The sequence below is a fragment of the Mus musculus genome, chromosome X, assembly GCF_000001635.26.
Source record: "Mus musculus strain C57BL/6J chromosome X, GRCm38.p6 C57BL/6J".
Lineage (NCBI taxonomy): Eukaryota > Metazoa > Chordata > Mammalia > Rodentia > Muridae > Mus > Mus musculus.
Window position 1 is genome coordinate 108398770 of NC_000086.7, and position 72089 is coordinate 108470858.

General features: G+C 39.1%; 2 pseudogenes; both read left to right on the top strand.

The window, feature by feature from the left end:
- Window positions 1–7024: 7024 nt before the first annotated feature.
- Gm378 lies at window positions 7025–7778 on the top strand (annotated as a pseudogene).
- Window positions 7779–27954: 20176 nt separating this feature from the next.
- Gm9218 lies at window positions 27955–50499 on the top strand (annotated as a pseudogene).
- Window positions 50500–72089: the final 21590 nt, after the last annotated feature.

Consider the following 72089-nt stretch of genomic DNA (forward strand, 5'->3'; position numbering starts at 1 on the left):
CCTCTACCATACTCCACCTTCCCTCTGATGAAGGTTACAATTCTTTCTCTCCCTATTTTACTCTTACTTTAAGCTATTCCTCTTAATGAAAGTCCTTTCCTGAATTTAAATGGAGGTCTCTCCCTTTAAGGCCTATAATATAAATACATACATGCATATATACATTCATATATACATATATACGTATGTGTATGCGCGCGCGCGTGTGTGTGTGTGTGTGATTTTGTGTGTGATTGTGTGTGTGTGTGTGTGTGTGTGTGATTTCAAGGCCCTTTATCCTGAAGGGCGTTTGCTATAAGGTTCTTTTATTTTCTTACTTAACAAAAATATAGTTCACTGTTAAAGATTTTGCCCAATATGCATGAAGCCTTTAATCCAATTCCCTATACTACAAAAACAAGCAAAGAAACAAATGAACAAGAAAGAAAGAAAAGAAAACGGGAAAAATGGAACCAACAAGCAAAAACATACATTAGTGATGAGTCTTTTATAAGAAACAGTGCTAGGGAAAGTGGAGAGCCACAAGCAAAATACTGTAACTGATTAAAGGTATTTACATGTAAGGCCTTGAATGACAGAGTAGCAGAGGACTACATTCGGGGGGAGGAGGGGGAGGGGAAGGGGAGGTTCCAGAATATTACAATGGAGATGAGATTTTTAGACAAAACCCAAATACAGAGGAAGCAAAATAAAAAAAAAATAGACAAGTAGGGATTATATTAAATTAAATGTATTATTTTTTTAGAATTTACTTATTTATGTGTATGACACACCAGACTTAGACACTCTAGAAGAGGGCATTGGATTTCATTACAGATGGTTGTGAGCAACCCTGTGGTTGCTGGGAATTGAACTCAGGACCACTGGAAGAGCAGTCAGTGCTCTTAACCGCTGAGCCATCTCTCTAGCCCAAACTAAAAGTATTCTATACCACAAAGAAATAACCATCAGAAAGACAAGCTACAGAAGGGGAGAAAATATTTGTAAAACTGTGTATCTGACAAGGGTAAATATCCAGAATTTGTAAAAATATTAAAGCTCAAGAAAACTAACAAAATTCAGAACTGAAAGCATCTTAGTTCGAGTTTCTATTGCTCCAACAAAATACCCTGACCAAAATGTAAGTTGAGGAGGAAAGCATTTATTTGGATCACACTTCCACTGCATGGGTCATCATTGAAATAAATCAGCACAGGAACTCCAAGAGGCCAGAGACTTGGAGGCAGGAGCTGCTATAGAGGCCATAGAGGAGTGCTGCTTACTGTCTTGCTCTGCATGGCTTTCTCAGTCTGCTTTCTCATAGAACCCAGGACCACAAGCCCAGAGACGGCTCCATCTACCACGGACTGGAGCCTCCCCCAACAATCACCAATCAAGAAAATGTCTTAAACCTGGATCTTTTTTAAAATTTGATATTTTCGGCCAGCAGAGTCTTGCCCAACACCCGCAAGGGTCCACACGGGACTCCCCACGGAATCCTAAGACCTCTGGTGAGTGGAACACAGCGCCTGCCCCAATCCAATCGCGCGGAACCTGAGACTGCTGTACATAGGGAAGCAGGCTACCCGGGCCTGATCTGGGGCACAAGTCCCTTCTGCTCGACTCCAGCCCCGGGCTACCTTGCTAGCGGAGTCGCCTGACACCCGCAAGGGCCCACACAGGATTCCACACGAGATCCTAAGACCTCTAGTGAGTGGAACACAACTTCTGCCAGGAGTCTGGTTCGAACACCAGATATCTGGGTACCTGCCCTGCAAGAAGAGAGCTTGCCTGCAGAGAATACTCTGCCCACTGAAACTAAGGAGAGTGCTACCCTCCAGGTCTGCTTATAGAGGCTAACAGAGTCACCTGAAGAACAAGCTCTTAACAGTGACAACTAAAACAGCTAGCTTCAGAGATTACCAGATGGCGAAAGGCAAACGTAAGAATCCTACTAACAGAAATCAAGACCACTCACCATCATCAGAACGTAGCACTCCCACCCCACCTAGTCCTGGGCACCCCAACACAACCGAAAATCTAGAAACAGATTTAAAAACATTTCTCATGATGATGATAGAGGACATCAAGAAGGACTTTCATAAGTCACTTAAAGAATTACAGGAGAGCACTGCTAAAGAGTTACAAGCCCTTAAAGAAAAGCAGGAAAACACAGCCAAACAGGTAGAAATCATTAAAGAAAAACAGGAAAACACATCCAAACAGGTGATGGAAATGAACAAAACCATACTAGAACTAAAAGGGGAAGTAGACACAATAAAGAAAACCCAAAGCGAGGCAACGCTGGAGATAGAAACCCTAGGAAAGAGATCTGGAACCATAGATGCGAGCATCAGCAACAGAATACAAGAAATGGAAGAGAGAATCTCAGGTGCAGAAGATTCCATAGAGAACATCGACACAACAGTCAAAGAAAATACAAAATGTAGAAGGATCCTAACTCAAAACATCCAGGTAATCCAGGACACAATGAGAAGACCAAACCTACTGATAATAGGAATTGATGAGAATGAAGATTTTCAACTTAAAGGGCCAGCTAATATCTTCAACAAAATTATAGAAGAAAACTTCCCAAACATAAAAAAAGAGATGCCCATGATCATACAAGAAGCCTACAGAACTCCAAATAGACTGGACCAGAAAAGAAATTCCTCCCGACACATAATAATCAGAACAACAAATGCACTAAATAAAGATAGAATATTAAAAGCAGTAAGGGAGAAAGGTCAAGTAACATATAAAGGAAGGCCTATCAGAATTACACCAGACTTTTCACCAGAGACTATGAAAGCCAGAAGAGCCTGGACAGATGTTATACAGACACTAGGAGAACACAAATGCCAGCCCAGGCTACTATACCCGGCCAAACTCTCATTTACCATAGATGGAGAAACCAAAGTATTCCACGACAAAAACAAATTCACACAATATCTTTCCACGAATCCAGCCCTTCAAAGGATAATAACAGAAAAGAAGCAATACAAGGACGGAAATCACGCCCTAGAACAACCAAGAAAGTAATCATTCAACAAACCAAAAAGAAGACAGCCACAAGAACAGAATGCCAACTCTAACAACAAAAATAACAGGAAGCAACAATTACTTTTCCTTAATATCTCTTAATATCAATGGACTCAATTACCCAATAAAAAGACATAGACTAACAGACTGGCTACACAAACAGGACCTAACATTCTGCTGCTTACAGGAAACCCATCTCAGGGAAAAAGACAGACACTACCTCAGAGTGAAAGGCTGGAAAACAATTTTCCAAGCAAATGGACTGAAGAAACAAGCTGGAGTAGCCATTTTAATATCGGATAAAATTGACTTCCAACCCAAAGTTATCAAAAAAGACAAGGAGGGACACTTCATACTCATCAAAGGTAAAATCCTCCAAGAGGAACTCTCAATTCTGAATATCTACGCACCAAATGCAAGGTCAGCCACATTCATTAGAGACACTTTAGTAAAGCTCAAAGCATACATTGCACCTCACACAGTAATAGTGGGAGACTTCAACACACCACTTTCTTCAAAGGACAGATCGTGGAAACAGAAACTAAACAGGGACACAGTGAAACTAACAGAAGTTATGAAACAAATGGACCTGACAGATATCTACAGAACATTTTATCCTAAAACAAAAGGATATACCTTCTTCTCAGCACCTCACGGGACCTTCTCATAAATTGACCATATAATTGGTCACAAAACAGGCCTCAATAGATACAAAAATATTGAAATTGTCCCATGTATCCTATCAGACCACCATGGCCTAAGACTGATCTTCAATAACAACATAAATAATGGAAAGCCAACATTCACGTGGAAACTGAATAACACTCTTCTCAATGATACCTTGGTCAAGGAAGGAATAAAGAAGGAAATTAAAGACTTTTTAGAGTTTAATGAAAATGAAGCCACAACGTACCCAAACCTATGGGACACAATGAAAGCATTTCTAAGCGGGAAACTCATAGCTCTGAGTGCCTCCAAGAAGAAACGGGAGAGAGCACATACTAGCAGCTTAACAACACATCTTATAGCTCTAGAAAAAAAGGAAGCAAATTCACCCAAGAGGAGTAGAAGGCAGGAAATAATCAAACTCAGGGGTGAAATCAACCAAGTGGAAACAAGAAGAACTATTCAAAGAATTAACCAAACGAGGAGTTGGTTCTTTGAGAAAATCAACAAGATAGATAAACCCTTTGCTAGACTCACTAAAGGGCACAGGGACAAAATCCTAATTAACAAAATCAGAAATGAAAAGGGAGACATAACAACAGATCCTGAAGAAATCCAAAACACCATCAGATCCTTCTACAAAAGGCTATACTCAACAAAACTGGAAAACCTGGACGAAATGGACAAATTTCTGGACAGATACCAGGTACCAAAGTTGAATCAGGATCAAGTTGATCATCTAAACTGTCCCATATCACCTAAAGAAATAGAAGCAGTTATTAATAGTCTCCCAACCAAAAAAAAGCCCAGGACCAGATGGGTTTAGTGCAGAGTTCTATCAGACCTTCAAAGAAGATCTAATTCCAATTCTGCACAAACTATTTCACAAAATAGAAGTAGAAGGTACTCTACCCAACTCATTTTATGAAGCCACTATTACTCTGATACCTAAACCACAGAAAGATCCAACAAAGATAGAGAACTTCAGACCAATTTCTCTTATGAATAGCGATGCAAAAATCCTCAATAAAATTCTCGCTAACCGAATCCAAGAACACATTAAAGCAATCATCCATCCTGACCAAGTAGGTTTTATTCCAGGGATGCAGGGATGGTTTAATATACGAAAATCCATCAATGTAATCCATTATATAAACAAACTCAAAGACAAAAACCACATGATCATCTCGTTAGATGCAGAAAAAGCATTTGACAAGATCCAACACCCATTCATGATAAAAGTTTTGGAAAGATCAGGAATTCAAGGCCCATACCTAAACATGATAAAAGCAATCTACAGCAAACCAGTAGCCAACATCAAAGTAAATGGAGAGAAGCTGGAAGCAATCCCACTAAAATCAGGGACCAGACAAGGCTGCCCACTTTCTCCCTACCTTTTCAACATAGTACTTGAAGTATTAGCCAGAGCAATTCGACAACAAAAGGAGATTTAGGGGATACAAATTGGAAAAGAGGAAGTCAAAATATCACTTTTTGCAGATGATATGATAGTATATATAAGTGACCCTAAAAATTCTACCAGAGAACTCCTAAACCTGATAAACAGCTTCGGTGAAGTAGCTGGATATAAAATAAACTCAAACAAGTCAATGGCCTTTCTCTATACAAAGAATAAACAGGCTGAGAAAGAAATTAGGGAAACAACACCCTTCTCAATAGTCACAAATAATATAAAATATCTTGGCGTGACTCTAACTAAGGAAGTGAAAGATCTGTATGATAAAAACTTCAAATCTCTGAAGAAAGAAATTAAGGAAGATCTCAGAAGATGGAAAGATCTCCCATGCTCATGGATTGGCAGGATCAACATTGTAAAAATGGCTATCTTGCCAAAAGCAATTTACAGATTCAATGCAATCCCCATCAAAATTCCAATTCAATTCTTCAACGAATTGGAAGGAGCAATTTGCAAATTTGTCTGGAATAACAAAAAACCTAGGATAGCAAAAAGTCTTCTCAAGGATAAAAGAACTTCTGGCGGAATCACCATGCCAGACCTAAAGCTTTACTACAGAGCAATTGTGATAAAAACTGCATGGTACTGGTATAGAGACAGACAAGTAGACCAATGGAATAGTATTGAAGACCCAGAAATGAACCCACACACCTATGGTCACTTGATCTTCGACAAGGGAGCTAAAACCATCCAGTGGAAGAAAGACAGCATTTTCAACAATTGGTGCTGGCACAACTGGTTGTTATCGTGTAGAAGAATGCGAATCGATCCATACTTATCTCCTTGTACTAAGGTCAAATCTAAGTGGATCAAGGAACTTCACATAAAACCAGAGACACTGAAACTTATAGAGGAGAAAGTGGGGAAAATCCTTGAAGATATGGGCACAGGGGAAAAATTCCTGAACAGAACAGCAATGGCTTGTGCTGTAAGATCGAGAATTGACAAATGGGACCTAATGAAACTCCAAAGTTTCTGCAAGGCAAAAGACACCGTCAATAAGACAAAAAGACCACCAACAGATTGGGAAAGGATCTTTACCTATCCTAAATCAGATAGGGGACTAATATCCAACATCCCCTTGCCTGAAATGGTATCGTCTACCCTCATCTCACTTTGAATTGTTCACCTCTTGGTCTTACCTCACCTCAGGGATTTGCTTTGCATGGTGACTCTGACTAAATCTTCTGGTGCCACCTGGCTTCCATCCCTGTGTCATCTTGCCTTCTCTGGAAGTCTTTTCCTGTGATGTAATTTCGCCTTTGGATCTGCCTAACTTCCTGGTCTCCGCCCTCTGTGCCACCTCGAGCCGCTAAGCGCCTCCCAGTCTCACATCGCTTCCTGATTTTGCTTCACTTCCTGATATTGAGGTCCAGTTTCGTGGCCTCAACATCAAGTCTCGTCTCTCGCCTGATTCTGAGTCTCATCTTGCCAGACCCTAAGACAGGTCTGGACTGGCCTGACCATCCCGGTCTTACCTTGCCTGACTCCCTATCTGGTCTGGCCTGGCCTGACTCCCGCCCGCTCTGATCTTGCCTGACTCCCGGTCTGGCCTTGTGTTATCCCAGGCCTGGTCTAACCTCGCCTGTCTCATCTCGGATTGCAATCTCATCTCATCTCATCTCATCTCATCTCATCTCATCTCATCTCATCTCATCTGGTCTCCAGAATTTGCCTGCTTCCTGGTCTTTCGGTGATTCAACTCAGGATCATGCCTGGTGATGTCATCTCAGGGTCCGGCCTTGCCTCTGCTCGCCTTGCCGCCACCTCCCCTCGCCTTGCCGCCTCGCCGCCTCGCCTCACCAACAGGTTTTCCCTTACCTTCGAGCCTAATTAAGGTCTCTATCTCTTTGACTCTACATCTCGACTTATCTCTAGCCTCTACCTAACTTCCCGTCTCTGCTTTACACAAAATCTGGCCATGTCTTTACCCAGTTCATCCCTTGCTAAGCCAGTGGTGGAGAGCAGCCCAGAGGCCCAAGGTGGCCTGGGTGCTGACAAACATGAGAGAGCTGAGGGAGCAGAGGAAGCAAAGAAAACCCTGTGGCCTGCACACCCGGGTTTGCCTCCTGCAGGCACCACAGCATCCCTGTCTGGTGAGGAGGGCCAGTCCTCCAGTGGGGAAGTGGGAACTCAGGAATGCCTGGCATCTGAGCCTCCTCAGTGGGAAGAGGGTAAGGCAGAGGAGAAGGCAGTAGTGGAGTCAGAGGAAAAGGCAGCAGTAGAGTCTGACCAGGAAGAGCGTCTCATTCCTCTCTCACAGATGATCCCATACATCTCCTGTTTTATTTGCAAAGGCTACTTAATAGATGCGGCAACCATTACAGAATGTCTTCATACTTTCTGTAAAAGCTGCATCGTAAAACATTTTGAGCACAGCAACAGATGTCCAAAGTGCAACATTATAGTGCACCAGGCCAAACCTCATAAAAACTTGAGGATGGATCCACAATTACAAAGCATAGTATACAAATTAGTGGCAGGTCTAGAGGAAAATGAAAAAAAGCAGAGGCGTGAATTTAATAAAGAACATTGTCTGGGACCACCAGAACCCGCTGCTGTTCCACAGCCAGGCCATTCAAGTGAAGAGAACACTAAGGAAGTTGTGGAATAGTGTCTTAATTTATGTGAACTGGTATGTCTTTAGTACTGGAGTCTATGGGTACTAATGCATACACTGAACATGTTAAGCACTGAAAATCCACGTTTATCTGAGTCTCAGGAAATGAAACCACTGGACAGAGAGAAACATTTCTCAAAAGAACAACAAGCTTTGCTGCAGCTTGTCAAATAGTCATCACATGCAGTGGTCAGTTGCTGAAGGACTTTCAAACTCAACAAGTACAGTGTATGGTAGCAGATATGAGGATACAGGATGAGGATACAGGATGAAGATGCAGGATAGTCTGCTGCCTTTTGTTAAGGTCTCCTCTCAGAGTGACTTGCTACAGCTATCATGAAAGGACAGAAAGTGAGAAGGCCTCTGCAGAACTGAATCTTAATGGAGAGTTCTAGAAAATATGGAATCATAATAAGCCGTACTGTTTCTGACTTACCTGGTTTTTACACCAAAAATCTTAGCATTTTTAGGTACAGCTTGGAACGATGGAATACATCAGTTTCACCACAAACAATTGAAAGAACTCAGAGCTTGAAAATCCATCAAATGTTGAATTTTAAATTTCTTTGGAGTTATGAGCACTTCAAAGGTTCTTTTTTGTTGTAGCTGTTTACTGTCTTTGAGATAAGTTGGTAATTGTTTTTCTCCTCTGCTGAACTCCATGCTAAGTTGTTACTTTACCAGAGTCACAAATCAGGGGCAAACTAGACACCGGTTTGAACCTCTGAAAATATGAGCCAAAATGGACACTAAAGTTAATTATTACATCTGTGTTTTGCAATAATAGAAGACTAAGTAATTTTAATTAGCGTTTGTTGTTGGAATTTTCCTCCGTGGGATGGCAACACTCAGTCTTCCATTTGGAAAATGAAGTTTGATTTTGACTTGGATATTAAAAGCCACTGTTAAATTGCAGAATAAATTCACCATCAAAGGCCAAAATTATTAGCTAGATTTTTATGTTCTCATCTGATCTTGAACTTGCCATTTTTAGAACTAACAACACCCCTGAGGAGATGCTACTCAGTTCCAAAAGGTATGAATTGTTTTCTGTAAAACTACCATCTCCTTTAGGTTGTATGGTTTGAGTCGTGAGCCATCAAGTGTAGTAAGACATTTTAAAGTGTCTTAAAGTAAGATATGTGTCTTTGTGATTTGTATAAACTTAGAAAACAGAGTTGTTACCAATGACCTTCGGGTAGTGACATCATGCAAGAGTTTCATAGAACAGTGGTTGATATCTTGTAATGACACCACTTCTGAAATAGAAAATTCCAGGTGAATCCAGAAGGTTACAAAATACTTACTCAGTGTCTCTTCAGGAAATCGGCTTCAATTTTCCTACTATTTTTTCACTTGGTTAAAAATAAGAGTGTTTGAAATTTTACTATGATAATGAAGTTTCTAATTCACACATTATTTTGCCCCAAATTAACATCCTGATGCTTTATAAAAGATACTTCCAGGGTCTGTTTAATGGAACAGCAATTATAAAGAATTTGTGAAGTAGCTCAGCATAGTGGTACATGCCTGTATTCTCAGCAATTTGGAAAAGAGGGAAAACAACAAGAGGATCAAGCTCCTTTTCACCTACATAGAGTTAAGAACTTAGACCTGCCTGCATAGGAGGCGAACGGAAAGGGTCTAGGTCATTGGGAATATGTGCTTAAAAGGATATTGTGCCTCTCAGTCTTCTGGCTATGCTACACTGTTACCTCACCACAGACCCAAATCAGGTACCAACCAGCCATGTATTTGAGGTTCTGAAATAGTGAGCCAAAATGAACATTCTTAGATGAATTATTTCACTAATCTGTTGCAATAGTAGAAGGCTAAGTAATTTCATAGGCTTATATTTAGAAGTGGTTCTGACTCGACAACTAGTGAATTATTATTATAATTGCATTTGTAGAATTGTGGTTGCTATTTCAGTTTCCACTTTAAACAGTAATTGGCCTCTCTCAGGCATTAAAAACCTTATACAATGATTACCACTCTGTTTCCTTCCAGGTTTTCAGTGTTATCCATCCAGATCGCTGCCTTATGCAAAGACATTGTTGCTCTACAACATGCTCAACATGTCTCCCTGGGACAGCTCACAAACTATTTGGCAATCCTGAAGACCGCTATACCTGGCATGCACTGTGCATGTATGCCAACAAAAGGACTTCTCAGTTACGGTGTGAAACCATGTAGTTGGTGCCTACTTAAATTTACTGTTATTTTGTGTTGTTTCCTATCCACTTGTTGGGCAATTGAGCATGTGTGCTTTGCTACTGTCTTTTTTGGTTTTTGGTTTTTTTCTAAGACTTGAAGTAAAAAAATTCTGTTGTTTCACATGTATACCTATCTGTTTTTATTTGCTTTGTTTTTTGCATTTCATCTTTTGTGTCATGATTGAATGACACACTGCATAGTGATGCAATGCAATGTCATTCTCCTGTTGGAGATTTTCTTAGCCAGTGGCTATCTCGGTAAAAACTAAACCAGACAGAGGCCATGTAAGAGTACAAGGATATTGTTCACAACCAAATACTCTGGAGCTCTAACAAGGCAGGGCTAAGACCCAAGAATTTCCAGGGTCCAGTAAGAATGACCACATGCCATATTGATCATTTTGTAACAGAGCTGCTAGTAGAGTTAAGTCGAGTCTGTTCCCAAGATTCTGTCTGTGCTGCGGTGGCTTGTTCCAGAGAGGCATGGGGGAAAGGGTGATCTTTATAAAAAGTGGTCAGGTAGATAATAGGCTGGTGATTACAGGAGAGGGACTCAAATCCTGTGCATCCACTAACTTGGTGAGAGGGTAGACGAGGCTGGGATTTTCAGCCTGGCAAAGTAGAAGAGTCACATTCACTAGGAAGATAAGGATCCTCACGGGTCAATGTAGCAATGTATCCTCTTGCCCCACCCCCTCCCAAACACCTCCCTCCATGTCAAAAAACTTAATGCTTTGAATATAAGGGCATAAATTTCTCATCCTCACCCCTGTCCCAGGGAGCCTGAAGTTCCAGGATGGAAAAGCTGGGCAGTGTGCTCAGGATGCCTAAGGACCTTGTACAAGGATCCTGCCCTCTGTGCTTTAGGGATGGATGGCTTGGCCTAAACCAGGTGAGATCCACTGGGTCCCTCTGGAGAAGGCAGAGACTGCCTCACATTGGATACAGTGGGACCCACAAATGGAAGCCATCTATCACTGGTGGAGATCCTGGAAACCCTACGAAGTTGTTAGGTGAATGTCTCAAGACAGGAAATATATATATATATATATACCTTTTAATTGTTTCTTTGAAATAGAAACTTCCAGTTCTTTGGGAAGTTAGTTATATCAAATGATGTTTTACTAGGGCACACAGGAAAAATGATGTCTTGCTAAAGAAAACCAATAAAAAAGTGTTTTCCTAAAGCAGACATGGGTGAAAGGATGTTTGGATATAGCAAACACATGAAAGGATGCTTTGTGAAGGAGTATTAATATGACCCCACAAACAGTGGGAGACAAGAACTGAGCTTTGGTTTGCTCTGCCTTGCTATTCTTCACTAAAGTCACGCATGTGTTGGTTTGCCTTACATAACATTGCTGAGCCCAACTTGTGATAACTTAGACATTGAAAGAAACTCTCCCAAAAACTACTGTAAAGATTGCTACAGCAGATTGCCACTTCAGGCCTTTCCTCAGGCCAGTTGGCAAGCCTGGTCATTTCTTTAGGCTGAAGTAAAGCTGCCTGGTGTATGCTTGCTAAAAGGACTGGGCTGTAGCTGCTGGTTAGAACCTGTTGTCTGACTGCCTAGAGGACTGGTCTATAGCTACTAAGTCCTATTTGATGTTTTCTATGAGACTGACCTGTTTCCCAAGAAGATCAAGTTCACCCCCAAAGAACTATTGCTGAACAAGTCCACTTCCCCCTATCCTAGTAACTTTTCTCTTCCACAACCTCTGCTGGGTGGTGGGCTACAGGAGAGAGACGTTGAACCCTTATTAAAACTAGGTAGCCAAAAATTTATGCCTACAGGTGGCACCCAATGCGGTTTAGGTATAATGGGTAACTCTGCTTCTAACATGGTAGAGCAAAAGGCAATTATGAGGGGTTAGTAATGTTACTTAAGGAAATTGGCAAAATGACAGCTACTGCCTCTGGGTGGTCTGCTACTGTGTTCTTAGAGTGGGTTGTAGGTTTTGCTTTGTAGTGTTCACATCTACTATTCTGGAAAGGTTTGGAGGGAAAGTTGAAAATTCAGAAGGTTCACTCAATTATCTTCTGTTAGAAAAGATTCCCCCAGTACAGGGGAACACCAGGGCCAAAAAGGGGGAGTGGGTGGGTAGGGGAGTGGGGGTGGGCGGGTATGGGGGACTTTTGGTATAGCATTGGAAATGTAAATGAGCTAAATACCTAATAAAAATGGAAAAAAAAAGAAAGGAAAAGATTGCAGACTTGGCCATGCACATAGAGTTTGCGACTAGAAGTCAAAATGCTTGGAAAGGAAAAAGAGCCAGTGGGAGAACAGAGTTCACGCTTGGTGGATTAGAACGGGAACATACAGCAAGATGAAAGGGGGAAAGAAAATAGGCTAGAAGGCAAAGTGCTGCCCTGTCCTGCCCTGCTCCACATACTTTCACTATTGGGTGCCCAAAGCTGGGAAGAGCAGGGGGAGACAAAGGGACAAAGGGCTAAAGTACATCCGAGTATACCACCAGAGGATTTGCTTGAGCCTACGCAGGCACCTAAAGCCTTCCCAGTTTTTGTGCAGCATATGCCAGGTAATGATGGTATTCCTGCCTATAATGAATTGACCTGGCAACCGATAGAAATGCTAGAGCAGACTTACATTCTTCTTTTGTTAAAAACAAAAAAAGCTAAATAACTATACTACACAGCATAGGGTGACCCCCCCAAGATTGGAAGGGATTGGTGTCAACTGTTCTAGAAACTGGTCGACAATTACAATGTTTGTTGTGGTCGAGGTATGAAACCACAAAACTAACACAATGTAATTTAGCAAGGAGAATAAATGTTATTAAAGACCAGCTGCTTGGTGAAGGACGTTGTGCTGACTAACAGGGACAAATCAGATCTGAGGATAGTGTAACTTAACAATTTCATGTTGCTGCTATTTTTAAACAATATTTTATTGGATATTTTCTTCATTTACATTTCAAATGCTATCCCAAAAGTCCCCTATACCTCCCCCTGCCCTGTTCCGCAATCCACCCATTCCCACTTCCTGACCCTGGCATTTCCCTCTACTGGGGCATATAATCTTTTCAAGATCAAGGGCCTCTCCTCTCAATGATGGCCTACTAGGTCCTCTTCTGCTACATATGCAGCTAAAGACATGAGCTCAGGGGGGTACTGGTTAGTTCATATTGCTATTCCTCCTATAAGTTTGCAGACTCCTTAAGCTCCTTGGGTATTTTCTCTGGCTCCTCCATTGGGGGCCTTGTGTTCCATCCAATAGATGACTGTGAGCATCCACTCACTGATAAGTGAATATTAGCCCAGAAACTTGGAATTCCCAAGATACAATTTACAAAACACATGAAACTCAAGAAGAAGGAAGACCAAGGTGTGGATACTTTGTACTTCCTTAGAATGGGGAACAAAAGACCTATTGAAGGAGTTACAGAGACAAAGTTTGGAGCTGAGACAGAAGGAAGGACCATCCAGAGACTGCCCCACCCGAGGATCCACACCATAATCAGCCACCAAACGCAGACACTATTGCATATGCCAGCAAGATTTTGCTGATAGGACCCTGATGTATCTGTCTCTTGTGAGGCTATGCCAGTGCATATTGCTGCTTTAAGAGCTTGGGAGTGGGTGGGTAGGGGAGTGGGTGGGGGAGCGTGTGGGGAACTTTTGAGATAGCATTGGAAATGTAAATGAAATAAATACCCAATTTTTAAAAAAGGTTATAGCAAAATATTTATTTATTGATAAAAAACAAGTGTAACACCAAAAGAATAACAGAATATTAGGGAAAGTACTGCTGTTTTACACATTCAGTATGCAAATGCAAAAATCTTATTTGAGAAACAATTTAATAATACATATTAATAAAGGGTATTCTTTCTTTGTAAAAAAAAAAAAAAAAGAGCTTGGGATTTGTTTGAGAAACCTGGGAAAAAGTCTACCTCCTTCACTAAGATAATACAGGATTCTGGAGATTTTACAGAATTCTTATAGAGGTTGAGTTTACCTGTGAATAGAGCCATATTAGACCCTGTAACCAGATCGTCATTGATATAAATGCTGGCCTTTGAGAATGGAAATGTAAAAGCAATCAGACCATCAAAAGCATGTGAAGCCCCTATAGAAGAATGGATAAGGGAAACAACTGGTATTTGCTCACAGGAGTATAATGCAAACACCAAAGGGCAAACTGTGGCTAGAAATATCTGAAATCAACATTCTTGATGTTTTAATTGTGGTCAATTTGGTCATTTCCAAAGAAATTGTTAGGCTAAAAGATTCAGAGCTCAAAATAACAAATACATTGACTCTAGAGAATAAGGTAATCATAGCCTAGAACAACAAGGTTCTGGTTACTGTGAGTCACAAAGGCTTCAGGCTTGCCACTGTGGAAAGGACAAACAATGGTAAAAGGACTATGATCTAAGAGATATACCTCAGGGCTGGAGAGATGGCTCAGCAGTTAAGAGCACTCACTGTTCTTCCAGAGGTCCTGAGTTCAAATCCTACCAGCCACAAAGTGGCTCACAACCATCCCTAATGAAATCTGACACCCTCTTCTGGTGCTGTCTTAAGACAGCTACAGTACACTTAGATACAATAATTAATAAATCTAAAAAGGAAAAAAACTCACAATTAAAAAAAAATGGGCAGTGGTGGCACATACCTTTAATCCCAGCACTTGGGAAGCTGAGGCAGGTGGATTTCTGAGTTTGAGGCCAGCCAGAGCTATACATAGAAACCTTGGAGAGAGGGAGAGAGGGAGAGAGGGAGAGAGGGAGAGAGGGAGAGAGAGAGAGAGAGAGAGAGAGAGAGAGAGAGAGAGAGAGAGAGAGAGAGAGAGAGGTATCTCACCATCAGGAAATGAACAGAGGGGCATGTCAGCTCGAGGCCTCGGAGCAAACAATACAAGCCATTTTCCTTTAGTCAGACAGGAAGTACCAAGTAGGCAAGAAAATTAGATATTTCTGATCTTGCACATGTTACAGAATGAAGTGCAGCTTTGGATCTGGCCACAGATACCTCTCTTACATTATACCCAAAAGGTGAATGTATGGTCCCTTACCTTCAGGGACATTTTAACTTTTCAATGATTTGTAGTAGATGGGGATAGCAAAGAAGAACTTAAAACCACGACAAATGTGGAAAAGGAGATGCAAATTGAAGCAGGGGATAGAATTGCTCAATTGTTATTTACTAACATCAAGAGCAATGCTGCTCCTGTTGAATGAGCATGGGCTTTTGGGAGTACTGGGAAACATGTGTTCTGGCAAATAATGGTCAATGGTGAAAGACCCAAATTAATTGTACAAATGAATGGTGCGGACATAGAAGGGTTGGTATATACAGGAGCTGATGTTAGTATATTTTCCCAAAAGTCTTGAAATCCAGATTGGTCACTTCAGAAGGTTTACACAAAATTTATAGGAATTGGTAAATTATCACAAATAAGACAAAGTGTCCAGTGGATTACCGGTGTGTGGGACCAGGAGGGCAAACAGGGCAGTTGAGGCCTTATGTGGCTGATATACCCATAAACGTATGGGGAAGAGATCTTTTACAACAATTGGGTACTCAATTTAATATTCCTGTAATTCCAGGGACAGCAAATGAGGAAATAACAGTTGATATGGTTGATGCTCCTGGGGAAGGTATTGATACAGGTGATAGAGAACAATCACATACCAACAGTCTGGACCCTTAAATGGTTATCAAACCAACATATGGCAAGAGCAGTGGCCTATAACAAAAGAAAAATTACAAGCACTTGAACAACTGGTACAAGAACAGCTGGTGGCTCGGCATAGAGAAGAATCTACCAGCCCATGGAATTCATCTGTATTTGTTGTTAAAAAAAAAAAAAAGCAAGTAAATGGAGGATGATAACAGATTTAAGAACAATTAAGCATGTGTCCTTTTTATATGTTGGAACTTCTTTTGGGAATATGCCCAGAAGTGGTATATCTAAGGAACCAGCAGGCTAATTTCCAGAGGGCTTGTACCAGCTTGCAATCCCACCAAAAAATGGAGAATTGTTTCTCTTTTCCCATGTCCTCATCAGGTCTGCTGTAACCAGGGTTTTTGATCTTAGCCATTCCGACTAATGTGTGAGGTGGAATATCAGGGTCATTTTGATTTGCATTTCCCTGATGACTAAGGATGTTGAACATTTCTTTAGGTGCTTCTGTGCCATTCAATATTCCTCAGTTGAAAATTCTTTGTTTAGCTCTCTACCCCATTTTTTTTAGGGTTATTTGGTTCTCTGGAGTCTAACTTCCTGACTCCTTTGTATATATTGGATAATAGCCCACTATCAGATGTAGGATTGGTAAAGATCTTATCCCAATCTGTTGGTTACTGTTTTGTCCTATTGACAGTGTCCTTCGCCTTTCAGAAGCTTTGCAATTTTATGAGGTTCCATTTGTCAGTTCTTCATCTTAGAGCATAAACCATTGGTGTTCTGTTCAGGAAAAGTTCCCCTTGTGCCCATGTGTTCAAGGATCTTCCCCACTTTCTCTTCTATTAGTTTCAATATATCTGGTTTTAATCGGATATCCTTGATCCATTTGAACTTAAGCTTTGAACAAGGAGATAAGAATGCACTCACAGCCTCAGGCCAATGCTTCCATGCTGGCCAGACAAGGGACAGGGATGACTGAGTGCTACAACTGATATGGGCCAATCCTCTATAGCCCTTGGACATCAAGATGGACCCAGGAGGATGCCCATATCAGCTATGTCCATATGGCCTTTGATGGTAACATGGGCATAGACCCAAACATAGCCCTCATCAGCAGGACCAGCCAAAACCTCACCATGACCTCAAGTGGTATCACAGGCTACTCATATCAGGCTTTTCCACACCACCCTTGTCTTTTCAGCTCCTCTCTTCATAGTGTACAAACCATTCAGCTTCCTCTCTCCCAACACTCATGCACATACTTGCTCATCCAGGCATTCTTTTGGGTGTCTTCTGCCACTGTGAGCAGCTGGCCTGTCTCTGAGTGTCTGCAGCCATCAAATGACTCTCAGGAAATATTCTTTTAAGCCACCTAGCTGCTCAAGTTGCTCTAGAGATTTTCCCTTCAAAAAGGTGTGGGGAGGTAATACTGTTCTAATTCTGTCATTTTGGGGGTCAAGGGTCATAGGAAGGCTCCTACTTCGGGAGTCAGCTACCTTGTTCTCCTGCTTTCCCCCTTAAAAAACAAAAGGATCAAGGAAAACCTGCAACTTTGAGGCTAAAACTCAGGAGTGGAGGATGGGGATCACACAAGCAACTAGCAGTACCTATGAACCTGAAGGAAATAATTACAAAGGAAAAACTTCCTGCTGCTCTAGTGGCCTCATGTCAATGAGCAAAAATGATAAATTTTGAACTTTAATTACTGAGCAAACACCATATGTAGGGGACACAGTGCTCCTCCAGAGTACTTGTCAATTCAAAAGCATCAGTTCACAAAGCCCCCCAAACTGGGCAGCGCTGCTGACAATGTCTTCAGGAGACATCCCAACCCAGGCCAGATTCTTTTTGTATTAATTAATTTTACATCCTGACCACAGTTTCCCCACCTTCCTCTCTTCTCAGTCCTTCCTGCTTCTTCCCCTCCCCACATTCACTCCTCTTCTGTTTCTCTTCAGAAAAGTGGAGGCCTCTTATGTCTATTAACTCTGGTATAAAAAGTTGCAGTAAGACTAGGCATATCCTCTCCTATTGAGGCTAGATGAGACAGCCCAGTAGGAGGAAAGGGTCCCAAAGGCAGACAACACAGTCAGAGACAACCCCTGCTCCCACTGTTAGGAGGCTCCATGCTTGGGTGCTCAGTATTTTGTGGGCCCCTATGGGCCCATGTTAGTGGATTTTGTGGGTCTTTATGTGATGTCTGTCCTTGATCCCCCTGCCTCCTACAATCCTTCCTTCCCCTTTTCCACAGGATTCTCCAAGTTCCACTTAATGATTGGCTGTGGATCTCTACTTCTGTTTCCATTACTGGATGAAGACTCTCTGATAACGATTATGCTAGGCTCCTGACTGCAAATATAGCAGAATATCATTAACAGTGTCAGAGGAGGCCTCCTTCTCATGGCATGGGACTCAAGCTGGACCAGTCATTGCTTAGCCATTCCTTCTATTTCTGCTTCATCTTTACCCCTGTACCATTTTGTCAACAGTTAAAATTCTGAGTAGAAGGTTTTTGTGGCTGGATTGTTGTCTCAATCCCCTCCATTGGAAATCATAACTGGTTACAGGAGATAGATAGTTCAGGCTCAATATCTCTATTGCTACGAGTCCTAGCTAGAGTCACCTTCATAGATTCCTGGGAATTTCCACTGCCCTAGGTTTCTAGCTCATCCCAGAGATTTCCCACACCATTCCAGTTGTCTCTCCCAGTACTCTCTTCCTCAACCCTCTCCCCCACCCAATTCCTATTGTTCTCATCCTTACCCTTCCAACTCCCTTCCCCATTTCATGCAGGATGTCTATTTTATTTCTCCTTCTCAGTGAGATTCATTCATCCCTTTGAGTTCTCCTTATTTCTTAGCTTCTTTGGGTCTGTGGATTGTGGCATACAATGTTTATCTTTCTGGGTCTGGGTTACCACACTCATGGTGATCTTTTCTAGTTCCATCCATTTGCCTGAAAATTTCATGATGTCCTTCTTTTTAATAGTACGCCATGGTGTAAATGTACCACATTTTTGTTTAATACTTTGTTTAAGGGACATCTAGGTTGTTTCTAGTTTCTGACTATTATATATAAAGCTGGTATTAATGTGGTTAAGCAAGTATCCTTGTGGTCTGGTGGAATGTCCTTTGGGTATATGCCCTGAAGTGGTGTCTTGAGATAGATTGAGACCCAATTTTTTTTATTAAATTTAATTTTTATTCACTTTATACCCCAATATCAGCCTCCTTCTCCTCCCAGTACCCCTCACACCGATCCTCTCCCCATTCAACCCTCTCTATCATTGTGAAGGGGGAGCCCCACTCTGTGCGTTAATCCCCCACACACTGCACCCCCTCACTGAAAAACTGCCAAAATGATTTTTAAAGTGGCTATACAGGTTTGCACACCCACCAGCAATGGGGAAGTATTCCGTTTGCTTCACATCTTTGTCAGCATAAGCTATCATTTGTGGTTTTGATCTTAGCCATTCTGAAAGGTGCAAGACAGAATCTCAGAGTCCTGTTTCTTTGCATTTCCCTGCTGGCTTAGGATGTTGAACATTTCTTTAAGTGATTCTAGACCATTAAAGATTCTTCTGATGAGAATTATCTGCTTAGCATATTCCAATTTTTATTGATTTATTTGGTTTGTTGATGTTTAGTTTCTTGAGTTCTTTATAGATTTTGGATGTCAGCCATCTGTCAGATGTGAGGTTGGTGAAGAATTTTCATTCTGTAGGCCAATGTTTTGTCCTATTGACTGTGGGTTTTGCCTTAGAGAAGCTTTTCAGTTTCATAAGGTCTCATTTATTAATTGTTGATCTTAGTGCCTGTGTGACAGGTGTTCTGTTCAGGAAGTTGTCTCCTGTACCAATACATACAAAACTATCCCTCAATTCCTCTTCTATTAGATTCAATTTATCTGGTTTTATGTTGAAGTTCTTGATCCACTTGGATTTGAGTTTTGTACAAGGTGATAGATATGGATCTATTCCATTCTTCTACATGCATATATCCAGTTAGACCAACACCATTTGTTGAAGATGCTTTCTTTTTTCCATGGCCTAATTTTAACTGCTTTATCAAATATCAATTGTCCATAGCTGTGTGGTTTTATTTCTGGGTCTTCAGTTCTATTCCATTGATTAACATGTCTGTTTTTATGCCAATACCATGCAGTTTTTATTGGTAATTACTCTCTTGTAGCACTTGAAATCAGGGATGATGATACCTCCAAAAGTTCTCAAATTATACAGGATTGTTTTAGCTATGTCAAGCTAGATTCTTATCAGGTAAACAGAATGTTCTTATCAGATAAAGACAAACTTAAGCTCAGCATTCCTCAGAAATCAGTGGTGTACATTTGTGTTTTTCAATAATGCCATCCTTCTCTGTCTCAATGGGCAACTGCCACAAGTAAAATGGATGTCCTTACAGACTAATCCAAACTGCCTCTATCAGCTTAGTCTGCCACCAAAATTGACTCTCACAAAAAGTGCAATTGCTTTCCCACAGAGCTGCTGACCTCTATTCTCATGAGGTAGCCTTGAAATCCCCTACCTACCCCCAGTAAACTCTGTAATGGCTATTTCTGGTTATCAACTTGACTATATCTGGAATGAGCTACAACCCAGAATTGAAGGGCTCACCTGTGATCCAGATCTTGAGGCTGGAAGACACAAGTTTCTGACCTAGATCTTGGCATGAAGATCTTGAGGCATCATGGCCATGAAATGCTTAGGCTTTACTCCCAGAAGACTGAGGCAAGGAGATCTCTAAATTCAAAGTCAGCCTGGAATAAAGCAAGTCCCAGATCCAGGTGTGGTACACACCTTTAATCTGGGCTACACCTTCTGCTGGAGGCCTATATGAGGACATAGCTCTTCTTTGCCTGCTTGAACTTGCCAGCACATCTGTTGGAACGTACTTCTACAGGAGACCAGCTGTAACAACTATCCTTATGGGACAGAGCAACTACTAGATTCTTGGACTTCCCATTTACAGCTGACCATTGTTAGGCTAGTTGCACTGTAGACTGTAAATTGTCACAATAAATTCCCTCAATATAGAGAGACATTCCTTAAGTCCTGTGACTCTAGAGAACCCTGACTAAGACACTATTTTTCTACTCACCGAGTGGTGTAGTTTGGAGGTTTGACTGCACCTTGTTTACAATAAACAAACCACTAGAAAATACAAATGGGAAGCCAATATAGGCATACAGCGTTTTAATAGGAATACATGATAGATTATCTTCATAGCCATACTTGCAGAAGTAACTTTTTAAAGATTTATTTATTATTATATCTATGTACACTGTAGTTGTCTTCAGATGCACCAGAACAGGGCGTCAGATCTCATTACAAATGGTTGTGAGCCACCATGTGGTTGCTGGGATTTGAACTCAGGACCTTCAGAAGAGCAGTCAGTGTTCTTAACCACTGAGCCATCTCTCCAGCCCCCAGAAGTAACTTCTAAAGAAATTGCATACTTGGATTCAGCAGGAAAGTCACAATCTGTACACTAAATTATATAGTAATAATTTCTGGAAGCAGAAAGAAGTTTAAAAAGCATCAGTGATGTTTTCTTAAAGTATCAGAGACGTTATTATTCAGCTACACTATCAATGAGGTTCTTCTTGAGGTTCAGATTATAGTTATACCCAGGCTTAATGTAAAGCCTATGCTTCCTCTGAAAGTTGTTATAATTAAATATGATACATTGAGAATGCACAGTCCTGCCTGTCTTAAGTAAATTGCACTGTTCTGATACACACTGCTGAGAAATGTTCTCTGGAGAGCAAATATGAGTGAAAAATAATGCAAGTTGACCACTTACAAACTGACTTAATAAAATAAGATCTCACAATCTTTCAGTTAATCATGTAAATAAATGTAAATTAAGCCATGTTTCTTTAGTTTACTAGTTTAAAACTAATAAAAGTTTGAATAAAGGTTGATTATCCCAGCAAATTCTCCATTTACATGCATGCCTACCTATATAAACACAGCAAATAGTGCCTTTTCTGACTGGTGGCATGCATGGAGGAGTCTTACCCACTATCCAATATTACTGGCATTAGTGGCTTCATTTGAACTAGTAAATATCTTCCTTTTATAAATTTGTCTAACCTGCTCTGTCCAGTGCGTCTTTTAACAGTTTTCCTGTTGCAGTTTGATGCATCTCCAAAGAGACAGCCCAACTTTTCTAGGCTGTCCATGATGTATAGTCTGAAACTTTGTCATCAGACACAATTATTTCATATAAGATCATGAGGACATCTGCTTTTATTCAGTGATAAAGCCATGTCATTATATTAATAATGATTTCTTCCCTGACACACTCACTGAGAGGACTGTTGAAGTTAGCAAGCTACAGAAATTTTAAAATTCCTGTCCAACATCACTGGGCTCTGCAGAGCATGCAGGAGGTCTCACAAATGATGCTGCCTTCCTTGTTCTAAATGTGCCTGCCCAGACCAAGACAAGAACTATTATGACAATGGACAAAGGGCAATGGATGCCAGAGAAGGTAGCTGCTAAACCCAGCACCTCTCTTAGGGTTTTACTACTGTGAACAGACGCCATTACGAAGGCAACTCTTTTAATAGGACAACATTTAATAGGGGCGGGCTTAGAGGTTCAGAAGATCAGTCGATTATCATCAAGGTGGAAACATGGCAGCTTCCAGGCAGACATAGTGCCGGAGGAGCTGAGAATCTTCATCTTTATCTGAAGGCAGCTAGGAGAAGACTGACTTCCAGGCAGCTAGGCTGAGGGTCATAAAGCCCATGCCCACAGTGTCACACCTACTCCAACAAAGCCACACTTATTCCAATAAGGCCACACCACCTAATTGTCCCACTCCCATGGCCAAGCATATACAAGCCATCACACCATCCCTACCCACACTGCTGCTTTACCTTACTACATTGTACATAATGGAAAGGGAACTGAATGCTAATTTCAAGCACTAGGTCTAAGAAGGCCAATCAGAGCCTTAGGTTACTTATTAATTTATAAATACTCCTCCATAAAATAAATCACATATACCTATTATACTTAAATATATTGTGGATAAGTGTATAATTTTATAAGTAACTGAACAAAATGACCACACTAATTTCTGAACAAAGCTGGGTTTGATCATGCCTGTCCATAGGGCCAGCTACTTAGCAAGCTGAAGGTATATCAGTTTAAACCAGGAGTTCAATGCCAGACATCATAATTTTCAACCTCGAAATAAATGAACTGTATAACTAAGAAGTTATTTAACAAGATAGTTTTAGTGCTAACTGGTCTTTGAGGCTCTTCAAGACATTACAGCTATAAGTTTGTAACTGCATCAACTCATAACGTTCATGAAACTAATTATAGAAAGGATCAATTTTGAGCACCTGGGCACCCCATTGCATTTAAAGACATTTCCTCCAATAATCTTTAAATGTTCAGTAAATATAGACACAAAAAATATAGACACTGTAACTAATATAGACACAAAGAGCATAGTATGGTATCTCACACTTATAAATCACCTTTTCTTGAGAGATAGAGGAAGGAGCATTGTAGAAAATTTGAGGCCAACTTTGGTCACATAAGCACCTATGTCCACAAAACAAGCAAACAAACAAACAAAACTGACAAGTGTTTAGACAGGTTGTGATTTCAAGAACCTGGGAAATAGAAAAAGGAGGACCATGAGTTCAATGTCCTCCTAGGTTATATAGCAAGTCTCAGATCAGCCTAGGCTACAAGAAAACCTATCTCAAACTAACAAAAAAGTGGTTTATGTGGAGGCTGGGTATATAGGTCAGTGCCCTAAATTCTAACTACCTAGAACCAATGCTCCTAAAATTAATGGTTCTCTTCAGCTAACAAGCAGCAAATATATTTTAATACCTTTTGCTAGCCTGCTCTGTTCAGTGTTCCTTTTAACACTCCTTCTGAGTCACACTGCTACAGACTGCAAAGGTACCTCTCATACTTTTCCAGTCCATCCATGAAGAACAGCAGCAGTGTTGCAACCACAAAGTGTATATACCAAACTTTTGGGTAAAATCAACTTTTCTAAAAGAATATAGGTAGCATACCATACTAGTGATTCATCTGACACTCCCACCATAGGCATTCAAATCTAACATGTTGCAGAAACTTCTGAGTTTTGAAGACAGCTTATTCCTTTACAGAGTTTACTTATTTTTTTTAAGGGATCAATGGTCATTGTAATTAGTGCTGTCAAGTAAAACTTGACAGTCTTGTATCCAAAAATCTTTTGACCATACATAATGGTCATTATTTGCTTCAAAGGTTCCTACCAAAGAAATGACCTCTTTTGATCTCATGCCCTCAAACACTAAGAAAGCCAGTTGCTGCTTATCCAGCATTCTCACCAAGGGAGGCTCACGCAGGCCTTGAGCACATAGCACTCCATATGCAGCTTACCATTGTGCCTTGGGCCATAAAAACAATTATCTTGGGATTGCTATTGAGGCATTCTTAGAACAATGGAATTGAACCAAGGCCTACTGATATATGTCACTTGCATGACAGAATTGCCTTTTCTGCCTTCAGAACCCTATCAAGTGTTATGGCAGTGGCTGCTGTTCTCTTTGCTATGATACTGGGCCTACCAAAAATTTTATGGGATTAATGGAATGAATAGTAATAGGTGTCCACAGAGTATGAACTGGGCAATACTAACTACTATGTGATGGTACATAAGAGATTATTTCTACCTTCTATCCCTCAGCCATGATGCCCATAATAAAGCTAAGCTCAAGCATCAGGCAAAAGTTATCTTAGCACAAGATAACTTGGCCAACAAATGCTTCCATAAACAAATGAAATAAAACCTATTGACATAGGTATTTAAACGTATCCACCTTAAGGTCAAACAAATTCTAACTCTCCTGCCTCACAGATACTTAAATATAAATTATAATCAAAGAAGTATTCATATATTATAAGGCCACAACATAGGGGTTCCTAGTACAATTTCTTATCCTCTCCAGAGTTATAAACATTACATAACTAACATTGTTAGTAACCAATTCACATATTACCAATAATAACCAAGGCTTCTCAGAGGACACAGTTTATCACTGTTAAAAGGATATTCCATTTGGGCTGGTGCACTCACACATATGTGTATAAATGTGGAGACCAGAGGACAATTTCAGGTTAACCACTGTCCCTATTTTTTGAGCTAGAAATTTCCATTGAACAAGGAGCTTATCAATTCCACTAGGCTAAATCGCTAATGAGCTCCAGAGCTCCACCTATCTCTGCCTCCTTGGAGCTGAGATCACAGGCACTTGCTGCATCTGGTTTATTGGCTTTTTATGTAGGTGCTAAAGATCCAAAATTCAATCTGATCCATAGTCTCATCCCTCAGATCAGTGGATCCCAAACTGTGGGTAGCGCCCCCTTTGGCAAACCTCTATTTAATAAAAAATAACCACATTATGAGTGGACTAGCAAAATTACATCTATGAAGTAGCAATGAAATTAGTTTTATGGGGCTGGACAGATGGCTCAGCGGTTAAGAGCACTGACTGCTCTCCAGAGGTCCTGAGTTCTGGGAGACTCAAGTTTCTGACCTGGATCTTGGCATGGAGATCTTGAGGCATAGTGGCTACAAAAAGCTTAGGCCCGGGCAAAGTAATACATGTCTTTAATCACAGGAGACTATCTCCTGTGATTAATCACACAAGATGATCTCTGAGTTCAGGGTCAGCCTGGGACAACACAAGTCCCAGATCCAGGCTTGGTGGTTCATACCCTTAATATGGGCCACACCTTCTGCTGCAGACATACATTGGAAGAAGGAAAATTCGTTCTTCGCCTGCTTGCTTTTATTTGCCAGCACATCTGTTGGAATCTAACTCCTACAAAGACCAGGTGAAACAAATAGCCTTGTGGGACTGAGCAACTACTAGATCCTTGGACTTCCCATTCACAGCTGATAATTGTTGGGGAGTTGGTCTGTAGACTGTAAGTCAACACAACAAATTCTTTTACTATATCGAGACTATTGATAGATTCTGTGACTCTAGAGAACCCTAATACCGCTTTTGTTGTTGTCTTGTTACACAGGACTTAAAAGAATCCACCTAGGTATGGTATGAAAGCTCTACTCTAAGGACTAGCTTTCAGAGTACTAGTTGTGATACCTATGGACCACAAAAATGATCAGCACAGATATTTTGATATCCAAGTGCTCTATCAGTGAGCTACAAATCTAGTCAGTAAGTGTTGCATTTAATAGAATTGTACAGCACTTATATCTTGGTGGTAACAACCAGTTGTTTCATATAGGTAAGAACCACTTAATGAGAGATAATCCATACCATGCACTGTAACATCAGGTTGGGAAGCCATAGAACCTAGAGTTAAATCTTCTACTGCCACTTCCCTAAACCAATATAGTTTCTACTTTCATTTTAAATACTTACCTTATAATCACAGCTAAGTGTAGCTCTCAACCTTCACCAAAAGGATTCATTTTTGCAGCAGAGACCAGACAGAAAGCCACAACTAGTTATAATGCTCAGAAAACTGACTATGTGGTGTCCATCTCCATTGGATACATCTGAATCCCCCTATATGTAAGGCTCAGGGAATATTTCAGAAAAGGTGCAGAAAGATTATGGGACATAAAATCAATATGTATGTGTGAAGATGGTGTCTTTGGCATGGCAGGAAAACTGTACCCATGACATCTCAAAAATATGGCTATCTAAACAAGACCTGCATAATCATTTTATAAATTATTTATTTTATATTTGAGATTGTGATATTTCCCTCTTTCATTTCCTTTCTCCAATCTCCCCATTTCTCCCCTTGCTCTTTTTCAAATCATGGTCCCTTTTTTCCCATTAATTTTTGTTAAGTTTAGCTTTGAATATCATTGTTTTAAAGATATATACTTATATATGCTCAGTAAAATAAAGTACTATGATCTAGTATAATGGGAAATACAGGAACCTGGTAGGAGAAACCTAGGATAGAGTCCAGTCATAATTTCAACATCTATTATCTGGGAGAACTTGGGAAGATGCTATTATCATCTCTTTAGCCACTATTTTATTTTCTTGGTATAATCCTGGCAAACTTGATCTAGAGAAACACTAAGATATTTGTCAGTATTAATATTGTATGGACCTAAACAAAGAACCATAGTTAAGCATTCCAAGGGATCACAGAACCTAGCACCCAGATCTGTAGCTGGTACATAATATGAATTCAATAAGTACTAAATAAATGAACGTAGATGTAAACTATAAACAGGTAAGAATGAAATAGTAGTCAATTGATGAATATATAATGGATATTATGGCCCTAAGGAAAGCTAATAACATGCTCCACTATGTTCATAGCAGCCTTATTTATAATCGCCAGAAGCTGGAAAGAACCCAAATGTCCCTCAACAGAGGAATGGATACAGAAAATGCAGTACATTTACACAATGGTGTACTACTCATCTATTAAAAACAATGAATTTATGAACTTCTTAGGCACATAGATGTATCTGGAGGATATCATCCTGAGTGAGTTAACCCAATCACAAAAGAACACACTTGATATGCACTCACTGATAAGCAGATGTTAACCCAGAAACATAGAATACCCAAGGTACAATTTGCAAAACACATGGAAACTACATTTAAAACTGTGAAGAGAATCATAAGTTTAATTCATATCCCCTCTTTGTGGACATCAGAAATTTAATTGTCTGAGTATTTGTATTTGGATCCAAACCAATTCAAAATTATATTTTACATAAAACATTGTGTTTCCCTTCCACTAGCTCCCCACTTTTCTTTTAGCAATCAGTCTATGATATACTTTGTCCAATTGTATGCTGTTTTACATGTTTAATTTTATGTAGTTAAACATACTTTTTTAAGTTATGGCAAACTCTAGGAGACTGGAGAATATATTCCTTTCTTTGTAGACTCAAAGCCCAATAGTTTTGAATTCATAGGATAATTGGAATAGTTTTAATCTGTTACATTTCAAAGTGTCTTTTAAGCTAAAAAGTTTTCTTACAACCAGTTTCTTTTATATACATAGTCGGAGTTGTAGGCTTCCAGAGTAGGTATATTTATTACCATTTTATAGATTAAGAAACTAGAGCTTAAAGAATTTTATAGTGTGTTCAAATTCTCTCATGAGGTCATAGTTACTTCTTCCTACATACCTCCCAAAGTAATGTGCAATTCTGTCCCAGATGCACATGGTGTCCATGGTATTGGGAATCGATAGAGTATATCAATGTGGATGGTTAACAGATGTTAGGACTCCACCTATGAAGCAATGGGGAAGTCACCCATATTGGGGTAAGAATTTTCAGGAATACAGTTGTTTTGCAATGACTTATGCTCCTGCAAATAATCCCTTTCCTATATGCTGGTTATTAATTTTTGTCAACTTAGCACAAACTACAGTCATTTGTGAAGAGGGAGCCTCAGTTGAAGTATTGCTTCTATCAGATTGGCCTGCAGACATGAGTGTGGGACATTTTCTTAATTGATAGTTGATGTGGGAAGGCCCAACCCAATAAAGGTATAAATAAAGTACTCTATACTTAAACAGTCCTGGGCTGTATAAGAAAGCAGGCTCAGCAAGAAATGGAGAGTAAATCAGTAATCCTTGTTCCTTCTTGGAGTCTGCTTCAGTTCCTACTCCCAGGTTCTTGCTTTGAGTTCCTATTCTGCATGATAGACTCTAAGGTATAAGATGAAGTACTGCCCCACCAATCTGATTTTGTCTTGGTGTTTATCACATTAACAGAAAGCAAACTAGGGTATCCAAGTTTCTGTGAGTAAGCCCAATAAATCCACTGGTTTGTCAAAGTATACATGGATAGAACCATTACCATGGGTTACTATTAGTGCTTCATGTGAAAACAGTAGATATTTTTTTACATCTTCCCGGAAAAAGTTCATGCAACAGTAGACATGCCAACACTGCCCAAGCCCCACAGCCTGTTTTCTTTGATTTTCCTTTCTTTATTCTTTCTTTCTTTGTTTCTTTCTTCCTTTCTTTCTTTTATTTCCTTCCTCCCTTTTCTTTTCTTTCTTTCCTTTTTTATTCTCAAGACAAATATAAACCCTGTAACTTGGCTGGCCTAGTAGGCCAGCCTCAAACTTAGAACAATCTTCCTGCCCCAGCCTACAATACTGAGATTATAGGCATGAAGCATCATGCTTAGTGTTCTAATGCTTTTTGTTGTTATATAATATTAGAGTATATGGTTACTTGTTGGACAAATGATAGGTTGAGGGATAGCATTTACAATCAAAATTTTTCTACAGTTAAAAATTTCATCATTTTCTAGTACAAATGTTTGCATCATTAAAAACAAAGGGAGAAACAAGAATTAAGCCAAGACAATTTGAAGCATTAATTTGTGAATGCTACTTTGATTGCATTTCAAATGATGTCTTAGTTCTAAGGGATTCTAAATTTATTCCGCTGAACTATTGTTTTCCTTACAGGTGTTTAGTGATCATTTGTATTCAACTAGATCAATGTTTATTTCAAATGAACTTGGGGTTTCTTAACCTTTTGTTATTGTTTTTCCAATTAAGATACCTGATAATTATCTGAAAATAGAAGGAACAAAAGTTATGAGGTTAAATAAGAATAAATCCCTTAAAATATTTAATTGGTCCAGAGCCTCTTTTATGTTTAGAAAAGTAGCTTTTTGTGCACTAAACAGAATTTACAAAAGGTCAAGTGACCCCTTCCTCTGACTTACTGCATCAGCAGAGATAGAGTTATATAATTTTTCATATAGGAGTGAACAAAGTTTTTGAAATAGTATGCAAAGTGTAGGTTCATGAATAAAATAGGAGGAAAGCATGCAAGTGCCAAACCTGTACTTATGAAAGCAATGATGCAGATCCTCATGATAACTTAAACATGCTTGAAGAAACGATGCTAGTCTGCTTTAGGAGCAGTAATAACAGGGCAAATTCTACCTAGTAGAAAACATAATGAAGTAGAACAAAACAACTGCACTCAAATTTCTGTAAGTCTTTCAAAAAAAATGTTTCAGAAATTTTCCATCATTTGCACATACATTAAACTAGAGAGCAACATTTGATGAAGTGAATTGAAGTTTTAAATAAATAGATTTTCTACAGTGATTCTAATTCATGCAATTTTATCAAATATGTAAAGGTATCTATAAATAATGGCAGTAAAAGTGGATAAAATATGTTACATGGCATTAATACTTCATTCAGTGCAAATCGGAGTCCATTTAACCCATTCCTCTAGCCTCTAGAGGAAATGCTAGAGTCTAGTAGTTCTTTGGTAAGGAGAACACCAAAGACCCCTAAGAAAAGCATATTACCGTTTGAGTGTGGCAGCTACACTAGTCATATTCTATATGTATATGAAGCTTTTGGATTGTTTTGGATCCATCTCTACCCAGGGACAATTTATTTTTTATTAGTTTTATTTATTTTTATTCACTTTACATCCCAATCAAAGAACACCCTTTTTGTTCCCAGTCCCCACCCTTACAAATCTCTCCCCCATTGCCCCTCCCTTTTTCCTCAGAGAAGGGGAGCCCCCTTGAGTTCCATCTCACCCTGGAGCATCTAGTTTCAGCAGGTCTAGGCACATTCTCTCCCATTGATGCCCAAGCAGGCCATTCCAGTAGTGGGGGAAGGGGATCCAATGTCCTTGAACAGAGACTTGAGACAGCAGGGCCAAATTCTTAAGTAAAGTTCTTGAGTTTCTTCAGTCTCTCCTCCAAACCTTTTGTTCTTGGAAAGCAATGATAATAGTATTGGTATCCTAAATACTTTGCATTATAAAGCATTGAGATAAGCACTGTATGGCAAGATATCACATTATCATTAGCAATAGATACTATCATTATTCTGTCAGCTATACAGACAGGTCAAACAACTCATCACATTCAGGAAATTAAAAAAATAGTTTTAAATATTAAATTATATATATATATATATATTACCACATGCATACTGGGGTCCAAGGAGACAGGAAGGAGTTAGATACTCTGGAAAAAGAGTTACAAATGGTTGTGAGCCACCATGTGAGTACTAGAAACTAAATCTAGGTCCTCTGTAAGAAAAGCAAGTGTTATTAACCACTGAGTAATCTCTCCAGGCTTGTACATTTTTTAATTAGGTATTTTCTTCATATACATTTAAAATGCTAACATAAAAGTACCCCAGACCCCCACACACACACTCCCCTACCCACCCACTCCCACTTTTTGGCCCTGGTGTTCCCCTGTACTGGGGCATATAAAGTTTGCAAGTCCAATGGGCTTCTCTGTCCACTGATGGCCAACTAGGCCATCTTTTGATACATACGCAGCTAGAGTCAAGAGCTCTGGGGTACTGGTTAGTTCATGATGTTGTTCCACCTATAGGGTTGCAGATCCCTTTAGCTCCTTGGGTACTGTCTCTAGCTCCTCCATTGGGGGCCCTGTGTTCCATCCAATAGCTGACTGTGAGCACCCACTTCTATGTTTGCCAGGCTCCAGCATAGCCTCACAAGAGACAACTATATCAGGGTCCTTTCAGCAAAATCTTGCTGGTGTATGCAATGGTGTCAGGGTTTGGAGGCTGATTATGGGATGGATCCCCAGGTATGGCAGTCTCTAAATAGTCCACCCTTTCCTGTCAGCTCCAAACATTGTCTCTGTAACTACTTCCATGGGTGTTTTGTTCCCAATACTAAGATGGAGGAAAGTGTCCACACTTTGGTATTTGTTCTTTTGAGTTTCATTTGTTTTGCAAATTGTATCTTGTATCTTGGGTATTCTAAGTTTCTGGGCTAATATCCACTTATCAGTGAATACATATTATGTGAGTTCTTTTGTGATTGGGTTACCTCACTCAGGATGATGCCCTTCAGGTCCATCCATTTGCCTAGGAATTTCATAATTTTTTTCTTTTTAATAGCTGAGTAGTACTCCATTGTGTAAATGTACCACATTTTCTGTATCCATTGCTCTGTTGAGTGACATCTTGGTTCTTTCCAACATCTCGCTATTATAAATAAGGCTGCAATGAACATAGTGGAGCATGTGTCCTTCTTACCGATGGGAACATATTCTGGATATATTCCCAGGAGAGGTATTGAGGGATCTTCCGGTAGTACTATGTCCAATTTTCTGAGGAACTGCAAGACTGACTTCCAGAGTGGTTGAAAAAGCTTGCAATCCCACCAACGATGGAGGAGATTCCTCTTTCTCCACATCCTCACCAGCATCTGCTGTCACCTGAATTTTTTAACTTAGCCATTCTTTCTGGTGTGAGGTGGAATCTCAGGGTTGATTTGATTTGCATTTCCCTGATGATTAAGGATGCTGAAATTTTTCAGGTGCTTCTCATCCATTCAGTATTCCTCGGGTGAGAATTCTTTGTTTAGTTCAGAGCCCCATTTTTAATGGGGTTATTTGATTTTCTGAAGTCAATCTTCTTGTGTTCTTTATAAATATTGGATAGTAGTCCCCAGTCTGATTTAGGATTGATAAACATCCTTTCCCAATCTGTTGGTGGCCTTTTTGTCTTATTGGCGGTGTCTTTTGCCTTACAGAAGATTTGTGATTTTATGAGGCCCCATTTGTAGATTCTTGATCTTACAGCACAACCCATTGCTGTTCTATTCAGAAATTTTTTGCTGTACCCATATCTTCGAGGTTTTCTCCACTTTCTCCTCTATGAGTTTCAGTGTCTCTGGTTTTATGTGGAGTTCCTTGATCCACTTAGATTTGACCTTTGTACAAGGAGATAGGAATGGATCAATTCTCATTCTTCTACATGATAGCTGCCAGTTGTGCCAGCACCAATTCTTGAAAATGCTGTCTTTTTTCCACTGGATTTTTTTAACTCCCTTGTCAAAGATCAAGTGACCATAGGTGTGTGGATTCATTTCTGGGTCTTCAATATTATTCCATTGGTCTACTTGTCTGTCTCTGTACCAGTACCATGCAGCTTTTCTCACAATTGCTGTGTAGTACAGCTTTAGGTCAGACATGGTGATTCCACCAGAGGTTCTTTTATCCTTGAGAAGACTTTTTGATATTCTAGGATTTTTGTTATTCCAGATGAATTTGCAGATTGCTCTTTCTAATTCGTTGAAGAATTGAGTTGGAATTTTGATGGGGATTGCATTGAATCTGTAGATTGCTTTTGGCAAGATAGCCATTTTTACTTTATTGATCCTGCCATTCCATGAGAATGGGAGATCTTTCCATCTTCTGAGATCTTCTTTAATTTCTTTCTTCAGAAACTTGAAGTTCATATCATACAGATCTTTCACTAGCTAAGTTAGAATCACTCCAAGATACTTTATATTATTATTGTGAAGGGTGTTGTTTCCCTAATTTCTTTCTCCATCTTTTTATCCTTTGTGTAAAGAAAGGCCATTGACTTGTTTGAGTTAATTTTATATCCAGCTACTTCACTGAAGCTGTTTATCAGGCTTAGGAGTTCTCTGGTGGAATTTTTAGGGTAACTTAATATACTATCATATTATCTGCAAAAAGTGATATTTTGACTTCCTCTTTTCCAATTTGTATCGCCTTGATCTCCTTTTGTTGTCGAATTGCTCTGGCTAGGACTTCAAGTACTATGTTGAATAGGTAGGGAGAAAGTGAGAAGCCTTATCTAGTCCCTGATTTTAGTGGGATTACTTTCTCTCTCCATTTACTTTGATGTTGGCTACTGGTTTGCTGTAGATTGCTTTGATCATGTTTAGGTATGGGCCTCAAATTCCTTATCTTTCCAAGACTTATCATGAAGGGTTTGGATTTGTCAAGTGATTTCTCTGCCTCTAATGAAATTATCATGTGGGTTTTGTCTTTAAAGTTGTTTATATGGTAGATTATGTTGATGGATTACCATATATTAAACCATCCCTGCATCACTAGAATGAAACCTACTTGGATGATTGTTTTGATGTGTTCTTGGATTTCGTTAGCTAGAATTTTATTGAGTATTTTTGCATTGATATTCATAAGGGAAATTGGTCTAAAGTTCTCTATCTTTGTAGGGTCTTTCAGTGATTTAGGTATCAGAGTAATTGTGGCTTCAGAAACTGAATTGGGTAGAATACCTTCTACGTCTATTTTGTGGAATAGTTTGTGAAGAACTGGAATTAGATCTTTGAACGTCTGAAAGAACTCTGTACTAAACTCATCTGGTCCTGGGCTTTTTTTTTTCTGTCTGTCTTTCTTTCTTTCTTTCTTTCTTTCTTTCTTTCTTTCTTTCTTTCTTTCTTTCTTTCTTTCTTTCTTTCTTTTAGTTGGGAGACTCTTAATGAATGCTTCTATTTCTTTAGGGAATATAAAACTGTTTAGATCATTAATCTGATCCTGATTTAGCCTTGGTACCTGGTATCTGTCTAAAAATTTGTCCATTTTATCCAGGTTCTCCGTTTTTGTTTTTGTTTTTGTTTTTTTTTTTTTTTGAGCATAGCCTTTTGTAGAAGGATCTGATGGTGTTTTGGATTTCTTCAGGATCTGTTGTTATGTCTCCCTTTTAAATTCTGATTTTATTAAATAGGATGCTGTCCAGGTGCCCTCTAGTGAGTCTGCCTAAGGGTTTATCTATCTTTTTTTTTTTTTTCTCAAAGAATCAGCTCATGGTTTGGTTGATTCTTTGAATAGTTCTTGTTTCCAGTTGTTTGATTTCACCCCTGAGTATGATTATTTCCTGCCTTCTACTCCTCTTGGGTGAATTTGCTTCCTTTTGCTCTAGAGCTTTTAGGTGTGTTCTCAAGCTACTAGTGTGTACTCTCTCTAGTTTCTTTTTGGAAGCACTCAGAACTTTGAGTTTTCCTCTTAGAAATACTTTCATTGTATCCCATAAGTTTGGGTTTGTTGTGGCTTCATTTTCATTAAACTCTAAAAAGTGTTTAATTTCTTTCTTTATTCCTTCCTTGACCAAGGAATCATTGAGTAGAATGTTGTTGAGTTTCTACATGAATGTTGGTATTCTATTATTTATGTTGTTATTGAATATGATCCTTAGTCTATGGTGATCTGATTGCATGCATGGGACAATTCCAATATTTTTGTATCTGTTGAAGCCTGTTTTGTGACCAATTATATGGTCAGTTTTGGAGAAGGTACCATGAGGTTCTGAGAAGAAGGTATATCCTTTTGTTTTAGGATAAAATGTTCTGTAGATATCTGTTGAATCCATTTGTTTCATAACTTCTGTTAGTTCCACTGTGTCCCTGTTTACTTTCTGTTTCCACGATCTATCCATTGAAGAAAGTGGTGTGTTGAAGTCTCCCACTCTTATTGTGTGAGGTGCAATGTGTGCTTTGAGCTTTACTAAAGTTTCTTTTTTCTTTCTTTTCTTCTTCTTTTTTTTACTGTAAAATAAAATTCTTTTTTTATTATTAGGTATTTTCTTCATTTACATTTCCAGTGCTATACTAAAAGACCCCCATACCCTCCCTCCCCACTCCCCTACCCACCCACTCCCACTTCTTGGCTCTGGCGTTCCCCTGTACTGAGGCATGTAAACTTTGCAAGACCAATGAGCCTCTCTTTCCAATAATGGCCGACTAGGCCATCTTCTGATACATATGCAGCTGGACACAGAAACTCTGGGGAGTACTGGTTGGTTCATATTGTTGTTCCACCTACAGGGTTGCAGACCCCTTTAGATCCTTGTGCACTGTCTCTAGCTCCTCCATTGGGGATGTGATCCATTCAATAGCTGGCTGTGAGCATCCACTTCTGTGTTTTCTAGGCCCTGGCATAGCATCACAAGATACAGTTATATCTGGGTCCTTTCAGCAAAATCTTGCTACTCTATGCAATGGTGTCAGCATTTGGAGACTGATTATGGGATAGATCCCCCAGTACAGCAGTCTCTAGATGGTCTATCTTTCGTGTCAGCTCCAAACATTGTCTCTGTAACTCCTTCCATGGGTATTTTGTTCCCTATTCTAAAAAGGGGCAAAGTGTCCACACTTTGGTCTTCATTCTTGAGTTTCATGTGTTTTGCAAATTGTATCTTGTATCTTGGGTATTATAAGTTTCTGGGCTAATATCCACTTATCAGTGAGTACATATTGTGTGAGTTCTTTTGTGATTGGGTTACCTCACTCAGGATGATACCCACCAGGTCCATACATTTGCCTAGGTATTACATAAATTCATTTTTTAATAGCTGAGAAGTACTCCATTGTGTAAATGTACCACAATTTCTATATCCATTCCTGTGTAGAGGGACATCTGGGTTCTTTCCAGCTTCTGGATATTATAAATAAGGCTGTTATGAACATAGTGGAGCATTTTTTTTTCTTACCGGTTGGAACATCTTCTGGATATATGCCCAGGAGAGGTATTGTAGGATCCTCTGATAGTACTATGTCCAATTTTCTGAGTAACCTCAAAACTGATTTCCAGAGTGGTTGTACAAGCTTGCAATCCCACCAACAATGGATGAGTGTTCCTCTTTCTACACATCCTTGCCAGCATCTGCTGTCACCCGAATTTTGATCTTAGACACTCTGACTGGTGTGCTGTGGAATCTCAGGGTTGCTTTCATTTGCATTTCCCTGATGATTAAGGATGCCGAACATTTTTTTTTTCAGGTGCTTCTCATCCATTCGGTATTCCTCAGGTGAAAATTCTTTGTTTAGCTCTGAGCCTCAATTTTTAGTACGGTTATTTGATTTTCTGAAGTCCACCTTCTTGATTTCCTTATATATATTGGATATTAGTCCCCTATCTGATTTAGGATAGATAAAGATCCTTTCCCAATCTGTTGGTGGCCTTTTTGTCTTATTGACAATGTCTTTTACCTTGCAGAACCTTTGCAATATTATGAGGCCCCATTTGTCAATTCTCGATCTTACAGCATAAGCCAATACTGTTCTAACAGGAATGTTTTTTCCCCTGTGCCCATATCTTCAAGGCTTTTCCCCATTTTCTCCTCTATAAGTTTCACTGTCTCTAGTTCTATGTGGAGTTCCTTGATCCACTTAGATTTGACCTTAGTACAAGGAGATAGGAATGGATCAATTCACATTCTTCTACATGATAACTGCCAGTTGTGCCAGCACCATTTCTTGAAAATGCTGTCTTTTTTCCACTGGATGGTTTTAACTCCCTTGTCAAAGATCAAGTGACCATAGGTGTGTGGGTTCATTTCTAGGTCTTCAATTCTATTCCATTGGTCTACTTGTCTGTTGCTATACCAGTACCATGCAGTTTTTATCACAATTGCTCTGTAGTAAAGCTTTAGGTCAGGCATGGTGATTCCACCAGAGGTTCTTTTATCATTGAGAAGAGTTTTTGCTCTCATAAGTTTTTTGTTATTCCAGGTGAATTTGCAAATTGCTCTTTCTAATTTGTAGAAGAATTGAGTTGGAATTTTGATGGGGATTGTATTGAATCTGTAGATTGCTTTTGGCAAGATAGCCATTTTTACTATATTGATCCTGCCATTCCATGAGCATGGGAGATCTTTCCATCTTCTGAGATCTTCTTTAATTTCTTTCTTCAGAGACTTGAAGTTCTTATCATACAGATCTTTCACTTTCTTAGTTATAGTCACACCAAGGAATTTTATATTATTTGTTACTATTGTGAAGGGTGTTGTTTCCCTAATTTCTTTCACTGCCTGTTTATACTTCATATAGAGAAAGGGCATTGACTTGTTTGAGTTAATTTTATTTTTTTTCAATTTTTTATTAGGTATTTAGCTCATTTACATTTCCAATGCTATACCAAAAGTCCCCCATACCCACCCACCCCCACTCCCCTACCCACCCACTCCCCCTTTTTGGCCCTGGCATTCCCCTGTACTGGGGCATACAAAGTTTATGTGTCCAATGGGCCTCTCATTCCAGTGATGGCCGATTAGGCCATCTTTTGTTACATATGCAGCTAGAGTCAAGAGCTCCGGGGTACTGGTTAGTTCATAATGTTGTTCCACTTATAGGGTTGCATATCCCTTTAGCTCCTTGGGTTCTTTCTCTAGCTCCTCCATTGGGAGCCCTGTGATCCATCCATTAGCTGACTGTGAGCATCCACTTCTGTGTTTGCTAGGCCCCGGCATAGTCTCACAAGAGATAGCTACATCTGGGTCCTTTCAATAAAATCTTGCTTGGGTATGCAATGGTGTCAGCGTTTGGATGCTGATTATGGGGTGGATCCCTGGATATGGCAGTTTCTACATGGTCCATCCTTTCATCTCAGCTCCAAACTTTGTCTCTGTAACTCCTTCCATGGGTGTTTTGTTCCCAATTCTAAGGAGGGGCATAGTGTCCACACTTCAGTCTTCATTCTTCTTGAGTTTCATGTGTTTAGGAAATTGTATCTTATATCTTGGGAATCCTAGGTTTGGGGCTAATATCCACTTATCAATGAGTACATATTGTGTGAGTTCCTTTGTGAATGTGTTACCTCACTCAGGATGATGCCCTCCAGGTCCATCCATTTGGCTAGGAATTTCATAAATTCATTCTTTTTAATACCTGAGTAGTACTCCACTGTGTAGATGCACCACATTTTCTGTATCCATTCCTCTGTTGAGGGGCATCTGGGTTCTTTCCAGCTTCTGGCTATTATAAATAAGGCTGCTATGAACATAGTGGAGCATGTGTCCTTCTTACCAGTTGGGGCATCTTCTGGATAAATGCCCAGGAGAGGTATTGCTGGATCCTCCGGTAGTACTATGTCCAATTTTCTGAGGAACCACCAGACTGATTTCCAGAGTGGTTGTACAAGCCTGCAATCCCACCAACAATAGAGGAGTGTTCCTCTTTCTCCACATCCAAGCCAGCATCTGCTGTCACCTGAATTTTTGATCTTAGCCATTCTGACTGGTGTGAGGTGGAATCTCAGGGTTGTTTTGATTTGCATTTCCCTGATGATTAAGGATGTTGAACATTTTTTCAGGTGCTTCTCTGCCATTCGGTATTCCTCAGGTGAGAATTCTTTGTTCAGTTCTGAGCCCCATTTTTTAATGGGGTTGTTTGATTTTCTGAAGTCCACCTTCTTGAGTTCTTTATATATGTTGGATATTAGTCCCCTATCTGATTTAGGATAGGTAAAGATCCTTTCCCAATCTGTTGGTGGTCTTTTTGTCTTGTTGACGGTGTCTTTTGCCTTGCAGAAACTTTGGAGTTTCATTAGGTCCCATTTGTCAATTCTCGATCTTACAGCACGTGCCATTGCTGTTCTATTCAGGAATTTTTCCCCTGTGCCCATATCTTCAAGGCTTTCCCCCACTTTCTCCTCTATAAGTTTCAGTGTCTCTGGTTTTATGTGAAGTTCTTTGATCCACTTAGATTTGACCTTAGTACAAGGAGATAAGTATGGATCGATTCGCATTCTTGTACATGATAACAACCAGTTGTGCCAGCACCAATTGTTGAAAATGCTGTCTTTCTTCCACTGGATGGTTTTAGCTCCCTTGTCGAAGATCAAGTGACCATAGGTGTGTGGGTTCATTTCTGGGTCTTCAATTCTATTCCATTGGTCTACTTGTCTGTTGCTATACCAGTACCATGCAGTTTTTATCACAATTGCTCTGTAGTAAAGCTTTAGGTCAGGCATGGTGATTCCACCAGAGGTTCTTTTATCTTTGAGAAGACTTTTTGCTATCCTAGGTTTTTTGTTATTCCAGATGAATTAGCAAATTGCTCCTTCTAATTCGTTGAAGAATTGAGTTGGAATTTTGATGGGGATTGCATTGAATCTGTAGATTGCTTTTGGCAAGATAGCCATTTTTACAATGTTGATCCTGCCAATCCATGAGCATGGGAGATCTTTCCATCTTCTGAGATCTTCTTTAATTTCTTTCTTCAGAGATTTGAAGTTTTTATCATACAGATCTTTCACCTCCTTAGTTAGAGTTACGCCAAGATATTTTATACTATTTGTGACTATTGAGAAGGGTGTTGTTTCCCTAATTTCTTTCTCAGCCTGTTTATTCTTTGTATAGAGAAAGGCCATTGACTTGTTTGAGTTTATTTTATATCCAGCTACTTCACCGAAGCTGCTTATCAGGTTTAGGAGTTCTCTGGTAGACTTTTTAGGGTCACTTATATATACTATCATATCATCTGCAAAAAGTGATATTTTGACTTCCTCTTTTCCAATTTGTATCCCCTTGATCTCCTTTTGTTGTCGAATTGCTCTGGCTAATACTTCAAGTACTATGTTGAAAAGGTAGGGAGAAAGTGGGCAGCCTTGTCTAGTCCCTGATTTTAGTGGGATTGCTTCCAGCTTCTCTCCATTTACTTTGATGTTGGCTACTGGTTTGCTGTAGATTGCTTTTATCATGTTTAGGTATGGGCCTTGAATTCCTGATCTTTCCAAAACTTTTATCATGAATGGGTGTTGAATCTTGTCAAATGCTTTTTCTGCATCTAACGAGATGATCATGTGTTTTTGTCTTTGAGTTTGTTTATAAAATGGATTACATTGATGGATTTTCATATATTAAACCATCCCTGCATTCCTGGAATAAAACCTACTTGGTCAGGATGGATGATTGCTTTAATATGTTCTTGGATTCGGTTAGCAAGAATTTTATTGAGGATTTTTGCATCGATATTGAGTTAATTTTATATCCAGCTACTTCACTGAAGCTCTTTATCAGGCTTGGGAGTTCTCTGGTGGAATTTTTAGGGGCACTTATATAAACTATCATATCATCTGCAAGAAGTGATATTTTGACTTCTTCCTTTCCAATTTGTATCCCCTTAATCTCCTTTTGTTGTCGAATTGCTCTGGCTAGGACTTCAAATACTATGTTGAATAGGAAGGGAGAAAGGGAGCAGCCTTTTTAGAAAGTAAATGGAGAGAAGATGGAAGCAATCCCACTAAAATCAGGGACTAGAAAAGGCTGCCCACTCTCTCCACACCTTGTTGATTGCTTCCATCTTCTCTCCATTTACTTTGATATTGGCTACTAGTTTGCTATAGATATCTTTTATCATGTTTAGGTATGGACCTTGAATTCCTTATCTTTCCAAGACTTTTATCTAGAATTGGTGTTGGATGTTGTCAAATGCTTTCTCAGCATCTAAGGAGATGATCATGCGATTTTTGTCTGTGAGTTTGTTTCTACAGTGGATTACATTGATGGATTTCTGAATATTAAATCATCCCTGCATCCCTGGAATGAAACCTTCTTGGTCAGGATGGATTATTGTTTTGATGTGTTCTTGGATTTGGTTAGCAAGAATTTTATTGAGTATTTTTGCATCGACATTCATAAGGGAAATTGGTCTAAAGTTCCCTGTCTTTGTAGGGTCTTTCTGTGGTTTACATATCAGAGTAATTGTGGTTTTGTAGAATGAATTGAGTAGAGTACCTTCTGCTTCTATTTTGTGGAATAGTTTGTGAAGAACTGGAATTAGATATTCTTTGAAGGTCTGATAGAACTCTGCACTAAACCCATCTGGTCCTGGGCTTTTTTTGGTTGGGAGACTATTAATGAATTCTTCAATTTCTTTAGGTGATATAGGACTGTTTAGATCAATAACCTGATACTGATTTAACTTTGGTATCTGGTATCTGTCTACAAATTTGTCCATTTCATCCAGGTTTTCCAGTTTTGTTGAGTATAGCCTTTTTTAGAAGGATCTGATGTTGTTTTCAATTTCTTCAGGATCTGTTATGTCTCCCTTTTAATTTCTGATTTTGTTAATTAGGATGCTGTCCAGGTGCCCTCTAATGAGTCTGCCTAATGGTTTATCTATCTTGTTGATTTTCCCAAAGAACCAGCTCCTGGTTTGGTTGATTCTTTGAATAGTTCTTCTTGTTTCCACTTGCTTGATTTCAGCCCCGAGGTTGATTATTTCTTGACTTTTACTCCTCTTGAGTGCATTTGCTTCCTTTTGTTCTAGAGCTTTTATGTGTGTTATAAAGCTGCTTGTAGGTGCTCTCTAGTTTGTTTTTGGAAGCACTCAGAGCTATGAGTTTTCTTCTTAGAAATGTTTTCATTGTTTCCCATATGTTTGGGTATGTTGTGGCTTCATTTTCATTAAACTCTAAAATGTCTTTAATTTATTTCTTTATTCCTTCCTTAACCAAGGTATCATTGAGAAGAGTATTGTTCAGTTTCCATGTGAATTTTGGCTTTCTATTATTTATGTTGTTATTGAAGATCAGCCTTAGCCATGGTGATCTGATAGGGTGCATGGGACAAATTCAATATTTTTTATCTGTTGAGGCCTGTTTTGTGACCAATCATATGGTCAGTTTTGGAGAAGGTACCATGAGGTGCTTAGAAGAAGGTATATCCTTTTGTTTTAGGATAAAATATTTTGTAGATATCTGTTAAATTCATTTGTTTCATAACTTCTGTTAGTTTCACTATGTCCCTGTTTATTTTCTGTTTCCACGATCTGTCCATTAATGAAAGTGGTGTGTTGAAGTCTCCCACTATTATTGTGTGACATGCAATGTTTGTTTTGAACTTACTGAAGATTCTTTAATGAATGTGGCTGTCATTGCATTTGGAGCATAGATATTCAGAATTGAGAATTCCTTTTGGAAGATTTTACCTTTGATGATTATGAAGTTTCCCTCCTTTTCTTTTTTGATACCTTTGGGTTGGAATTCGATATTATTCGATATTAGAATGGCTACTCCAGCTTGTTTCTTCAGACCATTTGCTTGGAAAATTATATTCCAGCCTTTCACTCTGAGGTAGTGTCTGTCTTTTTCCCTGAAATGGGTTTCCTGCAAGCAGCAAAATGTTGGGTCCTGTTTGTGTAGCCAGTCTGTTAGTCTATCTCTTTTTATGGGTGAATTGATTGCATTGTTATTAAGAGATATTAAGGAAAAGTAATTGTTGCTTCCTATTATTTTTGTTGTTAGAATTGGCATTCTGCTCCTGTTGTTTTCTTATGTTAGGTTTGTAGAAGGATTACTTTCTTGCTTTTTCTAGGGCTCAGTTTCTGTCCTTGTTTTGTTTTGTTTTGTTTTTTCTGTTATTATCCTTTGAAGGGCCTGATTCATGGAAAGATATTATGTGAATTTGGTTTCGTCCAGCAATACTTTGCTTTCTCCATCTATGGTAATTGAAAGTTTGGCCGAGTACAGTAGCCTGGGCTGGCATTTGTGTTCTCTTAGTGTCTGTATAACATCTGTCCAGGATCTTCTGGCTTTCATAATCTCTGGTGAGAGGTCTGGTGTAATTCGAATAGGTCTGTCTTTATATGTTACTTGACATTTTCCCCTTCCTCCTTTAAATATTTTGTCTTTATTTAGTGCATTTGTTGTTCTGATTATTATGTGTTGGGAGGAATTTCTTTTCTGGTCCAGTCTATTTGGATTTCTGTAGGCTTCTTGTATGTTCATGGGCATCTCTTTCTTTAGGTTTGGGAAGTTTTCTTCTATAATTTTGTTGAAGATATTTGCTGGCACTTTAAGTTGAAAATCTTCATTCTCATCTACTCCTATTATCCGTAGGTTTGGTCTTTTCCTTGTGTCCTGGATTTCCTGGATGCTTTGATTTAGGATCTTTTTGCATTTTGCATTTTCTTTGTTGTGCCCATGCTCTCTATGGAATCTTCTCTACCTGAGGTTCTCTCTTCCATCTCCTGTATTCTGTTGCTGATGCTTGCATCTATGTTTCCAGATTTCTTTCCTAGGGTTTCTAGCTCCAGCGTTGCCTCACGTTGGTTTTTTTGTTTTGTTTTGTTTTTTTTGTTGTTGTTGTTTTTTGGGTTTTTTTGTTGTTTTGGTTTGGTTTTTTTTTTGTTTTGTTTTGTTTTATTGTTTCTACTTCCCTTTTTAGGTCTTGTATGGTTTTGTTCAATTCCATCACCTTTTTGGTTGTGTTTTCCTGTTTTTCTTTAAGGACATGTACCTCTTTATCAGTGTTCTCCTGTATTTCATTAAGTGAGTTATTAAAGTCCTTCTTGATGTCCTCTACCATCATCATGAGATATGATTTTAATTCCGGTTCTAGCTTTTCGGGTGTGTTGGGGTATCCAGGACTAGCTGAGGTGGTAGTGCTGGTTCTGATGATGCTGAGTGGTTTTGCTTTCTGTTAGTAAGATTCTTATGTTTGCCTTTAACCATGTGGTAATTTCTGGAGTTAGTTGTTATAGTTGTTTCTGGTTAGAGCTTGTTCCTCCCATGAATCTGTTAGCCTCTATCAACCGACCTGGGAGACTAGATCTCTCCTGAGTTTTAGTGGTCAGAGTACTCTCTGCAGGCAAGCTCTCCTCTTGCAGGGAAGGTGCACAGATATCTGGCGTTCAGACCTGCCTCCTGGCAGAAGATGAAGGCCTGAAACAGGGCCTGTACCAGAAGCTGTGTATCTTTTGTAGTTGGCACTCTCACCTACACAGTCTAGTCTCTGAGAGATCCTGGACCAGAGATGGCTCCCCCAGGTGCTCTGGCAAAGCCCTCCTGGGTGGGGTGGACACTTCTCCTCTGGCAGATAAGGTGCCCAGATGTCTGGAGCTTGAAACGGGGACTGCCCCAGAAGCTGTGTGGCTTCTGCCTGTCCCAGAAGCTGTTAGCTTCTGTAGTCCACACTCTCACCTGTGCAGATTCTACATAAATTTAAATTATGTGTTTGAATGTGTACATGTGTGTATGGGTGCCCACTAGTTCTGAAGAGTTTATCAGATTTCCAAAGCTGGAGCCACAGACAATTATGATCAATTCATTTTGGGTGCTGGAACAAAATTCCAATCTTCTACAATAGTACATGCTTTTAACTGCTAAGCAGTCTCTCAAGCCCTACACCCTCACATCGTAATTCTTATAATAATTAATCTAAACAGTTACTCAACTTGGCTATCAGGTGTTGTACACCTTGTTGATCCAGCATCTTGACTTCCTCTTGCCCCTGCCTACTGTTCACTTACTTTCATCTATGATAATGATTCTATCAAGACTGTTTAGACAATCTCAACTTGGCTATCAAGTGTTGTAGACCTTGTTGATCCAGCATCTTGACTTCCTCTTGCCCCTACCTACTGTTCACTTACTTTCATCTATGATAATGATTCTATCAAGACTGTTTAGATGATTTTTATTTATGTGTCTTCAACTTTAATCACTAACTCTCCCAACTGTCAGAATCCTGGTGATTCATTCAAATATTGTAAAGAATGTAGTTTATTAAGCAAATGAATGTCTGGTAGGTACCTCTACCTTTTGTTAGGGATTATCACAAACTATCCTCAATGAATAGCAACTAGTAAACTTCCCACAGAGGTATGTAGTAGAAGAGACTATATAAGATAGCCGCTTTAACATCATTTTATTGATTGAAGTAACATGTAAGATTGACTATATTGCCTGATGATCCTATGTGACTAAAAGACAAGTTTCTGAACACAAATACATTATGACGCTACAACAGAGGGATTTTTTTCATACAAATACACTTATCTAAATGACATTCAAAGCTGTGCCCTAAGTATTAGAGCTGTGAGCTATACAAATTAAGCTAACAAGAATTATTAATACCACATCAAGCATTGGAGGTGTGGGCAGAAAAAAGCCTTTTACTAGCTTGAAATAGTAATTGTTTTTAAAGGTATAACATCTTGTGTTTTTATTCCTACAATCTATTACATTTTACTAGGCCTGTTTGAGTGACTATAATCCCAGAATTTGAGATAAAAAAACATGTGATTGCTGCAAGTTTGAAGATGTCCAGGACAACAAAGTAAGATCCTGTCACATTGATTCCTGCATTTTCTGGCTTTGTACTTATTTATGTAAATCTCATTAGAATGATATACATGTGAACTTAAGACATCGACCAAATTTTCACTTGAACGTTATATATATCCCTTCTTTGAACCCCAAACCCCCTATTTTTCATCTCCTTATCAGAACCTTATCTGAGGGAAGAAATAATTCACTTTTAAGAGGAAAAACACAACACAAAGAAAAATGAACTTCATAAGAGAGATCTGTTAGTTGGAAATCATTTATTGCATGTATAAACGTTTAAATAAAAACTAAAAAAATTTACATTACAAGCTGATATGGTTTTAAGGAGATAATATGTTTCAGAGGTAGTATCTGTGAAATGAGATGCAGGATTGCTAAAAGGGATTACTCAGTAAGTTAATGCAAAATAAAATTTCAATGAAGAACAAAATATACCCAGTATACAATTTAGTGGAACAACCATAATTATATTAGCATGAAAATACCCCTTTCTTCTCCCACCCCTTGGCAAATCTGTTCTTAATAGAGGCTTGTTTATGTCAAGTGTACGGTCATAAGTTAGTTGGCTATTTCATTAGAGCATTACAAAACATAGCTTGGCAAAGGGCATGGCAGAGTACTGTCTGTCAAGCTTAACACCACTTCAAAAAGAAATTTAGCCACCATTTAGAAATAGTCGCACAGGTACCACTTCAAAGCACAAAACTTTTTTTTTAATTTGGGAGATTTGATTAAAAATAAATTTTATTAAAAGGATACACAGGGCCCCCAATGGAGGAGCTAGAGAAATTACCCAAAGAGCTGAATGGGTCTGCAACCCTATAGGTGGAACAACAATATGGACTGACCAGTACCCCCAGAGCTCATGTCTCTAGCTGCATATGTATCAGAAGATGGCCTAGTCGGCCATCATTGGGAAGAGAGGGCCATTGGACTTGCAAACTTCATATGCCTCAGTACAGGGAAACACCAGGGCCAAGAAGTGGGAGTGGGTGGGTAGGGGAGTTGGAGGGGAGGGTATGGGGGACTTTTGGGATAGCATTGGAAATGGAAATGAGGAAAATACCTAATAATTTTTTAAAAAGGATAAGGATACACTCTTCCTGGTATTTCATTACTACTTCATGGACAAAAGGCAACAGTTAAATTTTTCAGTATAAACAATCAGGCTAAGCGGCTGAACACTCCCCCACAAAAGGGAGAGAAAGTCATTTTGATCCATGTCTGTTTACATTCACCACTTAACATTTCTCTTACAAACTGGTAAGACTCCCTAATATAAGGACCCTAAAAGTAGCTGTTTTGCAGAAACGAGCTCTTGGACATATTTTGAGGTCTTGATATTAATAATGTACAGAACACAGGATGTGACTGGGCCACAACATTTTTTTTCTCCAATAGTAACAATCATTTCTAACACTGATTACTGCTGCTGTGTAAAAGTTCTGTTGATAACTGACCTTACAACAAAACATCCCCAGGTTCCCTAAACAGGCCAATTTTCTTTTAACATTTCTTTGCATGTGTTAATTTTCCTATTTTCCAGGGCAACTGCAATTTTCATTTCTTACACTAATTTTAGCTTCACTGAATGAGGAATGTACCTCCTTTTTGTTGTGTCAGTTTCAGCATTACACTTTTAACTCGAATTTTAGAAGATAAGTACTTGCAGATATACATTATAAAGACTTTGATATCCTAAGTTAAGCACTTAAATGCAGAAAAGTAGGAAAAAAATTCCCATTTACTTCTGCTTCTCAGAGTGACACTTCTGATAGTGTAATGTTTTAATACTGTCAAGGAAATACTAGTTTGTTGATTTTCACTATCAGCCACAAATATGTTCATGAAAACAGCAAGTAGCTATCATTTTTCCTGTTTTTTTTTAAAAGTATTGAAACCAAATCCATTACATATATATGAAAAATACATGGCCATTATAGTAGTTTCATGCTTTTCCTATTGAAGTACTTGGGATTGAACCTGGGGCCTTGTGTACATGCTAAGCTAGTGTCCTAGTGTTTTATAATACTTGATCTTGACTTCCTCAAGGTTATTGCTATATTTTCAATCTGCCAAGGAAGATTGTTTTTGTGTTGAAAAAGCTATTTCCTTTGGGACTGGCTATAGAACACCACCATTTGGCACTTCCAGTGTGACAGAAGCATAGTAGAGTTTTAGGTGACATGTGGAGACAGAAAAAAAAAAACTGTCAAGGAACTCAGACCATTGAGTGAGTGTCACTTGAATGAACCCTGAACCCAAGGCATCTGGTTTATTGGGTCAGATGCCAGCAGAAAATAAAAAGTAGTGTGGCACACATGAAACAGTCCTCTGGTCAAAACAGAAGGGAGAGCCACAATTCATACCACTGGAGCGCCTCCCCAGAAGACAGATATGAAGAATAAGAATGGTCCCCCCTAGGGACAGAGACTACTCTGATTACAGCCGGTCAGACTATGGGCATTCTAAAAGAGGATAATCTTATGATGACAGCATAGAATCGAAACGGTCCCAGAAATCCCTATCTCCTGAAAGAAGGAGCCCAGACTGCAAGGAATATCCCAGAGTTCTACTCAGGAAGAACCTATATTGAACAAGAAGAGGAGGAGGAAGAGGGGGAGAAAGAGGAGGAGGAGGAGGAGGAAGAAGAAGAAGAGTAGGAGAAACAGGAAGAGCAGGAGAAAGAAGAGGAAGAGGAGGAGGAACTGCTGCTCACCTGCACTAGGGGAGCACATATTCCTCCCTCAAAGCTCAGGATGATGCAGGAACAGATTGTAGATAAAAACATCTTAGTGTACTGTAGGATAATTTGGGATGCTCTGAAGAAATCAATCAATGGTCATATCAACAACGTCAATATCTCCAATAAAATTCCAGAGCTCCTTCAAGAGAACATAGTCAGAGGGAGAGGATTGCTGTCCAGACCTGTTCTGCAAGTGCAGAGTGCTTCTCCAATCTTCCCTCATGTTTATGCAGCTTTGGTGGCAATAATCAACACAAAAGTCCCACAGACTGGAAAATTAATCCTCAAGAGACTAATTCTTAATTTTTGGGAAGGATATCAAAAGAATGATAGGCAAATTTGCCTGACTGCTTCAAAATTTGTGGCACATCTTATTAACCAAAATGTGCACGTGAGGTTCTCACTTTGCTACTAGAGAGACCAACAGATGACAGTGTTGAAGTGGTATCAGCTTTCTCAAAGAGTGTGGTCTCTAATCCAGGTGTCACAAAAGGGAATCAATGCAATCTTTGGACTCCTGTGAAACATTCTACAGCAGTCTGAGATTGACAGAAGAGTTCATTATATGATTAAAGTGATGTTTGTTGTACAGAAGGATGGATTCAAGGACCAGTCTGTTATTCTGGAAGTACTTGATTTAATGGAAGAGGACTATCAGTTTATACATATGCACCCCTTGGAGGATGACTACAATCCAGAACATGTTCTTAATGTTTTCAAGATTGATCCTTATTTTATGGAAAATGAAGAGACGAAGAACAAGTCTATTAAAAAAAGAAATCCCTGATGAAGGAGACAGTGATTCAAACACAGACCAAGAAGCTAGAAGCATTGAAGATGAGGAGGAGGAAGAGGAGAAAGAAGAAGAGGAAGGAGGGCAAAACATAACTATTCATGACAAAACAGAAATAAACCTAGTCTCACTTTGCCTTACAATAGAGCTTGCCATTCAGCCAGGCGTGGTGGAACATGCCTTTAATCCCAGAACTTGGGAGGCAGAGGCAGGCAGATTTCGGAGTTCAAGGCTAGCCTGGTCTACAGAGTGAGTTCCAGGACAGCCAAGGCTACACAGAGAAACCCTGTCTTGAAAACAAAACAAAACAAAACAAAACAAAACAAAACAAAATCTTGCCATTCAGTCAAGTTTAGATTTTGAAGAATGTGCACACAATTTGCTGAAAATGGAGTTTGCTGAGAGCCAAACAAAAGAACTCTGCAACATGATACTTGATTGCTGTGCCCAACAAAAGACCTATGAAAAAAATTGGCTTGTTACCTGGGTGGTTTTGTATGTTGAAAAAAGAATACATTGAATCATTTGAACGTATATTCAAGGAACAGTACTACACCATCCTTCGTTTAGAGATAAACAAATTGAGAAATGTTGCTAAGATGTTTGCTCACCTTTTATACACAGATTCACTTCCATGGAGTGTTCTCAAATGTATAAATCTGAGTGAAGAGAACATGACATCATCTAGTGGGATTTTTGTCAAGATCTTCTTCCAGGACTTGTGTGAATACATGGGTCTTCCTAAACTGAATGCAAAATTAAAGGATAAAACGCTTCAGCCTTTCTTTCAAGGATGGTTGCCCCAAGACAACCCATGAAATACCGGGTTTGCCATCAATTTCTTCACTTCCATGTCTCGGGGGTTTAACTGATGAACTTTAAGAACATCTGAAAAATATGCCCATGTCATTGTAGTACAGAAACAAGAAGCAAAGAAACCAGCCCTGACATCTTCATCTTCAGAGTCTTCCTTGGCATCCAATTCCTCTGACTCAGATTCTAACAGTGGCAAGAGCAGCTCAGAGTCCTCCAGTGAAGCAAGCGAATCCTCCTCCTCTGGTAGTCAGAGCTCTGCCCAGCTAAAGGTACAAAGAAGAAGCAAGGGAAAGCCAGAGGAGAAGAAGTAGATAAGTTATCCAGGGCCCACCGGTCATGTGACAGGAGGCTAGGAGAACCAAAGAAACCAGGAAGGGAGGGCTGTGAGAGCAAGGATTGAAAGACATAGAACTCAGAACTCAGGAGACACAGACTGGCAAGATCCCCTAGAAAAGCACATGGAAGACAGAAGCCATGAGAATAGTTACAGCAGAGTTGGAAAAGTCTGAGAACAAGGCTCACACAGAGAGCCAGAAGACAAGCATGGCGCACCAAAGAAGAAGTGGAGAGAGAGAAGAGATTTCTTTTTCTGAAAATGAGAAACACAGAACCCAAAATCAGGACAGTGATAATGTCAGAAGAAAGGATCACTCCAAGTCAAGAGAGAGGAGTAGAAAGCATTCTGGCCATAAAGGAGATGACAACAGGTGTCAGAATGGTGCCAAGAGATGCTGGGAAAAGCCTAGCAGATGCCCTGAACATTCTAGAGAATCACAGAGAAGTCAGGACGAGAGGAGATAAAAGTCTCCAACAAAACAAAAATAATTCTAATGACAACTACACATGCCTTAAATTTAGTCCAGTGTCTTTTTTACATTGATTAATTTTATAGAGAACTCTTGTATAAATTACCTGTTTGTAAATTTTAAAGATGTTTTCTTTTTGACGTTTTATAATTGGTATATCTCAAGGTCCTTTGTGTAAAAACATAAAGAAAAGAGATTCAACAAAGGGTTAAGTATTATGTTTTATGAATAAAAGGAACAAATATTTAAAAAAAACAAAAACAACAAAAAACACCTCCATTTAATATTTTAAATGTTTTAATTTTTATGTTCATAAAAGATATAATCCTGTGGCTAGAAGAAAAACACCAGGATAAAAGTAGTCCTAACTAGACTGTGAGGACCCACAGCTTTATTTTAATGAAACTTTAAAAAGGAATAATAGAACAATTTATGCATCCTCCCAAAATTACAGATGTAAAATTCTTTCTAAGAATCACATCTATAAGAATCCTTAAATCAATTACAACAGCTAGTTGAAAAACAGTGTTTTCTGGACACAATAGGGCAGGTGCACATAGAATCCCAGAGTGGCAGTTACTGCATGCACAAGAGCTGCAAAAGCTTAAGCAGGACATATCATAGCTTGGATCAGGGAAGTGGTTACAAAATCCTACCCCTAGCTTAGGAGTTAGTTATTGGCAAGAGGGAGAATGCCTTCTGGAATAGGGAGGATCAGTTTTCTTGAAGTCTGCAGCACCTGAGAAGCTACATGTACCCAATACAATCTCATACCCATATACATATTACAACATCTTGCACACGCTCAACTGGCCAGGAAGAACGACGCTGCAACAGGATCCTTCTGCACATGTTTATTGGGAGAGCATTGATTGCATAGGTGAAAGAAGAACAACAAACAAGGAAAATGATGCTGCTTATATACCCCTCCATGTGACGTGTCAGCTCCTGATTAGCTGCTCAATCATCACCCCACTACTACGCCCCAGGATGGGCAGTGACTTGGCACGAATTTACCCTTGCACCTGCGCACATTACTTGTTTACCAGTTAGGCACGGAGGCTCGTGATGGCAATTGCTCATGGCTCTCCACATCTCCCCCATTTTATTTTATTAAAACACAAGCCACTCTTTAATGGATGAAGATAGAGGTCGAATCCCTAGTGTGCAGAAATAGGGGCCATGTACAGGACTAGCTCTTAGGCTCACAGGCTTTTACCCAGAGCAACCCTGACCTGCTCCCATGCCGTTTTTCCTAGGGGAGGAACACTTGGACACTCAACCTTCATGCAAATCGACTTGTCTTCTAGGAGTGCCCAAACCTCTGAGCGACTCCTATGCGGTACTTAGCCCAACAATCCATTAAGAGTCAACGACCTCCTCACTCGTCCCTGTGCAATGAGTCTAGCCTCTAGGGGTGCAAGAGCTGAGTATGGCCTAAGGCGAGCTTTAATTGTTGAGTCTCTCTCATTTTCCACAGAACCGAGGAGCGCAAGAGCAGAGAACTCAGATGTCAATTAATTCTTAAGCATGGATAGCCAAATTTCAGGGGAGGCCCCTTGTTCAATGACTGCAAGTGCTTGAGTGATAACGACCTTGTCACGGTTTTGTTTTATTTTGGGTTCTGAGCTTGCAGACCAACCAGAGCGTGGACACAAGCCCACAGAAGATGGCAGCAGCAAACAAAATTACCCCCACCCATTCCTTAAAGTAAGAAAAAGCAGAGGTAAAATTTCCAACAATGATGGATGCTATTCGAGTTCCATTAAGGCTTAAAATCTGGCTTTAGATGTAAAGAATTGAGGAAACACCTGAATTCGTCAAAGGCATAGGTTTCAGGAACACAGAGCTCTTCAGCTTTCACTAGCGGGAGCACCTCCAGCCACAGGAACATCCACATCCTCACAGTTCCACCTGCCCTGAATTGTTCTGGTCAGCCTCTCCGGGACATGCAGCTGTTGTCAATGGTGATCCTGAGGAAAGACAAACAGACCCTCTCTCCCAAACCAATTGAGAGGCGCTCCTCTCTCACCTGATTCAGTGCCTCATTGTCTCTCTGGGGTTCTACAACACTGTCAACACCGGTGGGCAATGATTTCCACATCCTTATGGCAATCTGATTCACCTGCTCAAATACCTGCACTGGATATCCTGTCTGTTGTTGTGCAAATCAACCTTGATCAAGCAGCATATCTCTATCCCATGCAAATTCAGCTTGATCAGTGAAAATAGGACATCCAAGCAAGGAGAATCTAATCTCTCTCCAAATCTCTGAACAGAAGGTCAACATAAAACACAAAACAATAATCATACACCAAAAACAGACAATAGACAGACAGGGAATAAAACTTGGGGTCTCAAAGGGACACAAATATCCTATCCAAAGCTAAAAATATCTCCATAGGAGCCAGAGCAGGACGTCTCCCGTTTTTCTTCTGTCCCTAGGAGAGCTCTGAAATAACTTTTTTTTTAACTTATTTTTCTGTGCACGCCTTCTTTTTCATTTCTCTCTGTTTCTGATATGCTTCCCTGGTGCTCCTGCAAAAGTCATTGCCCTTCCTTAACAGCTAGCTCACATTTCTTGTCCTGGATAAAGCGTCCTTGAGGTACTCACTTATCTACATGAGGTTCTTAGCCCCAAGGTCGATCCACAAGTTTATCTACACTTGCTTTATGATCTTATGTGTCTGCCGAGCTACCCCCAGCAGATACACTTGTGTCCAGGGTGATGAAAAATTAAGGCAATAGCATAATATCAAGGCTAAGAAAGAAAGCAAGCAACACAACCCCAGCGACAATTACCGGACCTACTGCGTAAGAAAGCATACCTCTCAGAGACTCACATTAATTTCCTTTTACTTACGGGTACCCCTGTTCCCCAGATGAAGAGTTCTGAATCCACGCAGTTGAATCCTTCTCAACAGTCTGTGTTGCGGGAACACTTCATTACCACCGTTCCCCAGCTGAAGAGTTCTGAATCCACGCCGGATCCTTCTCAACAGTCTGTTTTACGGGAACCTTTATCAACCACTCCTTCCCCGCGATGCAGTTCTGAATCCTCCCTGTAGCAGGGGGTCTTCACTCGTGCCTGAAGATGTTTCTCGTCCCAGGTTTCAGCACCATTTCTTGCACGCACCGGACTGGCCAGCAGTAACGACGCTGCAACAGGATCCTTCTGCACACGTTTATTGGGAGAGCATTGACTGCATAGGCGAAAGAAGAACAACAAACAAGAAAAATGATGCTGCTTATATACCCCTCCATGTGACGTGTCAGCTCCTGATTAGCTGCTCACTCATCACCCCACTACTATGCCCCGGGATGGGCAATGACTTGGCACGAATTTACTCTTGCACCTGCACACATTACTTGTTTACCAGTTAGGCACAGCGGAGGCTCGTGATGGCAATTGCTCACGGCTCTCCACAACAACAACAACAACAACAACAACAACACACACACACACACACACATACACACACACACACACACGATTTCTCAAATGGCCTTTAGTATTGGTTTTACCTCATTGTATTTTTTCCTTGACTCTTCTCTCCCATCCGTCTCTCTTGCATACTGCACATTAGTGAAAGAGAAAGTAACCATCAATACCACCTAGCTAAAACCCCATGACCTATTGATTTACCTGCAATATATATATTGGTGCCATAATGGCATGAATGTTGTGGGAGTAACCATCCACTTTGTGCTTAGATTTAAGATCCACTTTGTTTTATGAAACCCCATACATAAAATTGCTAAAGAGGCCAAGAACCTGAGACGAGGTTGGTCGTGATTCTTAAAGAAAATCAAACTACTATCTATTCTGCAAAGGAAACATAGCAACTAAGTGAATTCTAATGGCGTAGTTACTATACCCATAAATTAATACATCACTTAGCCTTAATCAGAGAAGCTTTCTCTTACAGAAAATAGTAATTAACCCAGACATCCATAACTAGACCATATACAGAGAGTGAAAGATTTTAGAGCATTCTGCCCTAAATGAGGTACCTTTATCAAACCCCTTCTTCAGTGCTCAGATACCTTTGTGGAAGAGGGGGGGGGGGCAGAAACAAACTCATTGACTTTTTAAGCAGAGTTTTTTGTTCTGTTTTATTTTGTTTGGGCATTTTGTTTTCTTTTATTAATCTTTTGATTATTCATTTTAATTTCCCTTTTTAATGTTACTATGAGGGTGTTTTGTTTTTGTGAAAGTAAAAGAGCATTAATTCAGACAAGAAGGAAAGAATCCACAGGGGCTCTCAGAGGAGTTGGGAGAAGGAGAAATGATCAAAATTATATGAAATTTTAATTAAAATAAATAAATTTTAAAAAGGAACATACAAAATTTGAAGGGAATAGCGGTGAGAGGGATAGAGGAGGAAATATAGGGGAGGGGATGGGGATTAGACTTGATCAAGACACATTATATGCATTATGCTGACTCGCTTTAGGTCAGTTTTTCACAAACTTTAGATGACAGTCATCCATGAAAGGAAGCTCAATTGTGAAAATAACTCCAAAAGCTCAGGCTGTAAATGTATAAGCCTGTAGGACATATTCCTAATTAGTATTTAGTGGTGGAGGGTCCAACATATTGTGGGTGGTGCCAACCCTAGGATGGTGGTACTTGGTTCTACAAGAAAGGCTGAGCAAATGATGGTCAAGCCAGTAAGCATCACCCACCCTTGAACTCTGCATCAGCTCTGGCCTACAGGTTCTGCCCCTAGTTGAGTTTCTGTCCTGAGTTTGCTTCAGTGATGAATAGTGCTGTGGAAGTATAAGCCAAATGAACCCTTCTTTACCCTTGATTTTTAGTCATGGTGTTTCATCACAGCAATACAAACTCTAAATAAGGTATCTTCTTATGTGACTTCAGTATATCTAAAATTTACAAAATGGCATGTATGTGTGTCATTAACATGTTATGGACTTTATTAAATATTATATTTCAGAGTTGTATCAATAATATACCAATGAAAATAGATGGATGTACTCCTTGAAATTCTATATTGTATTCAAAGGTGATTATGAATAAATGTTTACTGGAACACCCACCTCTCTTAACATACCAGCAAAGCTAAATGTCTATATATTCCGTAATATCATGTAAAATCACTGTCCTGGCTAGTTTAATGTTAAGTTGACACAAAATAGAGTCATCAAAGGGAAGGGAACCTGGATTGAGAAAATGCCACCATAAAATTAGGTTGGAAGTATGCCTGTGGGGCATTTTCTCAATTAGTGATTGATAGGGTAGGGCCCAGTCTATTGTAGGTGCCATCCTTGGGCTGGGGGTCCTGGATTCTATAGGAAAGAAGGCCAAGGAAGACTGGGAAGCAAGCCAATAAGCAGCATTCCTCCATGGTCTCTGTATTAGCACCTACCTTCAGGTTCCCGCTTAGTTTGAGCCTTGGCTCTCCTCAACAGACTGTGACTCATGATATGTAAGCCAAATCAACCCTTTCCTACCTAACTTCCTTTTGTTTAATGGTGTTTTATCACAGCAATAGTAACTCTGAATATGTATGCATGGAATTTTCAATAAAACCAAAAAATATTGAAATGTTCCCAATTTTTAGATATTCCAGAGGAAGATTCAGAAAGCTTTTCTTTCAGTTTTGAAATATGTTCTCTCATGAACTTTCTGTTTGTAGCATGTATTTCTGAGTTCTTCAAGAAATATAATTATCAAGCTCAGTGTTTTTGGTAAAATGTACTACCAATCACAAAAAGCACTTATCTTTTTATTTTTTTTTCTTTTCTGTTTTTTTTAATTAGATATTTTCTTTATTTACATTTCAAATGTTATCCCCTTTCCTGGTTTCCCCTCCGAAAACCCCCTATTCCCTCCCACCTCCCCCTGCTCAGTAACCCACCCACTCCCTCTTCCTGGCTCTTGCATTCCCCTACACTGGGGCTTAGAGCCTTCACAGGACCAAGGGCTTCTCCTTGCCTTGATACCTAACTAGGCCATCCTCTGCTACATATGCAATTGGAGCCATGAGTCCCCACCATGTATATTCTTTGGTTGGTAGTTTAGTCCCTGGGAACTCTTAAGGTTAGTTCATATTGTTTCTCCTAGGAGACTGAAAACCCCTTCAGGTCCTTGGGTCCTTTCTCAAGCTCCTTCATTGGGGACCCTGTGCTCAGTCCAATGGATGGCTGTGAACATCCACTACTGTATTTGTCAGACACTGATAGAGCCTCTGAGAAGACAGCTATATCAGGCTTCTGTCAGCAAGCACTTGTTGGCATCCTCAAGAGTGTCTGGGTTTGGTGACTATATATGGGATGGATCCCCAGGTGGGGCAGTCTCTGGATGGTCATTCCTTCAGTCTCTGCTTCACACTTTGTAGCTCCTTCCATGGGTATTTTGTTCCCCCTTCTAAGAAGGATCGAAGTATCCACACTTTGGTCTTTCTTCTTCTTGAGTTTCATGTGGTTTGTGAATTTTATCTTGGTTATTCTGAGCTTCTGGGCTAATATCCACTTATCAGTGAGTGCATATCATGTGCGTTCTTTTGTGAATGGGTTACCTCACTCAGGATGATATCCTCCAGATCCATCCATTTGCCTAAGAATTTCATAAATTCATTGTTTTTAAAAGCTGTGTAGTACTCCATTGTGTAAATGTACCACAATTTCTGTATCCATTCCTCTGTTGAGGGGCATCTGGGTTCTTTCCAGCTTCTGGCTATTATAAATAAGGCTGCTATGAACATAGTGGAGCATGTGTCCTTCTTACCGGTTGGAACATCTTCTGGATATATGCTCAGGAGTGGTATTGCTGGATCCTCCGGTAGTTCTATGTCCAATTTTCTGAGCAACCGCCAAACTGATTTCCAGAGTGGTGTACAAGCTTGCAATCCCACTAGCAATGGAGGAGTGTTCCTCTTTCTCCACATCCTTGCCAGCATCTGCTGTCACTGAGTTTTTGATCTTAGCCGTTCTGACTGGTGTGAGGTGGAATCTCAGGGTTGTTTTGATTTGCATTTTTCTGATGATTAAGGATGTTGAACATTTTTTTAAGTGCTTCTCAGCCATTCGGTATTCTTCAGATGAGAATTCTTTCTTTTGCTATATACCTCATTATTATTTATTTATTTATTAGGTATTTTCCTCATTTACATTTTCAATGCTATCCCAAAGGTCCCCCATACCCACCCCCCCAATCCCCTACCCACCCACTGCCCCTTTTTAGCCCTGGTGTTCCCCTGTACCAGATATAGCTGTCTCTTGTGAGACTATGCCGGGGGCTAGCAAACACAGAAGTGGATGCTCATAGTCAGCTATTAGATGGATCACAGGGCCCCCAATGGAGGAGCTAGAGAAAGTCCTCAAGGAGCTAAAGAGATCTGCAACCCTATAGGTGGAACAACAATATGAACTAACCAGTACCCGGGAGCTCTTGTCTTTAGCTGCATATGTATCAAAAGATGGCCTAGTCAGTCATCACTGCAAAGAGAGGCCCATTGGACTTGCAAACTTTATATGCCCTAGTACAGGGGAACACCAGGGCCAAAAAAAAAGGAGCACTTATCTTTTGATTTCACCTTGCTTTCCAAATTTAATAAGTAGCTCCTAAATAAAACCTATTTAATTTCCTTGAGAAAACATTATATAAATATATATAATTTTTAAAAACTAGGCAGTGAATAGTTGTTTCTGTAATACAAGTATCACCAAGAAATATGACAAATCGCCTAGAATTTTCAGAAATAGAATTCAGAGAAAGGATAAGAAAATACTCTCATGAAGTCAGGAAAAGCACAGAAACAGACCTTACCTTATTCCAATTATATCATGGAACATTGACTCCATGATTTTCAAATGCAATTAGGGAAGGGTTACTTTAGAAATCCATAGAAACAGCATTTTAATAGCTATAAGCAAGAAAAATAATAACTGACAAGGTTCTATATAAAGATGGAACACCACCTTTCAACGGAATAAAACAAAAAACAAAAAAGAATGGAACAACAATATGAACTAAGCAGTACCCCCAGAGCTCTTGTCTCTAGCTGCATATGTATCAAAAGATGGCCTAGTTGGCCATCACTGCAAAGAGAGGCCCATTGGACTTGCAAACTTTATATGCCCCAGTACAGGGGAACGCCAGGGTCAAAAAGGGGGAGTGGGTGGGTAGGGGAGTGGGGGGGTATGGGGGACTTTTGGTATAGCATTGGAAATGTAAATGAGCTAAATACCTAATAAAATATGGAAAAAAATCAACCAAACAAATATGACTTTCAGTTAAAGGAGATAGTGAGCAGTTTATGAAAGGGAAAATTCTAAAAGCAGTAAAGAAATAAAGTAGCAACTAGTGAAGTCTCCTGGATGATTATGGTATAAAATAGAGATGCAATAACCAGAATGCTAATGAGATGATGGAAAAAGATACAATGAAAGCTCAGGTAAAAATAGAGCCATCTATTATGGAATTGAGATTACAATGAAAATATTCATGTTAATAAATGAATAAGACACAAATAGCCACCAAGAACTATAAACTACAAAGGGAGGGATGTCAAGTTCTAAACTTGTTTCAATATACTTTATAAATGTCTGTTTTCCTCTAAACATTTAAGACATGAAACAGGAAATACTGCACTAAACTTAACAGAAGCAGTCGACAGAAGTTGATTCAAGGACAATCTAAGCATATATGTATCTTAAAAAGTTATAACTATGTTCAAACACAACAGAGACATGTTGCAAAATCATGTATAGAGAATTGCAGTAAGATTACAATTTGCTCCTTATCATAAAAATAGTGACAGAAATGACTACTAAATGAAAACCAACAGAAATAACCAATCAAATAAACAAACAAACAAATGACAACGGCAACAACAAAAACCAAAGAAGTGTCCTGAATCCAGCAAAGCTTTTCCAAAGTCATTAACAGCGTTCTTGGATAAACACAATTTAAAAAAAATGTAATCTGATTCACTATATAATAAATGCTAAGACTGTTCTTTCATATGAAAAGAAATGACACATATCTTATTTCATATTGGCTTCTACATCAAAATGCCTGCCATTGTTTAATATAGAAACAGAAAATCCTTATAAACTTATTCCTCATAGTTCTCAAAGCTGAGTGTCTTTGATCAAGGAGCGTACATTTTGAAAAGTAAGATATTAAATAAAACAGAATTATGTTGTGTGACACGTAATATGGATAAAATTAATAGTATAAAAAGAAAGAGGGAATATAGCATGATAGAAGTAATTTTTTTTTTACATTTCACTAGAATGTAGTCAAAATCTGAAGCCAAGATTGTGTGGGAGGTGGAATATGTGCTTTGATCCCCAGAAGGACAACAAAAGGTCAAACATTTTGTAACATACCAGTAGTATCACTATGTCAAAATGGATTAAGTGATAATATCAAAAATCAACTAGCAGATGAAGTTTTAAAAATATTATTTAAAGGTGTATTGTATTAAAATTTTATACAGATTAAAGATGAGAAAATGGGGGAATTGAACCTCTGAATAAGAATATAACTATTCTAAGCCAGGCGGTGGTGGCACACTCCTTTAATCCCAGCACTTGGGAGGCAGAGGCAGGTGGATTTCTGAGTTTGAGGCCAGCCTGGTCTACAGAGTGAGTTCCAGGACAGCCTGGGCTATACAGAGAAAACCTGTCTTGAAAAAAAAGCAAACAAACAAACAAAAAAGAATATAACTATTCTAATGTCAGATAAAGCTGAATTTGCAGCAGAAAATGTTATTAAATAAGAATGAAGTTTTTTTTTTCTATAATGGAAGAGATTTTTCATGCTGAAAAATATAAAACTCAGAAACCCATCTAGCTAGCAACATAACAGAAAAATAAAGGAAGCCAATACAAGTCTGCCAAAACTAGTTCAAAAATTGTTATAGTGTTTTCAAACTTTATATATATATATATATATATATATATATATATATATATATACAAAAAATAATTAAAGCACAAAGAATAAAATGGAAAAAGTTGAATAGTGTAAGGGAATACACCAAATCTATATCTAGAGAAGAAATCACTCAGCAACAATATAATACACATTATTTTACATATGCGAACATCAAATACACTCTAGTATTGAGTCATTTAAACCTTCTTAAATGTAATGCAAATTAATTTTTTACAGAAACTGCCATCTGACAATAGTAGGATGAAATTGTACATAAACATGGACATGAACAATATGTTATATATATATTTCAAAATGCCTGAATGGAGATGGGCAACAAGCAGTTCCACAAAGAATGAAGGTGACAGGTGTGTAGTTACACATTAAATGAGTGACCAGGGAAGAGCAACAGGAATGAGCAAATGGATGACGTGTTTGAGATTTGGAGACCCGAGGCGAAAGCACACAAAGAAAAACATATTTGAACATCTGCCACCTCTTCTCCATTGATAGGGCAGAGAATATTCTATTTTTTGCCAGGATAAACTGGAATGAGAAAAAAACAAAATTGTATTCCTGTAGATACTAATAACCTCACTACTAGGAAACTTCACATTCTTCTTGGGATATAGCTCGCTCAGATAAGTAACCTTAAAAGTACGCAGTAATCTCGCTTTGGAAAATCATCTTCTATCAATTGATAGTGAAATTCAGGGGGTTTTTTTGTCAGGAATAATCTTGACAAGAGCCTGGATAAGGATCCATCCCATAATCAGCTTCCAAATGCTGACACCATTGCATACACTAGCAAGATTTTGCTGTAAGGACCCAGATGTAGCTGTCTCTTGTGAGACTATGCTGCGGCCTAGCAAACACAGAAGTGGATGCTCACAGTCAGCTATTGGATGGATCACAGGGCCCCCAATGGAGGAGCTAGAGAAAGTCCCCAAGGAGCTAAAGAGATCTGCAACCCTATGGGTGGAACAACAATATGAACTAACTAGTACCCCCAGAGCTCTTGTCTCTAGCTGCATATGTATCAAAAGATGGCTTAGTAGGCCATCACTGCAAAGAGAGGCCCATTGGACTTGCAAACTTTATATGCCCCAGTACAGGGGAATGCCAGGGCCAAAAAGGGGGAGTGGGTGGGTAGAGGATTGTGGGGGTGGGTAGGGGGACTTTTGGGATAGCATTGGAAATGTAAACGAGGAAAATACCTAATAATAGAAAAAAAACAACAACATATCATGATCTCTAGCACTCTGCAGTTTTGATGCACTTTCTCAAGGGTATGTTTAGCTGGTTTTTGAACACAATATTGTCCAGCAGACACTTTAACTCAATCCCATCAATTGCTTGCACTGTAGAGGATGAGTATTGTGACACTGAAGGAAATTGGAAGAAAATAACTTTATAAGATAATCAGGCAGCTTGTTCCCTAAGAACAAATATATGGTCAGCAATGTGTAGACTAGTCATTGCAATACTGAAGATATAGTTAATGATAACAATTCCTCCAAATCCAAGGGCAGGTGAGTTATGAACACAGAGGTACTGAGAGAAAGTGTGTGACTATGACTCTGGAGACCACTGTCCCTCTGAGTATAGCACCTTATACAGTTGGGCAGAACACTTTTCCAGACTATAGTATTGCTCCCAGGTAAGTATTACAATTGAACAAGGTAAGCTAAAAACTTTCTACATCCAACCATAAACTCATCCTGAGTATGAATACATAGTGAAGAGGACACTTTAAGAAGAATTTACCATAGCCCAATGTAAAAATTCACTCCCAGGAAAGCACTGGGTTTCCTCCAGCCCTGCCTTCATGTTATTTTCACATCTATAACTAGTTTAACTACAAACTACTGCTACAATAGACTGGAGGACAACAGGAAAAAGGTTCAATTCCTATTGTCACATTTCCTATGCAGTATCTGAACACATACCAGTGACTAGTCAGAGAATATGTTCCCCCAACAATATTTCTGAGAGGTATAACGTAACAGACCCTTTCATTAGTTGAGCCAGCATAAACTGTGACTGAAAAAAGCACTATAGAATTATCAAAATAATGAATTTCATATACTCATTGTTGTCTAAACCATTTTGCTACTAAGGCCCCAACCTAAAATGAGCCACAAAGACATGGTTCTTTCTGAATTTACTAGCAATTTCTGTGTCCAATTACTTACTGACATCTTAAAAATCCATAGTGAGATCTTCTTTGATTTCTTTCTGCAGAGACTTGAATGTCTTATCCTACAGATCTTTCACTTCCTTAGTTAGAGTAACACCAAGGTATTTTATATTATTTATGACTATTGTGAAGGGTGTTGTTTCCCTAATTTCTTTCTCAGCCTGTTTCTACTTTGTGTAGAGAAAGTCCATTGATTTGTTTGAGTTAATTTTATATCCAGCTACTGCACTGAAGCTGTTTATCAGGTTTAGGTGTTCTCTGGTAGAATTTTTAGGGTCACTTATATATACTATCATATCATCTGCAAAAAGTGATATTTTGACTTCTTCCTTTACAATTTATATTCGCCTGATCTCCTTTTGTTGTCGAATTGCTCTGGCTAGGACTTCAAGTATAATGTTGAATAGGTAGCGAGAAAGTCTAGTCCCTGATTTTAGTGGGATTGCTTCCAGCTTCTCTCCATTCACTTTGTTGTTGAATACTGGTTTGCTGTAGATTGTTCTTATTATGTTTAGGTATGGGCCTTGAATTCCTGATCTTTCCAAGAATTTTATCATGAATCGATGTTGGATTTTGTCAAATGCTTTCTCAGCATCTAACAAGATGATAATGTGTTTTTTTTCTTTAAGATTGTTTATATAGTGAAGTTTGTTGATGGATTTCCACATATTAAACCATCCCTGCATCCTAGTGATGAAGCCTACTTGGTCATGATGGATGATTGTTTTGAGGTGTTCGTGGATTCAGTTTGCGAGGATTTTATTGAGTATTTTTGCATCGATATTCATAAGGGAAATTAGTCTGAAGTTCTCTATCTTTGTTGGATCTTTGTGAGGTTTAGGTATCAGAGTAATTATGGCTTCATAGAATGAACTGGGTAGGGTACTTTCTATTTCTATTTTGTGGAATAGTTTGAGAAGAAATAGAGTTAGGTCTTCTTTGAAGATTTGATAGAAATCTGCACTAAACCCATCTGGTCCTGAGCTCTTTTTGGTTGGGAGACTATCAATGACTGCTTCTATTTCTTTAGGGGATATACGAATGTTTAGGTCATTAATCTGATGCTGATTTAACTTTGGTACCTGTTATCTGACTAGAAATTTATCCATTTCATCCAGGCTTTCCAGTTTTCTTGAGTATAGCATTTGTAGAAGGATCTGATGGTGTTTTGGATTTCCTCAGGATCTGTTGTTATGTCTCCCTTTTCATTTCTGATTTTGTTAATTAGGATGCTATCCCTGTGTCCTCTAGTAAGTTTGGCTTAGGGTTTATCTATCTTATTGATTTTCTCAAAGAACCAGCTCCTGGTTTGGTTGATTCTTTGAATAGTTCTTTCTGTTTCCACTTGGTTTATTTCCCCCCTGAGTTTGAATATTTCCTGAGGTCTACTCCTCTTGGGTGAATTTGCATCCTTTTGTTCTAGAACTTTTAGGTGTGCTGTCAAGCTGCTAATGTATGCTCACTCTAGTTTCTTTTTGGAAGCACTCAGAGCTATGAGTTTCCTCTTAGAAATGCTTTCATTGTGTCCCATAAGTTTGAGTATGTTGTGGCTTCATTTTCATTAAACTCTAAAAAGTCTTTAATTTCTTTCTTTATTCCTTCCTTGACCAAGGTACCATTGAGGTGAGTGTTTTTCAGTTTCCACATGAATGTTGGCTTTGTATTATTTATGTTGTTATTGAAGATCAGCCTTAGTCCATGGTGATCTGATAGGATGCATGGGACAATTTCAATATTTTTGTATCTGTTGAGACCTGTTTTGTGACCAATTATGTGGTCAATTTTGGAGAAGGTACCATGAGTGCTGAGAAGAAGGTATATCCTTTTGTTTTAGGATAAAATGTTCTGTAAATATCTGTTAAATCCATTTGTTTCATAACTTCTGTTAGTTTCACTGTGTCTCTGTTTAGTTTCTGTTTCCAGGATCTGTCCATTTATGAAAGTGGGGTGTTGAAATCTCCCACTCTTATTGTGTGAGGTGCAATGTGTGCTTTGAGCTTTACTAAAGTTTCTTTAATGAATGTGGCTGCCCTTGCATTTGGAGCATAGATATTCAGTATTGAGAGTTCATCATGGAAGATTTTACCTTTGATGAATATGAAGTGCCCCTCCTTGTCTTTATTTTGATAATTTTGGGTTGAAAGTTGATTTTATTCGATATTAGAATGGCTACTCCAGCTTGTTTCTTCAGACCGTTTGCTTGGAAAATTGTTTTCCAGACTTTCACTCTGAGGTAGTGTCTGTCTTTTTCCCTGAGATGGGTTTCCTGTTAGCAGCAAAGTGATGGGTCCTGTTTGTGTAGCCAGTCTGTTAGTCTTTGTCTTTCTATTGGGGAATTGTGTCCATTGATATTCAAAGATATTAAGGAAAAGTAATTGTTGCTGCTTCCTGTTATTTTTGTTGTTAGCGTTGGGATTCTGTTCTTGAGGCTGTCTTCTTTTATGTTTCTTGAAGGATTACTTTCTTGTTTTTCTAGGGCATAGTTTCTGTCCTTGTATTGGTGTTTTCCGGTTATTATCCTTTGAAGGGCTGGATTCATGGAAAGATATTGTGTAAATTTGGTTTTGTCATGCAATACTTTGCTTTCTCCATCTATGGTAATTGAGAGTTTTGCTGGATATAGTAGCCTTGGCTGGCATTTGTGTTCTCTTAGTGTCTGTATGACACCTGTCCAGGCTCTTCTGGCTTTCATAGTCTCTGTTGAGAAGTCTGGAGTAATTCTAATAGGTCTGTCTTTATATGTTACTTGACCTTTTTCCGTTACTGCTTTTAATATTCTGTCTTTATTTAGTGCATATTTTGTTTTGATTATTATGTATCAGGAGGAATTTCTTTTCTGGTCCAGTCTATTTGGAATTCTGTAGCCTTCTTGTATCTTCATGGGCATCACTTTCTTTAGGTATGGGGATTTTTCTTCTATCATTTTGTTGAAGATATTTGCTGGCCCTTTAAGTTGAAAATCTTCATTCTCATCTACTCCTAATATCTGTAGGTTTGGTCTTCTCATTGTGTCCTGGATTTCCTGGATGTTTTGAGTTTGGATCTTTTTGCATTTTCCATTTTCTTTGATTGTTGTGTCCATGTTCCCTATGTACCTGAGATTCCCTCTTTCATCTCTTGTATTCTGTTGCTGATGCTCGCATCTATGGTTCCTGATTTTTTCCTAGGGTTTCTACATCCAGTGTTGTCTCCCTTTCAGTTTTCTTTATTGTTTCTACTTCCATTTTTAGTTCCTTGATGGTTTTGTTCAAATCCATCACTTGTTTTGTAGTGTTTTCCTGTAACATTCTAGGGGATTTTTATGTTTCGTCTTTAAAGGCTTCTAGCAGTTTACCTGTGTTTTCCTGTATGTCCTCCTTAATGTCTTCCATCATCATCATGAGAAGTGACTATAGATCCATGCCTTGCTTTTCTGGTGTGATGGTGTATCCAGGACTTGCTACGGTGGGAAAGTTTGGTTCTGATGATGCAAAGTAACCTTGGTTTCTGTTGCTTCTGTTCTTATGCTTTCCTCCTGCCATCTGATTATCTCAATTGCTTCTTCCCTCAATATATCTGATTGGAGCCTGTCCTTCCTATAATCCCAATTGATTCACAACTCCTCATAGTCCAGCTTTCTCTGTGATTCTTTCATTGTGGGCTCCTGTGAACCTGAGATTCTGAATGTGTCAGAGTTTCTGAGGTCATGCTTCCTCTGAGATCCTGAAATACTGGTGTGATCCAGCTCCTGTTCTCCTTGAATCCTGTTGTCCTAAGATCCTGGGCATGTTACTGTGCCTAGAAGTAGTGTCTCCTTTGAGGACTGTGGAACTCTCTAATCTTTTCAAAACCAAGGTAAACCAGAACTGGAACCTGAGCCTCAGGTTAGGAAGGGCTCTGGTGTCCTTGTTCCTGCTGTCACAGGCCCGTCACACTTGGATTGGAACAGATGTTGTGTTCCACTCACCAGTGATCCTAAGATTGCATGGAGAGTTCTCTAGGGACCGTGGGGCTGTCTGCCACCAGACTCTACACCCTAGGTGATCCAGTGCTGGAGTAGACCAGAAGAGCCTCAGGGTCATTTTGATTTACATTTATCTGATCAATAAGGACTTTGAACATTTCCTTAGGTTCTTCTCAGCCATTTAAGTGCTTGGTCTTGTGAAGATCATATGCTCCAGTACAGGGGAATGTCAGGGCCAGGAAGTGGGAGTAGGTGGGTTGGGGAGCAGGGTAGGGGGGCGGTATAGGAGACTTTTGGGATAGCATTTGAAATGTAAATGAAGAAAATCTCTAGTAAAAATATTTTAACAAGGTTCCTCTATTGTGAATTCTTAGTTTAGTTCTATATCCCATTTTTTGACTGGGTTGTTTGGTTTTTTGGTGGCTAGCTTCTTGGGTTTTTTATGAATTTTGGATATTAATCCTCTATCAGAAGATTTTTCCCCCAATCTGTAGGTTGCTGATTTGTCTTACTAGATATGTTCTTTGCCTTACAGCTTTCCAGTTTCATGAGTTCCCATTTATCAATTCTTGATCTAATAGAACCTGAGCCATTGAAGTTCTGTATAGGAAATTTCCCCTTCTGCCAAGGAGTTACAGGTTCTTTCCCACTTTCTCATCTATTAAATTAAGTGTATCTGGTTTTATGCTGTGGTCCTGGATCCACTTGGACTTGAGCTTGGTACAAGATAAGAAATAAGGTTATATTTTCATTTTTCTGATTTATATACCCTTGACCTAAATTTGTTGTCTTATTGCTCTAGGTAGAACTTAGGGTACTATATTGAATAGATATGGGGAGAGTGGGCTTCCTTGTATTGTCTCTGATTTTAGTGGGATTTCTTCAAATATCTCTCCATTTAATTTGATGTTGTCTGTTGGTTTGCAGTAAATTGCTTTTATTATGTTTAGATATGGACCTTGAATTCCTGATCTCACCAATTCTTTTAACATGATCCTTTTCAGCATCTAAGGAGATGATCATGTGATTTTTTTTCTTTGAGTTTGTTTATATAGTGGATTAGGTTATTGGATTTTCATATAGAGAACCAACCTTGCATCCCTGGGATGCAGCCTACTTGATCATGATGAATGGTGATTTTGATGTGTTCTTGGATTCATTTTGAAAGAATTTTCTTGAGTATTTTTGCATTGATATTCATAAACGAGATTGGTCTGAATTTTTCCCTTTTGGTTGGGTCTTTGTGTTATTTATGTATGAGAGTAATTGTGGCTTCATAGAACAAGTTAGGTAGTATTCCTTCTGTTTCATTTTATGAAATAATTTGTGGAATATTGGTATTAGATCTTCTTTTAAGGTCTTGTAGAATTCTGCACTAAATCCTTCTAGCTCTGGGCTTATTTTTGGTTGGGAGGTTTTTAAATGACTTATATTTCTTTATGGAATGTGGTACTGTTTAGATAGTTTACTTGATCTTGATTTAACTTTGGTATGTGGTATCTGTCTAGAAAATGATTTCATCTAGATTTTCCAGTTTTATTGAGTATAGGCTTTTGAAATAGGATATGATGATTTTTTTTTTTTAGTTTCCTCAGTTTCTGTTGTTATGTCTCCCTTTTCAATTCTGATTTTATTAATTTGGATATTGTCTCTGGGCCCTTTAGTTAGTTTGACTAGGGGTTTATCTATCTTGTTAATATTCTCAAAGAACCAGCTTTTGGTTTTGTTGATACTTTGTAGAGTTCTCTTTGTTTCTATTTGGTTGATTTCAGGCCTGAGTTTGACTATTTCTTGCCATCTAGTGCTCTTGGGTATATTTGTTTCCATTTCTTCCAGAGCTCTCAGGTGTTCTGTTAAGTTACTAGTATAGGATATCTCCAATTTTTTTACCAGGGTACTTAGTGCTATGAGTTTTCCTCTTAGCAGTGCTTTCATTCTGTCTATAAGTTTGGGTATGCTGTGTACTCATTTTCATGAAATTCTAAAAAGTCTTTAATTTCTTTATTTCTTCCTTGACCAAGTTATCATTGAGTAGAGAGTTCTTTTCCATGGATATATGGATATTCTGCTGTTTTGTTGTTATTGAAGACCAGCTTTAGGCCATGGTGATTTGAAAGAACATACGGGATTTCAATCTTCTTGTATCACTTGAGGCTTTTTGTGCACAATTATATGGTCAGTTTTGGAGAAGGCACCATGAGGTGTTGAGAAGAAGGTGTATTCTTTTGTTTCAGGGTGAAATGTTCTGTTAAATTCATTTGGTTTATAACCTCTACTAGTTTCACTGTGTCTCTGTTTAGTTTCTGTTTCAATGACCTGTCCATTAGTGAGAATGGGGTGTTGAAGTCTCCCTCTATTATTGTGTGGGGTTAAATGTGTGTTTTGAACTTTAGTAAAGTTTCTTTTATAAATGAGGGTGTCCTTGCATTTGGGGCATAGATGTTCAGCATTGACATATTCTCTTGGTGGAATTTTCCTTTGATGAATATGAAGTGTCCTTTTAAATCTTGCTTAATAACTTTTGGTTGAATGTCTTTTGGTTGGATATTAGGATGGCCACTCGAGCTTGTTTCTTGGGACGATTTGCTTGGAATACATTTTTCCAGCCTTTTATTCTGAGGTTGTGTCTGGTTTTGTTATTGGGGTGTGTTTCTTGTAAGTGGAAAAATGCAGGATCTTATTTGTGTGTCTAGTCTGTTAGCCTATGTCTTTTTATAGGTGAATTGAGTCCATTAATATTGCGAGTTATTAAAGACAGGTGATTGTTAATTCCTGTTATGTTTGTTTTAGTAGGTGGCATTATTTGCATGCGATTCTTTCCATTTGGCTTTGTTGTAAGATTATTAATATCTTGCTTTTTCTTTGGTGTAGCTACCCTCCTTCTGTTGGAATTTTCCTTCTAGAACTCTCTGTAGGTTTGGGTTGGTACCTAGATATTGTTTGAATTTGGTTTTCTCCCAGAATAGTTTGGTTTTTCCATCTATGTTGATTGATAGTTTTGTTGGGTATAGTAGCCTGGGATGGCATTTGTGTTCTTTTTGCATCTGTATGACCTCTGTCCAGGCTCTTCTGGCTGTCAGTGTCTCTGTTGAGAAGTCTTGTCTAATTCTGATAGGTCTACCTTTATATGTTACTTGGCCCTTTTCCTTTATAGCTTTTAACACTCTTTCTTTGTTCTGTGCATTTATTGTTTTGATTACTATGTGATGAGAGGATTTTTTTCTGGTGAAATTTATTTGGTGGTCTATTGGCTTCTTGTACATTTATGGCCATCTCTCTCTTTAGATTGAGAAAGTTTTGTGTTTGTTTGTTATTGTTTTTGTTTTTTCTATGACTTAGTTGAAGACATTTTCGGTTCCTTTGAGCTGGGAATCTTTGCACCCCTGTATCCTATTATTATTAGATTTGGTCTCTTCATTGTGTCCTGGATTTCCTGGATGTTTTGGGTTTGTTTTTATGTTTTGAATTTTCTCTGACAATTGTATCTGTCTCTTCTAAGGTATCTTTTACACCTGAGGTTCTGTTTTCTGTTTCTTGTAGTTTGTTGGTGGTGCTTACATCTGTAATTCCTAACCTCTTTCCTAAGTTTTCCATTTCAATGGTTGCCTCCATTTGTGTTTTTGTTATTGTTTCTCATTCCACTTTTAGGTCCTGGACAACTTTGTTCAATTCCATCACCTGCTTGATTGTGTTTTCTTGCATTTATTTAAGGGATTTGTTTCCTCTTTAAGGACATCTACCTGTTTACCTCTATTTTCCTGTGTTTCTTTAAGTGAGTTATTGATATCCTCCTTAAAGAACTCTGAACTCTATTATCTTCATGAGATAGTATTTTAGGACATATTCCTGATTTTCAGGTGTGCTGGTGTATTCAGGGCTTGTTATGGTGGGAGAACTAGGTTCTGATGATGCCCACATATATTGGTTTCTATTGCTTATGGTATTGTGCTTGCCTCTTGCCATCTGGTTATCCCTGGGGTTTGCTGGTCAGAGTGTCTCTGTCTGGAGCCTGCTGCTTGGTCCCTGGGTTGCTTCAGATCTCCTGGTTGGGCTGTGGCCCTGGCTGTAGCAGACCTCTTTGTAGGCCATTCAGTCTCTGGGTCTTCAGAAAGGCATGTACGCTGATGACCTCTTGCCCTGGCTGCAGTGTCACTTTTGTGGGGCCAGCTGGCAGGCCTTCAGACTTTGGGGCCTTCAGAGAAGCAGTAAAGCTATTGCCTTGTTTGTAGCTGTTCTCTAGGGAGGTCTTTGGACTGTGGCATCTGTTGCCAAGTTGCCCTGTATGCAGTAGAACTCCTGGCATGCCTTCAGGCTGTGGTGTCTTCAGGGGAGCAGTCAAGATGTCTATCTGTCCTGGCAGAGGACACTGGTTGGAAGGGGAGTGAAATTGGGGGGGGTGTTGTGGGGTGATGGGCCCCAAGTCCACTGGGATCCTTGCTGCTATATACCTTTGGGAGGATCCCTTACCAGTTGCCCTATGTGCATTGCAAGTCCTGGGATGCATTCAGGCTGTGGTGTCTTCAGGGAAACAGACAAGATGGCAATCTGCCCTAGTAGAAAGCACTCGCTGGAAGGTGGGCTTATCTTTCATGTATTTCAAAGTATAAATCAAATACAGTCTGGGAGAAACTCAAAACAAGACCTACAATTTTCATTTTCTTTTTTCATATTTGCTGTTCAAGGGTTTTTATTAAAATAATCTAAATATCCTGAATCTTCACCCTAGTTTGCTGGGCATTATCTGTCTTTCTGTATTTGGGGAGGAAATAGGGAAGTTTCAAGGTTCATATATCCTTAATTTATATTTGAGATCATGCCACTTGCCTTAATGATGTAAAAAGAGACTTCAGTAAGTATAACTATATCAGGATGCAGGCATGGAGAGGCAGTAAATACTATTTTAAGCTATTACCTGTACACTGAAGCTCCTAAAGCACAAGGGTATATTTTGGTAAAACTCTTTTCACAACACTGTGCACATGTGATCTTTCCTCTCTCTTTTAGCAGACATCCCTTCTCTATGTGTTATGAATATCAGAAACCAAGTTTTAAAAAAATACCTTACTTTTATTTTATCTGTACTTCGTGATGCATTCTTTTAGATGTATACCAACTGAACTAATAGAATCAGTAGCTACATACTCTTTATAAGTGAAAATTGTACAGCAGAGTATGTAGAAATCGGTACATGGGGAAAAAAAAAGACAACTTATCACTAAGTAATGTGCCAATGTTTTTTCCTATGTTTTGTATCAAACGGTAAAGATATATGACAATTCCATGTAAATAGGTGCATCTAAATTATTTTTGTTAGATGGTGAGAAGACTTGCTTGGTCAGGCCAGGAGCTGGCTTTCTATTGTACCGCTGCAGCACTTCTGGGCCTTTTGGCTAAGATGAAGTGTATTGTATAGCACTTGTTATCTACAAGTGATGGAATGTTTTTGCGAAGTACTTGTGACTAAATTCTTACAACCATTTTTCATTCCCAACAGCTCTTTTTATTTTATCTCTTTGGCCGGAACTTTTCATAATTCAAATTTGGGGATTTAGTGTC